The sequence below is a fragment of the Bufo bufo genome, chromosome 2 (assembly GCF_905171765.1).
Source record: "Bufo bufo chromosome 2, aBufBuf1.1, whole genome shotgun sequence".
In the NCBI taxonomy this organism is placed as follows: Eukaryota; Metazoa; Chordata; class Amphibia; order Anura; family Bufonidae; genus Bufo; species Bufo bufo.
This window is the reverse complement of record NC_053390.1, coordinates 60,413,974-60,486,062: the sequence shown is the minus strand read 5'-3', so window position 1 is coordinate 60,486,062 and position 72,089 is coordinate 60,413,974.

The window sequence follows — 72,089 nt, the reverse complement described above, 5'->3', positions numbered from 1 at the left end:
TGGATCCATCGCTTTATTTCTAGATGATGCATCCACAGTGGAAATTTACAATGCATGTAGCAGTGCTGGAGTACTGGAGTTAGATAACAGATTTTAGAGAACTGGATTAGTGTTATTGAACTGATGTTGCGGAGTTGGGCATAGCAGTGTTGGAGAAAGTAGAGCTGATGTGATATAACAAAGTTTGACATAGCAGTGTTGGATGCAGCAGAGCTGAGCTGGTGTAGCAGAGTTCAATGTAGCAGGGTTGAATGTAGAAGATTGTATTATAAAAAATAGTGTACATGGATAGACTGTGCTAGTAAAAAACAACAAGGATTCTGTGTGCTGGATTACCACAGCAATCTGCCGCATAGGAGAAGAAGCTAATCTGAGATGAGAAGGATAGCAGGGCAGCGCTCAGTGCTGGAACCAGGACAGGAGAGTAATCTGCGTATTACATAAACAACCTATTGATTTTAAAAGGAACTATGCAATTCCTCTTTTCCCCTATGGTGGCACTGCAGGAAAACTGAATACCCGTTCTTTCAAGAATTATAGCTGATCACTGGGAGTCTTAGAAGGACCTTGCTTGTAGTCATGGATAGTTTTATATAAAAAAAAGGGGGGTATGCAAAAAGGGTTATTTTTTTAAGTAGATCTGTTGAAGTATTGTAAAGATTGTATTAACGTATTTGACATTTTTGTTATTTTGTAAGAAAGAAAACACACACAAGCTTCTGCCATAATCGCTTCATTGATGTTTTCAAAATGTTTTTTTTAAGTCCCCCAAAAATTTCCTAGGTACATTATATCAAGAAATTGGAATGTGTATCTTAAACCAGCTGACTTTCTTAAAGAGACTGTTTGTTCTAGACAACCAGTTCTTCTTCTCTCCGTTAGTTAAATAATGGAAAAGAGGGGCAATCTGGACCTTTTCCTACTTGCCAAATGCTTAAAAGGTTTGTCTAGCAAGAAAAACATTTTGTAAAATGGTTGAGAGTGGGTTCCAAATAAAAGAAGCAATAGTCACTTCTCTTGTACCCCGCCATTCCTGGTCCTAGTCTCCACTGGTCTCCATTTCCTGTTCCTGTCTTGATGCACAAGATTGCTGCTAAATGTTCACTCAGCCTATCACTCACTGCAGCAGTGACCCACCGTATTTGTTTACTCGCATCTCACATATAAATACAATTAGAGTGATGGCTTTGAACAAATCTCAATCACAAGGGTGCACACAGTTTTAAAGTCTCATGGCAAAACTTAGTATACCACCCAGTGATATTTCTGCCAAATTTACGTACTGTTATTTTATGCTTTTTAACTGGAGGAAGTTTGAAAAAAAATTACGCTGCATCTTACCCACTTTACCTGACATCTGTGTCAGAAAAAGTGGAACAGGTGCTTCATGAATATGTTGCTCATTCTGAACACCATATTTCTCAATGTATTTAAACCAGGCAACTGGCATGAATACATTGATAAATCCCCATACAGCTCTAAAGCCTCCACTTACCATCACATGTTTTATATATATATATATATATATATATATATATATAAAATAAAATAAAAGTATGCCTGTAGCCACCACTAGTTGGAGCTCAGTACACAATAATTTATACAGTTACCACTGCACTCAGTGGAGGCTGTAAAATATCTATGCACTGAGCTCCCCCTCTGGCATCTGCAGAAAAATGCATGAATTTATGCCAGAAACAGGAGAACCAATCCTTCATGGATGCCATTCTATTAATGTTTTCCAACCCTAGACAGACACTCCTTCAGGCCATGCAAGAAATACACAATTTTTGTGTTGTCTTGGGTTATAAACACAATTTGGACAAATATGAGCCACTTCTACTTAAAGGGGTTGGCCAGTTTCAGGAGGAAACTGAACAACACAGAGTATCTGCCTGAAAAAAGAATATTACTTACCTGGCAGATCACACCTCTTTCATTCTCCTGGCTGGGATCTGTTTACATGGCTTTAGTGGTGATGTATAGAGATGGCCTTGCGGTTCGCCCGGTGGAAGTTTAACGGCGAACTTTGTGCAATAGCAATTCGCCAAACATGTGAACATATGGCAATGTCTGCCAGCGCCATATTCTTCTGCATTTCGCCGAACTTTGACCCATGACTAGAGTGGAGCGGACACCTGGATGTTCGGGTTCGACGAGTTCGGCCGAACTTGAAAAAAAAGTTCGGGTTCGGGACCCGAACTTGACCCGAACTTGACTCCCGAACCCGAGCCCCATTAAAGTCAATGAAGACCCGAACTTTTGGGCACTAAAATGGCTCTAAAATAGTCCTGGAAAGGGCTAGAGGGCTGCAAAAGGCATCAAAATGTGCTTAAGAGCATGGCAACTGTTCTGCAAACAAATGTGGATAGGGAAATGACTTAAAATAACATAAAATACAGAAAAATTAAAAATAATCTGGATCTAGGAGTAGGAGGTTGAGGAGGCAGTGGATGGGTGTATGTGGCGGTGTAGGTTGACGTGGCTGTGTAGGTGGAAGCGGCTGTGAAGGAGGAATAGGTAGCCAACACTGATTTGTGTTATTTTTTATTTTTAAATTGGGGTATCCCCCAAAATATTGGGACATATAACAAAATAAAACAAAGAATAAGTGCACTTGAGTACAAGAATGGATGGTATAAATGTCTATTCTGCACAAGGTACGGACAAGTCCTGTGGGATCCATGCCTGGTTCATTTTAATAAACGTAAGCTTGTCCACATTGGATGCGGCCTGTGATAATGCTCTCTGCCATATTAAACACACGTCCACACTATACACTGGCTGCAGGGCAGGTCAGCACCTCCAAGGCTGACAAAGCTTTTCCACATTTTGGCCATGCTAACCCTGCCTTCTCAGGTGCTGGCAGTGCCCCAGCTGCGTTGGCGACCTCTTCCTCCTCTGCCTTCGCCTTGTGCTTCCACTGTGCCCCCGCTGTCAGGTGGGAATGCTATCATATAGCGTGCGCTTGAAGTCGCGCATCTTCCGATCAGTAACAGATGTTTTTAACTAAATTTAGTTCCCTGTCAGCAATGCAGAGCAGGGGTTCATTCACGGCAAAAGGGGGTTCATGTCACCCAGCAATAGAACAGAGGATTTTGAGAGATTTAGGCCCCTGTCACCCAGGCACAGCAGGGGTTCATTCACAGCAAAAGGGGGTTCATGTCACCCAGCAATAGAACAGAGGATTTTGAGAGATTTAAGCCCCTCTAACCCAGGCACAGCAGGGGTTCATTCATGGCAAAAGGGGGATCATGTCACCCAGCAATAGAACAGAGGATTTTGAGAGATTTAGGCCTATGTCACCAAGGCTCAGCAGGGATTCATTCACAGCAAAAGGGGGTTCATGTTACCCAGCAATAGAACAGAGGATTTTTAGAGATTTAGGCCCATGTCACCCAGGCACAGAAGGGGTTCATTCACGGCAAAAGGGGGTTCTTGTCACTTAGCAATAGAACAGAGGATTTTAAGAGATTTAGTTCCCTGTCACCCAGGCACAGCAGGGGTTTATTCACGGCAAAAGGGGGTTCATGTTACCCACAAATGGAAGAGAGGATTTTGAGAGAATAAGGCCCCTGTCACCCAGGCTCAGCAGGGGTTTGTATACGCCAAAAATGGTAAAATGTCACCCGACAATTGAAAATAATAATTTTCTCAATTTAGGGCACTAAAATTGGCACTTTTTTGCATTAAAATGGCTATAAAATAGTCCTTGAAAAGGCTAGAGGGATGTAAAAATGTGCTTAAGAGCATGGCAACTGCTCTGCAAACAAATGTGGATAGGGAAATAACTTAAAAAAATAAATAAATAAATAAAAATTACAAATTATTAACCTGCAACTCAGAGAAGGAGGTAGATATGGAGTCGGAGGTTGAGGAGGCGGTGAATGTGGTGTTGTAGGTGGAGGCAGCAATGGAGGAGGAGGAGGTAGCCAACAATGTTTTTTTTTATTATTATTTATTGGGGTAGGTAGCCCCCAAAATATTGTGACAAATAAAAATAAATAAAACAAAGAATCATTGCACTTGACTTGAGTACAAGAATGTATGTTTGATGGTGGTATAAATGTCTATTCTGCACAAGGTACAGACAAGTCTTGTGGGATCCAAGCCTGGTTCATTTTAATGAACATGAGCTTGTCCTCGTTGGCTGTGGACAGGCGGCTGCGCTTGTCTGTGATGATGCCCCTGCCGTGCTAAACACACGTTCAGATAATACACTGGCTGCAGGGCAGGCCAGCACCTCCAAGGCGTAAAGGGCAAGCTCAGGCCTTGTGCCCAATTTGGAGACCCAGAAGTTGAAGGGGGAAAACCCATCATTCAGTACGTGTAGGCGTGTGCACACATACTGCTCCACCATGTTGGTGAAATGCTGCCTCCTGCTAAGACGTTCCATATCAGCTGGTGGTGCTGGTTGTTGTGTTAGTGCTGACAAAGCTTTTCCACATGTCGGCCATGCTAACCCTGCCTTCTGAGGTGCTGCCGGTGCCCCAGCTGCGTTGGCGACCTCTTCCTCTGCCTTCGCCTTGTGCTTCCACTGTGCCCCCGCTGTCAGGTGGGAATGCCACCAGCAGCGCGTCTACCAGCGTGCGCTTGTACTCGCGCATCTTACGATCACGCTCCAGTGACGGAATTAAAGACGGTACTTTGTCCTTGTAACGGGGATCCAGCAGCGTGGCTACCCAGTAATCAGCACAAGTTAGAATGTGGGCAACTCTGCGGTCGTTGCGGTCTGGGTGCCACCCTGCTGTGAACATGGTTCCTCCTCCTCCATCTCCTCATCCTCCACCTCCTCATCCTCCAGAACTGTGCCCTGGCTGGACAATTGTGTACCTTGGGTTTGTGGATGCAGGAACCCACCCTCGGAGCCACTTGGGAATGACTGGCCGGAAACCCTACGAAATGATCCCTCTTCCTCCTCCTCCTCCTCCTCCTGTGCCACATCCTTTTCCATCATCGCCAGGAGCGTTTTTTCAAGGAGGCATAGAAGTGGGATAGTAACGCTGAGAAAGGCGTTATCGGCACTGGCCATAGTGGTGGAGTACTCGAAACAGCGCAGCAAGGAACTTAGGTCTCGCATGGAGGCCCAGTCATTGGTGGTGAAGTGGTGCTGTTCCGCCGAGCGACTCACCCGTGCCTGCTGCAGCTGAAACTCCACTATCGCCTGCTGCTGCTCGCACAGTCTGGCCAGCATGTGCAAGGTGGAGCACCACCTTGTGGGCACGTCGCATATGAGGCGGTGAGCGGGAAGGCCGAAGTTACGCAGCAGCGCTGACAGGCGAGCAGCAGCAGGGTGAGAACGCCGAAAGCGCGCACAGACGGCACTTTATGCAGCAGCTCTGACATATTTGGGTAAGTTTTAAGGAATCTCTGCACCACCAATTTCAGCACATGCGCCAGGCAAGGGATGTGCGTCAAACCGGCTAGTCCCAGAGCTGCTACGAGATTTCGCTCATTATCGCACACCACCAGGCCGGGCTTGAGGCTGACTGGCACAAACCACTCATCGGTCTGTTGTTCAAGGCCCGTCCACAGCTCCTGCGCGGTGTGTGGTTTGTCCCCCAAACAGATAAGTTTTAAAACTGCCTGCTGTCGTTTACCCCTGGCTGTGCTGAAGTTGGTGGTGAAGGTGTTTCGCTGACCGGATGAGGAGCTGGTAGAGGATGAGGAAGTGGAGTAGGAGTAGGAAGCAACAGTAGGCAAACTGAAGCGCCCTGCAATCCTCGGTGGTGGAAGGACATGCGCCAAACTGCTATCCGCCTCAGGCCCAGCCGCCAGTGCTTTTACCCAGTGTGCTGTTATGGAGATATAACGGCTCTGACCGTGCTTACTGGTCCACGTATCCGTAGTCAGGTGCACCTTGCCACAGATGGCGTTGCGCAGTGCACACCTGATTTTGTCCCCTACTTGGTTGTGCAGGGAAGGGATGGCTCGCCTTGAAAAGTAGTGGCGGCTGGGCACGATGTACTGTGGGACAGCCACCGCCATAAGGCCTTTAAAACTATCTGTCTCCACCAGACGGAATGACAGCATTTCAAAGGCAAGTAATTTAGAAATGCTGGCATTCAGGGCTAGAGATCGCGGGTGGGTAGGGGGGTACTTCCTCTTCCTCTCCAGCGTTTGGAATATGGAGAGCTGAACGCTTCCGTGTGACATTGTGGAGATGCTTGGTGACCCAGGTGTTGCTGGCAGATCCTTTGTTTGTGGGGTGCCAGAGGATCTGGATGAAGAGGCCGCGACTGCAGCAGAAAAGGAAGCAGGAGGAGCCAGAGACCTTTTTTGGTTTTTGAGGTGTCTACTCCACTGCAGCTCGTGCTTTGCACTTAAATCCCTGGTTATGCAGGTTGTGCTCAGGCTGAGAACGTTTATGCCTTGCATAACGCTCTGATTGTGCAGTACGCAGCCCTGCAGGGTATTGCGATTGTGAAGTCACGGTTACTTAGGCAAACGAGGGTTGCTCTGGGTTACTCACAGTTTGTAGGGGGACCCTGGGCAGGCGTATAGCAGTGATGGAGAGGCTGGCACGGGGGTCCTCTGGGGCACTCTCTGTATATAGTGACCAGGTCTGATGGTGGATGAGGTGCCCTGGGTGTTGCAGATGTTTAATGTGCCGGGGGCAAGGTCCCTTTAAGGTTTGTGATGCCAGTGCCTGTAACGGTGGCACACCGGTTGATGATAGTAGTAATAAGTGAGGAACACGTTGTTGTGGTGAACCAAAACTTCCTTTACTGGAAACAGTTAACTTTATAAAGTCTTTGTAAAGTTCCATAGATCAGTAGCAGGTATAAGCAGGCATTCACATAAATGGCAGGTACAATATTCTTTGCAAGATACTCAGAGGGTAAAAACACACTTACAGTTCAGGCTGCACTCTTTTCCTCAGAGATCCTGTGCACTATTCCTCAGAACTCCTGGCTGCCTTTATCCCAAGGCCCATATGCCCTAATGCTGGCTTTATCCTTGGTAGAAAACTTCCTCAGGTGTATATCCTTGCTTTAGGTATAAATCATTCTGCCTTCAGCTCTCTTGTCTAGCTGGAATATTGGCTCTGCTCTGCTTGTGGGAACTTGGTTTCTCAGGAGGCAACTCTTCCCCTGGTGACAATCTTCTGAGCTAACTCTGGCTCAATATCCTCAGGCAGGCTGATCCACACTTACTAGCCTCCTGGTGTCAACCAAAAACCTGGGCTGTCTAGTTGCATGTCAGAAGCTCCCTTTAGCTGTTGCCTAGCTAAGGTCTTCACTACTTCTGACTCTACACACCTTTCCCTTAACAGGACCTGACTATTTATATTAGGGGTTCCCTAGCTTCCCTCTACTGTCTTGGAGGTAGAACTACACCCTAATAGGCCTGATACACATATCACAGGAAAAATACACATAAATACATATTAAAATGCATTAAAATGTACTGTGAAATACTCCGCCACTGCCCCACAGGAGGTGGAGAACAACGTGGCCCAATTGACCCTTGTGTAGTGCCCACATTTACCTAGTGGGACACTACAATTGCACAGCGTGCAAACCACTCGTGTCTTGTCGTCAGCACATTGTCTGAAGAACTGCCACGCCAGGGGACTCCTTGGAGCTGGCTTTGGTGTGCTCGGTCCCTTGCTACAGTGGGCAGTAGGAGGCGTACTGTCTAGAGGATGGCCGCTGCGCTATTACACCCTCCTCCCTCTTCTGCTGTGCTGGTGGCTCTGTGCGACCACCGCCTCTTCCTCCGAACTACATCGGTCACTCGCATGACCTTGATTCCATGTGGGGTCGAGGACCTCATCGTCCTCCACATCACCTTCCACCCAGTCTTCACCCCTGACTTCCTGGTATGCACGCTTTCGAAAGCCCCAGCAGTTGGCACCTGTGTTTCGTCATCATCCGAGATGTGCTGCGATGGTCCTCCCATGTACTCATCTTGAAAAATAAGTGGTTGGGCATCAGTGCACTCAATCTCTTCCACTTCTGGGGCAGGGCTAGGTGCATGGCCCTGGGAAACCCTGCTAACAGAGTCATCAAAAAGCAGAAGAGACTGCTACATGACTTGGGGCTCAGACTGCTTGGCTGATTTGCAAGGGGATGAGGTGAAAGACTGATGGACATCGGCTGCAGGTGCCAACTGTGGTCTTTCAGCAGAAGACTGGGTGGGAGACAATGTGAAGGAACTGGATCCACTGTCAGCAACCGAATCTACTATTGCCTATAATTGTTCAGCCCTCACCATTCGTAGAGAAGCATTAGGCCCGACCAAATACCACTGCAGGTTTTGTCGCCTACTCGCACAAGAGGAAAGGGTTTTACTTTTGCTTGTAGCTGGCACAGATCGACCACGTCCTCTCCCTGCAACAGGAGCTCCACCAGCAGCACCACAACCTGGACCACGTCCCTTATTTGACGCTCTCCTCATATTTTTTGAATTTACGATCTTGCCCTAAATGGGTGTTTAATTAATAGTAAAAAAGAACGACAGTATGTAAAGGGTGTATCTCACACGGCCTGAACCAGACTAGGACTTAATTAAAGATTTCTTTGCACAAAAAGTCTGTATTTCAAATCGCTGTATTTCAAATGCCTAATTCAAACCCCTGTATGTAGGGGGGTATCTCACATGGTCTGAACCTGTGTAGGCCTCAAGTAAATATATCTTTGCACAAAAAGGCTGTATTTCAAATGGCTGTATTTTAAATGTCTAATGCAAACCCCTGTATGTAGAGGGGTATCTCACACGGTCTGAACCTGTGTAGGCCTGAAGTAAATATATCTTTGCACAAAAAGGCTGTATTTCAAATGGCTGTATTTCAAATGCCTGATTCAAACCCCTGTATGTAGGGGGGTATCTCACACGGTCTAAACCTGTGTAGGCCTGAAGTAAATATATATTTTCACAAAAAGGCTGTATTTCAAATGGCTGTATTTCAAATGCCTAATTCAAACCCCTGTCTTTGCACAAAAAGGCTGTATTTCAAATCGCTGTATTTCAAATATACAGCCATTTGAAATACAGTTTTTTTGTGCAAATATATATTTACTTCAGGCCCACACAGGTTGAGACCGTGTGAGATACCCCCCTATGTACAGGGGTTTGAATTAGGCATTTGAAAAACAGCCATTCGAAATACAGCCTTTTTGCACAAAGATAAATTTACTTCAGGCCTACACAGGTTCAGACCGTGTGTGATACCCCCCTACATACAGGGGTTTGAATTAGGCATTTGAAATACAGCCATTTGAAATTCAGCCTTTTTGTGCAAAGATATATATTTATTTCAGGCCTACACAGGTTCAGGCTGTGTGAGATACCCCCCTACATATAGGGGTTTGAATCAGGCATTTAAAATACAGCCATTTGAAATAGAGCCTTTTTGTAAAAAGATATATTTACTTCAGGCCTACACAGGTTCAGACCGTGTGAGATACCCCCCTACATAGAGGGGTTTGAATTAGGCATTTTAAATACAGCCATTTGAAATACAGCCTTTTTGTGCAAAGATATATTTACTTCAGGCCTACACTGGTTTAGACCGTGTAAAATACCACCCTACATACAGGGGTTTGAATTAGGCATTTGAAATACAGCCATTTGAAATACAGCCTTTTGTGCGCAAAAATATTTTTAGTTCAGGCCTACACAGGTTCAGACCGTGTGAGATACCCCCCTACTAGAGTTGAGCGAACACCTGGATGTTCGGGTTCGAGAAGTTCGGCCAAACTTGCCGGAAATGTTCGGGTTCGGGATCCGAACCCGAACCGAATATCGTCCCGAATCCGAACCCCATTGAAGTCAATGGGGACCCGAACTTTTGGGCACTAAAAAGGCTGTAAAACAGCCCAGGAAAGAGCTAGAGGGCTGCAAAAGGCAGCAACATGTAGGTAAATCCCCTGCAAACAAATGTGGATAGGGAAATGAATTAAAAAAAAAATAAAAAAAAATGACCCAATATAAATTGGACAGAGGTCCCATAGCAGAGAATCTGGCTTCACTTCAGCAGAGAATCAGTCTCTTCATGCCATAGCAAAGAATTTGGCTTCATGTCAGCACAGAATCAGTCTCTTCATGCCATAGCAGAGAATCTGGCTTCATGTCAGCACAGAATCAGTCTTCATGTCATAGCAGAGAATCAGGCTTCACGTCACCCACCACTGGAACAGGCCACTGTCACACATTTAGGCCCCGGCACCCAGACAGAGGAGAGCGGTCCCGTAACAGAGAATCTGGCCTTATGTCAGCACAGAATCTGTCTTTATGTCATAGCAGAGAATCAGGCTTTACGTCACCCACCACTGGAACAGGCCACTGTCACACATTTAGGCCGCGGCACCCAGACAGAGGAGAGAGGTCCTGTAACAGAGAATCTGGCCTTATGTCAGCACAGAATCTGTCTTCATGTCATAGCAGAGAATCAGGCATCACGTCAACCACCACTGGAACAGGCCACTGTCACACATTTAGGCCCAGGCACCCAGACAGAGGAGAGAGGTCCTGTAACAGAGAATCTGGCCTTATGTCAGCACAGAATCTGTCTTCATGTCATAGCATAGAATCAGGCATCACGTCACCCACCACTGGAACAGGCCACTGTCACACATTTAGGCCCAGGCACCCAGGCAGAGGAGAGAGGTCCCGTAACAGAGAATCTGGCCTTATGTCAGCGCAGAATCAGTCTTCATGTCATAGCAGAGAATCAGGCTTCACGTCACCCACCACTGGAACAGGCCACTGTCACACATTTAGGCCCAGGCACCCAGGCAGAGGAGAGAGGTCCCGTAACAGAGAATCTGGCCTTATGTCAGCGCAGAATCAGTCTTCATGTCATAGCAGAGAATCAGGCTTCACGTCACCCACCACTGGAACAGGCCACTGTCACACATTTAGGCCCAGGCACCCAGGCAGAGGAGAGAGGTCCCGTAACAGAGAATCTGGCCTTATGTCAGCGCAGAATCAGTCTTCATGTCATAGCAGAGAATCAGGCTTCACGTCACCCACCACTGGAACAGGCCACTGTCACACATTTAGGCCCCGGCACCCAGACAGAGGAGAGAGGTCCTGTAACAGAGAATCTGGCCTTATGTCAGCGCAGAATCTGTCTTCATGTCATAGCAGAGAATCAGGCTTCACGTCACCCACCGCTGGAACAGGCCACTGTCACACATTTAGGCCCCGGCACCCAGACAGAGGAGAGAGGTCCTGTAACAGAGAATCTGGCCTTATGTCAGCACAGAATCTGTCTTCATGTCATAGCAGAGAATCAGGCATCACGTCACCCACCACTGGAACCGGCCACTGTCACACATTTAGGCCCAGGCACCCAGGCAGAGGAGAGAGGTCCCGTAACAGAGAATCTGGCCTTATGTCAGCGCAGAATCAGTCTTCATGTCATAGCAGAGAATCAGGCTTCACGTCACCCACCACTGGAACAGGCCACTGTCAAACATTTAGGCCCCGGCACCCAGACAGAGGAGAACGGTCCCGTAACAGAGAATCTGGCCTTATGTCAGCGCAGAATCTGACTTCATGTCATAGCAGAGAATCAGGCTTCACGTCACCCACCACTGGAACAGGCCACTGTCACACATTTAGGCCCCGGCACCCAGACAGAGGAGAGAGGTCCTGTAACAGAGAATCTGGCCCTATGTCAGCGCAGAATCAGTCTTCATGTCATAGCAGAGAATCAGGCTTCACGTCACCCACCACTGGAACAGGCCACTGTCACACATTTAGGCCCCGGCACCCAGACAGAGGAGAGAGGTCCTGTAACAGAGAATCTGGCCCTATGTCAGCACAGAATCTGTCTTCATGTCATAGCAGAGAATCAGGCATCACGTCACCCACCACTGGAACAGGCCACTGTCACACATTTAGGCCCTGGCACCCAGGCAGAGGAGAGAGGTCCCGTAACAGAGAATCTGGCCTTATGTCAGCACAGAATCAGTCTTCATGTCATAGCAGAGAATCAGGCTTCACGTCACCCACCACTGGAACAGGCCACTGTCACACATTTAGGCCCAGGCACCCAGGGAGAGGAGAGAGGTCCCGTAACAGAGAATCTGGCCTTATGTCAGCGCAGAATCAGTCTTCATGTCATAGCAGAGAATCAGGCTTCACGTCACCCACCACTGGAACAGGCCACTGTCACACATTTAGGCCCAAGCACCCAGGCAGAGGAGAGAGGTCCCGTAACAGAGAATCTGGCCTTATGTCAGCACAGAATCTTTCTTCATGTCATAGCAGAGAATCAGGCATCACGTCACCCACCACTGGAACAGGCCACTGTCACACATTTAGGCCCCGGCACCCAGACAGAGGAGAGAGGTCCTGTAACAGAGAATCTGGCCTTATGTCAGCGCAGAATCAGTCTTCTTGTCATAGCAGAGAATCAGGCTTCACGTCACCCACCACTGGAACAGGCCACTGTCACATATTTAGGCCCAGGCACCCAGGCAGAGGAGAGAGGTCGCGTAACAGAGAATCTGGCTTCATATCAGCACAGAATAAGTCTTCATGTCATAGCAGAGAATCAGGCTTCACGTCACCCACCACTGGAACAGGCCACTGTCACATATTTAGGCCCAGGCACCCAGGCAGAGGAGAGAGGTCGCGTAACAGAGAATCTGGCTTTATGTCAGCACAGAATAAGTCTTCATGTCATAGCAGAGAATCAGGCTTCACGTCACCCACCACTGGAACAGGCCACTGTCACACATTTAGGCCCCGGCACCCAGACAGAGGAGAGAGGTCCTGTAACAGAGAATCTGGCCTTATGTCAGCGCAGAATCTGTCTTCATGTCATAGCAGAGAATCAGGCTTCACGTCACCCACCACTGGAACAGGCCACTGTCACACATTTAGGCCCCGGCACCCAGACAGAGGAGAGAGGTCCTGTAACAGAGAATCTGGCCTTATGTCAGCGCAGAATCAGTCTTCATGTCATAGCAGAGAATCAGGCTTCACGTCACCCACCACTGGAACAGGCCACTGTCACACATTTAGGTCCCGGCACCCAGACAGAGGAGAGAGGTCCTGTAACAGAGAATCTGGCCTTATGTCAGCACAGAATCTGTCTTCATGTCATAGCAGAGAATCAGGCATCACGTCACCCACCACTGGAACCGGCCACTGTCACACATTTAGGCCTAGGCACCCAGGCAGAGGAGAGAGGTCCCGTAACAGAGAATCTGGACTTATGTCAGCGCAGAATCAGTCTTCATGTCATAGCAGAGAATCAGGCTTCACGTCACCCACCACTGGAACAGGCCACTGTCACACATTTAGGCCCCGGCACCCAGACAGAGGAGAGCGGTCCCGTAACAGAGAATCTGGCCTTATGTCAGCGCAGAATCTGTCTTCATGTCATAGCAGAGAATCAGGCTTCACGTCACCCACCACTGGAACAGGCCACTGTCACATATTTAGGCCCAGGCACCCAGGCAGAGGAGAGAGGTCGCGTAACAGAGAAACTGGCCTTATGTCAGCGCAGAATCAGTCTTCATGTCATAGCAGAGAATCAGGCTTCACGTCACCCACCACTGGAACAGGCCACTGTCACACATTTAGGCCCAGGCACCCAGGCAGAGGAGAGAGGTCGCGTAACAGAGAATCTGGCTTCATGTCAGCACAGAATAAGTCTTCATGTCATAGCAGAGAATCAGGCTTCACGTCACCCACCACTGGAACAGGCCACTGTCACACATTTAGGCCCCGGCACCCAGACAGAGGAGAGAGGTCCTGTAACAGAGAATCTGGCCTTATCTCAGCACTGAATCTGTTTTCATGTCATAGCAGAGAAACAGGCATCACGTCACCCACCACTGGAACAGGCCACTGTCACATATTTAGGCCCAGGCACCCAGGCAGAGGAGAGAGGTCCCGTAACAGAGAATCTGGCCTTATGTCAGCGCAGAATCAGTCTTCATGTCATAGCAGAGAATCAGGCTTCACGTCACCCACCACTGGAACAGGCCACTGTCACACATTTAGGCCCCGGCACCCAGACAGAGGAGAACGGTCCCGTAACAGAGAATCTGGCCTTATGTCAGTGCAGAATCTGTCTTCATGTCATAGCAGAGAATCAGACTTCACGTCACCCACCACTGGAACAGGCAACTGTCACACATTTAGGCCCCGGCACCCAGACAGAGGAGAGCGGTCCCGTAACAGAGAATCTGGCCTTATGTCAGTGCAGAATCTGTCTTCATGTCATAGCAGAGAATCAGGCATCACGTCACCCACCACTGGAACAGGCCACTGTCACACATTTAGGCCCCGGCACCCAGACAGAGGAGAGAGGTCCTGTAACAGAGAATCTGGCCTTATGTCAGCGCAGAATCAGTCTTCATGTCATAGCAGAGAATCAGGCTTCACGTCACCCACCACTGGAACAGGCCACTGTCACACATTTAGGCCCCGGCACCCAGACAGAGGAGAGAGGTCCTGTAACAGAGAATCTGGCCTTATGTCAGCACAGAATCTGTCTTCATGTCATAACAGAGAATCAGGCATCACGTCACCCACCACTGGAACAGGCCACTGTCACACATTTAGGCCCAGGCACCCAGGCAGAGGAGAGAGGTCCCGTAACAGAGAATCTGGCCTTATGTCAGCGCAGAATCAGTCTTCATGTCATAGCAGAGAATCAGGCTTCTCGTCACCCACCACTGGAACAGGGCACTGTCACACATTTAGGCCCAGGCACCCAGGCAGAGGAGAGAGGTCCTGTAACAGAGAATCTGGCCTTATGTCAGCGCAGAATCAGTCTTCTTGTCATAGCAGAGAATCAGGCTTCACGTCACCCACCACTGGAACAGGCAACTGTCACATATTTAGGCCCAGGCACCCAGGCAGAGGAGAGAGGTCGCGTAACAGAGAATCTAGCTTCATGTCAGCACAGAATAAGTCTTCATGTCATAGCAGAGAATCAGGCTTCACGTCACCCACCACTGGAACAGGCCACTGTCACATAATTAGGCCCAGGCACCCAGGCAGAGGAGAGAGGTCGCGTAACAGAGAATCTAGCTTCATGTCAGCACAGAATAAGTCTTCATGTCATAGCAGAGAATCAGGCTTCACGTCACCCACCACTGGAACAGGCCACTGTCACATAATTAGGCCCAGGCACCCAGGCAGAGGAGAGAGGTCGCGTAACAGAGTATCTGGCTTCATGTCAGCACAGAATAAGTCTTCATGTCATAGCAGAGAATCAGGCTTCACGTCACCCACCACTGGAACAGGCCACTGTCACACATTTAGGCCACGGAACCCAGACAGAGGAGAGAGGTCCTGTAACAGAGAATCTGGCCTTATGTCAGCACTGAATCTGTTTTCATGTCATAGCAGAGAATCAGGCATCACGTCACCCACCACTGGAACAGGCCACTGTCACATATTTAGGCCCAGGCACCCAGGCAGAGGAGAGAGGTCCCGTAACAGAGAATCTGGCCTTATGTCAGCGCAGAATCTGTCTTCATGTCATAGCAGAGAATCAGGCTTCACGTCACCCACCACAGGAACAGGCCACTGTCACACATTTAGGCCCCGGCACCCAGACAGAGGAGAGCGGTCCCGTAACAGAGAATCTGGCCTTATGTCAGCGCAGAATCAGTCTTCATGTCATAGCAGAGAATCAGGCTTCACGTCACCCACTGTCATGGTCTTACCTTCTTGCTGTTCTCCTTCGTTTGACATGTGCTGGCGGCCATCTTGGTTTCTGGGTTTCTTGTAGCCTTCCACCCTGCGGCTCCTCCTTCCCACTGGGAGGAGCTGGATGCCTAGCTCATATATATAGGAGGTCTGTGGCTTCAGTTCCTTGCTTGGTCCTCTTGTGTTCACATGCTTCTAAGACTGCTGCTGCTTCTGGTTCCTGATCCTGGCTTCGTCTGACTACCCTGCTGGTTCCTGATCCTGGCTTCGTCTGACTACCCCTCTGGTTCCTGACCTCTGGCTTCGCAAAGACTCTGCTCGGTTTCACCATCCGTTTGGACTTTTGCTTTACAGCTTTATTTTCAATAAAGCCTTCTTATTTTCTCTTATCTCTTGTGGTACGTCTGGTTCATGGTTCCGTGACATTAGGACCAAGCCATGACTTCTGACGGTACAGGGCCATCCTCGCTACCCACGCTGGTTGCCAGACTTGATCAGCAGGATCACCTGTTGGGTCGGTTCGCTGTGGCGTTGCAAACCCTGCTTGAACGCACGGCTCATTTCGCTCCCGTTGCCGATGGGTCGGTTGTCGCTCCTGGGCTCGCTCCTACTGCCGCTCCGGTTGTTGCGCCAGAGTCTACCCCGACACCTGTTGTTGCGCCTGCGGTGTTTCGGGGTATGACCGGTTCTGCCCCTCTTCCACGGCGCTTTGGGGGAGAGCCAACTCAGTGCCGAGGTTTCCTTAACCAGGTGGGCATTTATTTCGAGTTGCTGCCACATGACTTTCCTACTGAGAGATCAAAGGTGGGCTTCTTGATCTCGCTGCTCTCGGACAAGGCCTTGGCCTGGGCCAGCCCTTTATGGGAGAACAACAATCCGGTGGTTGCCGAGTTTTCCGGTTTTGTTGCTTCTCTTCGGAAGGTATTCGATGTGCCGGCTCGTGCTGCCTCTGCTGCGAAGCTCCTTATGTCCATCAGACAGGGTTCACGATCCGTAGCTGAATACGCCATTGAGTTTCGTACCCTGGCAGCAGAGGTGGGCTGGAATAATGAGGCTCTGGTCGCTGCTTTCTCTCATGGTCTCTCGGATGCCTTGAAGGATGAGGTTGCAGCTAAGGACCTACCAGTTGAGCTCGAGTCTCTTATTTCTTTCCTGATTTTGATTGACACCAGACTCAGGGAGAGACCTTCCTTTAAGGAGAACCTGCGGAGGTCTTCTAACAGATTGGTGCCTACGTTTGCTGTCCCACCCGTGCCTCCCTCTCCTCCCACGCCTCCTGGGGATGACTTGTCTGGGGGTGAACCCATGCAGCTGGGGTTTGCTCGCCTGTCCGAGGGGGAGAGGGCACTCCGGAGACGCGAGGGCCGATGCATGTACTGTGGTCTCGGTGGGCATTTTCAGTTGGCATGTCCGAACCGTCCGGGAAAACGTTCGTACCTGAGATCCTGTCGGGGGCAGATCTTGGGTGGAGTCTCCTCGTCCCCGGTTTCCCGTGTTGACAAACCACTGATCACTGTTGTCCTCTCCTGGGTCGGGGGCTCGGTGACGACCCAGGCGTTGGTGGACTCTGGTGCTGGTGGTTTGTTCATTGATAGTGTGTTCGCTGCCGCCAATTCCATTCCTCTGCAGGCTCGAGGTTCCCCACTGGCTCTTGAGGCGATAGACGGCAGACCCCTTCTGCCGCCACACGTGACTCATGAGACCCTTCCAGTGGGGATAGCCATTGGTGCCGTTCACAGAGAGTCGGTCTGCCTCCAGGTTATTTCGTCTCCACACTACTCGGTGGTCTTGGGGTACCCCTGGCTCCAGAAGCATAATCCGACTTTCGATTGGAGATCGGTCGAGATCCTCTCGTGGTCACCGCAGTGTGGGGCTAGTTGCATCCATGGGTCTGTCAAGTTGCTGTGTACTTCCTCGGACTCTCTGTTGCCTCCTGAATACGAGGAGTACCGGGATGTATTCGATAAGGTGCGCGCGGTTGCCCTACCTCCGCACCGCCCATACGATTGTGCCATAGAGTTACAATCTGGTGCCGTTCCTCCTCGTGGCAAAGTCTATCCACTGTCGGTAGCGGAGAATGAGGCCATGGAGGAGTACGTGAGGGAGGCGCTTTCACGCGGACACATTCGCAAATCTTCGTCCCCGGCAGGGGCTGGATTTTTCTTTGTGAAAAAGAAGGGCGGTGAGTTGAGGCCTTGCATCGATTACAGGGGTCTCAATCGCATCACGATCAAGAACGCTTACCCGATACCCTTGATTTCCGAGCTGTTCGATCGCCTTAAAGGGACCACGGTCTTTACCAAACTCGACCTGAGGGCGGCATATAACCTGGTAAGGATCAAGGCGGGCGATGAGTGGAAGACCGCGTTTAACACCAGGACCGGTCATTATGAATCCTTGGTTATGCCCTTTGGGTTGTGCAATGCGCCCGCAGTCTTTCAGGAATTCATCAACGATGTTTTCCGTGACCTGTTGCAGCAGTGTGTGGTGGTCTATTTGGATGACATCTTGGTATATTCTGAATCCATGGAGGCCCACATTCTGGATGTCAGACGAGTGTTGCAACGGTTACGAGAGAACAAGCTGTTCGGTAAGCTTGAGAAATGCGAATTTCACCGATCCCAGGTAACCTTCTTAGGTTACATCATTTCCGCTGAGGGGTTCTCCATGGATCCTGAGAAGGTTTCGGCTGTCTTACAGTGGCCCCAGCCCAGTGGTCTTCGTTCCCTGCAGCGCTTTTTGGGCTTCGCCAATTATTATCGGAAGTTCATCAGGGACTTTTCCATGCTGGCCAAGCCTCTCACGGATCTGACCAGGAAGGGCAGTAATTCCCAGGTCTGGCCGCTCGAGGCCATCCGAGCTTTTGAGGCCCTAAAGTCTGCCTTTGTATCGGCTCCGATTCTGTCGCATCCCAACCCTGGGTTGCCCTTTGTCCTCGAGGTGGACGCGTCTGAGACGGGAGTAGGCGCCCTTCTGTCTCAGCGTAGAACACCAGAGGGTCCTCTGCTTCTTTGTGGGTTTTACTCCCGGAAACTGTCTTCCGCAGAGTGCAACTATCAGATTGGTGACAGGGAGTTATTGGCCATCGTGCGGGCCCTTAAAGAATGGAGGCACTTGCTCGAGGGTTCGGTGGTTCCGGTTCTCATCCTGACGGACCATAAGAATCTGACCTACCTTTCTGAGGCCAAGAGATTGACACCACGTCAGGCCAGATGGGCTCTGTTCTTGTCACGTTTTAATTACGTGGTCTCCTACCTACCCGGTTCCAAGAACATCAGGGCGGATGCCTTATCACGGCAGTACTCCGAGCTGTCCAGGGAGGAGTCGATTCCGACTTCGGTCATACCTCCGAATCAGATCCTGGCCGCCATTCGCACCAGCCTGACCTCTCCGCTGGGTGAGCAGATTTTGGCGGCTCAATCTGGTGCTCCCTCTGGGAGACCCAACGGCAGATGTTTTGTGCCTGAGGAGTTGCGCACTCGGTTGTTGCGAACCTACCATAACTCCAAGACCGCGGGGCATCCTGGAAAGAATCAGCTGTCCTGGGCTGTTTCACGTCTGTTCTGGTGGCCTTCCCTACGTTCCGACATCGCCGCATATGTAGCGGCATGCTCCGTTTGTGCCCAGAGTAAGTCCCCTCGGCACCTTCCGTTGGGCCTTCTGCAACCCATAGCCACCGGGGAGCGCCCATGGTCACACCTGGGGATGGATTTCATTGTGGACCTCCCTGCATCCCGAGGCCATACGGTCATTCTCATGATTGTGGATCGGTTTTCCAAAATGTGCCACTGTGTTCCTCTCAAGAAGTTACCCTCTGCACAAGAGTTGGCCACGATTTTTGCCAGGGAGGTCTTCCGGTTGCACGGTTTGCCCAAGGAGATTGTGTCGGATCGGGGGAGTCAGTTTGTGTCCAGGTTCTGGCGCGCCTTTTGCTCCCAGTTGGGGATTCATCTCTCCTTCTCCTCGGCCTACCACCCTCAGTCCAATGAGGCCGCAGAACGATCCAATCAGGCCTTGGAGCAATTCCTTCGTTGCTATGTCTCCGATCACCAAGACAATTGGGTTGACCTCCTGCCTTGGGCTGAGTTTGCCAGGAACACGGTGGTGAACTCTTCCTCTGGGACGTCTCCCTTCATGGCCAATTATGGGTTCCAACCTGCCGTGTTACCGGAAGTATTCTCTCCCCAGGATATTCCGGCTGTGGAGGATCACCTTTCCGTCCTACGTGCTTCTTGGGTACAGATCCAGAAGTCCCTTGAGGTCTCTGCGCAGCGCCAGAGACTCCAGGCTGATCGCAGACGAGCGCCTGCTCCTTCCTACCAGGTCGGAGACCGTGTATGGTTGTCCACCCGCAACCTCAACCTTCGAGTGCCCACTCCCAAGCTGGCGCCTCGCTTTGTTGGTCCCTTCCGAGTGCTTCGCAGGGTAAACCCGGTAGCCTATGCCCTTGCGCTTCCTCCTGGCATGCGGATCTCCAACGTGTTTCATGTCTCCCTGTTGAAGCCACTGGTGTGTAATCGTTTCACTTCCTCGGTTCCTCGGCCTCGTCCGGTCCAAGTGGGCAATCGTGAGGAATATGAGGTGAGCAATATCCTGGACTCACGCCTGGTCCGCGGTCGGTTGCAGTTTTTGGTCCATTGGCGTGGTTATGGTCCAGAGGAGCGTTCCTGGGTTCCCTCCGCAGATGTCCATGCTCCTGCCTTGCTCCGAGCCTTCCACGCACGCTTCCCTCAGAAACCGTTTTGTGCTCCGCGGAGGAGGGGCCCTTGAGGGGGAGGTACTGTCATGGTCTTACCTTCTTGCTGTTCTCCTTCGTTTGACATGTGCTGGCGGCCATCTTGGTTTCTGGGTTTCTTGTAGCCTTCCACCCTGCGGCTCCTCCTTCCCACTGGGAGGAGCTGGATGCCTAGCTCATATATATAGGAGGTCTGTGGCTTCAGTTCCTTGCTTGGTCCTCTTGTGTTCACATGCTTCTAAGACTGCTGCTGCTTCTGGTTCCTGATCCTGGCTTCGTCTGACTACCCTTCTGGTTCCTGATCCTGGCTTCGTCTGACTACCCTGCTGGTTCCTGATCCTGGCTTCGTCTGACTACCCTGCTGGTTCCTGATCCTGGCTTCGTCTGACTACCCCTCTGGTTCCTGACCTCTGGCTTCGCAAAGACTCTGCTCGGTTTCACCATCCGTTTGGACTTTTGCTTTACAGCTTTATTTTCAATAAAGCCTTCTTATTTTCTCTTATCTCTTGTGGTACGTCTGGTTCATGGTTCCGTGACACCCACCACTGGAACAGGCCACTGTCACACATTTAGGCCCAGGCACCCAGGCAGAGGAGAGAGGTCCCGTAACAGAGAATCTGGCCTTATGTCAGCACAGAATCAGTCTTCATGTCATAGCAGAGAATCAGGCTTCACGTCACCCACCACTGGAACAGGCCACTGTTACACATTTAGGCCCAGGCACCCAGGGAGAGGAGAGAGGTCCCGTAACAGAGAATCTGGCCTTATGTCAGCGCAGAATCAGTCTTCATGTCATAGCAGAGAATCAGGCTTCACGTCACCCACCACTGGAACAGGCCACTGTCACACATTTAGGCCCCGGCACCCAGGCAGAGGAGAGAGGTCCCGTAACAGAGAATCTGGCCTTATGTCAGCACAGAATCTGTCTTCATGTCATAGCAGAGAATCAGGCATCACGTCACCCACCACTGGAACAGGCCACTGTCACACATTTAGGCCCCGGCACCCAGACAGAGGAGAGAGGTCCTGTAACAGAGAATCTGGCCTTATGTCAGCGCAGAATCAGTCTTCTTGTCATAGCAGACAATCAGGCTTCACGTCACCCACCACTGGAACAGGCCACTGTCACACATTTAGGCCCCGGCACCCAGGGAGAGGAGAGAGGTCCCGTAACAGAGAATCTGGCCTTATGTCAGCACAGAATCTGTCTTCATGTCATAGCAGAGAATCATATTAGTATAGGAGGTAATGAGATCCGCACTCCCTATTAAGTGAAGGGTGCCCACGGAGGACGAGGGGTCGTCACGTAGTAAGTGAAGAAATTCGTGGCACACCAAAGTAGATTCAATGCAATTTAATAATTAGTTGATGTTTTACATCATTTCATATTCCATATGTTCACATATATAATCAATACATCCGGGTAGGAGCAGTGTACAGTTGTATAGTGTGTCCCAACGTTTCGGCCATATGTCTGGCCTTTGTCAAGGGATCTGTAGTTATTCACTGTGGAGACATTGACCGGATGTAGGCATCACGTCACCCACCACTGGAACCGGCCACTGTCACACATTTGGGCCTAGGCACCCAGGCAGAGGAGAGAGGTCCCGTAACAGAGAATCTGGCCTTATGTCAGCGCAGAATCTGTCTTCATGTCATAGCAGAGAATCAGGCTTCACGTCACCCACCACTGGAACAGGCCACTGTCACACATTTAGGCCCCGGCACCCAGACAGAGGAGAGAGGTCCTGTAACAGAGAATCTGGCCTTATGTCAGCGCAGAATCAGTCTTCATGTCATAGCAGAGAATCAGGCTTCACGTCACCCACCACTGGAACAGGCCACTGTCACACATTTAGGCCCCGGCACCCAGACAGAGGAGAGAGGTCCTGTAACAGAGAATCTGGCCTTATGTCAGCGCAGAATCAGTCTTCATGTCATAGCAGAGAATCAGGCTTCACGTCACCCACCACTAGAACAGGCCACTGTCACACATTTAGGCCCAGGCACCCAGGCAGAGGAGAGAGGTCCTGTAACAGAGAATCTGGCCTTATGTCAGCGCAGAATCAGTCTTCTTGTCATAGCAGAGAATCAGGCTTCACGTCACCCACCACTGGAACAGGCCACTGTCACATATTTAGGCCCAGGCACCCAGGCAGAGGAGAGAGGTCGTGTAACAGAGAATCTGGCTTCATGTCAGCACAGAATAAGTCTTCATGTCATAGCAGAGAATCAGGCTTCACGTCACCCACCACTGGAACAGGCCACTGTCACATATTTAGGCCCAGGCACCCAGGCAGAGGAGAGAGGTCGCGTAACAGAGAATCTGGCTTCATGTCAGCACAGAATAAGTCTTCATATCATAGCAGAGAATCAGGCTTCACGTCACCCACCACTGAAACAGGCCACTGTCACACATTTAGGCCCCGGCACCCAGACAGAGGTCCTGTAACAGAGAAAATGGCCTTATGTCAGCACTGAATCTTTTTCATGTCATAGCAGAGAATCAGGCATCACGTCACCCACCACTGGAACAGGCCACTGTCACATATTTAGGCCCAGGCACCCAGGCAGAGGAGAGAGGTCCCGTAACAGAGAATCTGGCCTTATGTCAGCGCAGAATCAGTCTTCATGTCATAGCAGAGAATCAGGCTTCACGTCACCCACCACTGGAACAGGCCACTGTCACACATTTAGGCCCAGGCACCCAGACAGAGGAGAGCGGTCCCGTAACAGAGAATCTGGCCTTATGTCAGCGCAGAATCTGTCTTCATGTCATAGCAGAGAATCAGGCTTCACGTCACCCACCACTGGAACAGGCCACTGTCACACATTTAGGCCCCGGCACCCAGACAGAGGAGAGAGGTCCTGTAACAGAGAATCTGGCCTTATGTCAGCGCAGAATCAGTCTTCATGTCATAGCAGAGAATCAGGCTTCACGTCACCCACCACTGGAACAGGCCACTGTCACATATTTAGGCCCAGGCACCCAGGCAGAGGAGAGAGGTCGCGTAACAGAGAATCTGGCTTCATGTCAGCACAGAATAAGTCTTCATGTCATAGCAGAGAATCAGGTTTCACGTCACCCACCACTGGAACAGGCCACTGTCACATATTTAGGCCCAGGCACCCAGGCAGAGGAGAGAGGTCGCGTAACAGAGAATCTGGCTTCATGTCAGCACAGAATAAGTCTTCATGTCATAGCAGAGAATCAGGCTTCACGTCACCCACCACTGGAACAGGCCACTGTCACACATTTAGGCCCCGGCACCCAGACAGAGGAGAGGTTCATTCAACTTTGGGTTGCCCAGCAATATAATGGTAAAATGAAATTAAAAATAGTATTGAATGAGGAAGTGCCCTGGAATAGAATAATATATTGTTAAAGGGAGGTAGTTAATATCTAATCTGCACAAGGGATGGACAGGTCCTGTGGGATCCATGCCTGGTTCATTTTTATGAACGTCAGCTTGTCCACATTGGCTGTAGACAGGCGGCTGCGTTTGTCTGTAATGACGCCCCCTGCCGTGCTGAATACACGTTCAGACAAAACGCTGTCCGCCGGGCAGGCCAGCACCTCCAAGGCATAAAAGGCTAGCTCTGGCCACGTGGACAATTTGGAGACCCAGAAGTTGAATGGGGCCGAACCATCAGTCAGTACGTGGAGGGGTGTGCACAGGTACTGTTCCACCATGTTAGTGAAATGTTGCCTCCTGCTAACACGTTCTGTATCAGGTGGTGGTACACTTAGCTGTGGCGTGTTGACAAAACTTTTCCACATCTCTGCCATGCTAACCCTGCCCTCAGAGGAGCTGGGCGTGACACAGCTGCGTTGGCGACCTCTTGCTCCTCCTCTGCCTTTGCCTTGGGCTTCCACTGGTTCCCCTGTGACATTTGGGAATGCTCTCAGTAGCGCGTCTACCAACGTGCGCTTGTACTCGCGCATCTTCCTATCACGCTCCAGTGTAGGAAGTAAGGTGGGCACATTGTCTTTGTACCGGGGATCCAGCAGGGTGGCAACCCAGTAGTCCGCACACGTTAAAATGTGGGCAACTCTGCTGTCGTTGCGCAGGCACTGCAGCATGTAGTCGCTCATGTGTGCCAGGCTGCCCAGAGGTAAGGACAAGCTGTCCTCTGTGGGAGGCGTATCGTCATCGTCCTGTGTTTCCCCCCAGCCACGCACCAGTGATGGGCCCGAGCTGCTTTGGGTGCCACCCCGCTGTGAACATGCTTCATCCTCATCCTCCTCCACCTCCTCCTCATCCTCGCCCTTTCTCGTCCTCCAGTAGTGGGCCCTGTCTGGCCACATTTGTACCTGGCCTCTGGTGTTGCAAAAAACCTCCCTCTGAGTCACTTCGAAGAGACTGGCCTGAAAGTGCTAAAAATGACCCCTCTTCCTCCTCTTCCTCCTGGGCCACCTCCTCTTCCATCATCGCATTAAGTGTTTTCTCAAGGAGACATAGAAGTGGTATTGTAACGCTGATAACGGCGTCATCGCCACTGGCCATGTTGGTGGAGTACTCGAAACAGCGCAACAGGGCACACAGGTCTCGCATGGAGGCCCAGTCATTGGTGGTGAAGTGTGTCTGATCCACAGTGCGACTGACCCGTGCGTGCTGCAGCTGAAACTCCACTATGGCCTGCTGCTGCTCGCACAGTCTGTCCAGCATATGCAAGGTGGAGTTCCACCTGGTGGGTACGTCGCATATGAGGCGGTGAGCGGGAAGGCCGAAGTTACGCTGTAGCGCAGACAGGGTGAGCAGCGGCAGGGTGTGAACGCCGTAAGCGCGAACAGACGGCCCGCACTTTATGCAGCAGCTCTGACATGTCGGGGTAGTTGCGAATGAACTTCTGCACCACCAAATTCAGCACATGCGCCAGGCAAGGGATGTGCGTCAAACCGGCTAGTCCCAGAGCTGCAACGAGATTTCGCCCATTATCGCACACCACCAGGCCGGGCTTGAGGCTCACCGGCAGCAACCACTCGTCGGTCTGTTGTTCTATACCCCGCCACAACTCCTGTGCGGTGTGGGGCCTGTCCCCCAAACATATGAGTTTCAGAATGGCCTGCTGACGTTTACCCCGTGCTGTGCTGAAGTTGGTGGTGAAGGTGTGTGGCTGACTGGATGAGCAGGTGGAAGAAGAGGAGGAGGAAGCTGAGTAGGAGGAGGAGGAGACAGGAGGCAAAGAATGTTGCCCTGCGATCCTTGGCGGCGGAAGGACGTGCGCCAAACAGCTCTCCGCCTGGGGCCCAGCCGCCACTACATTTACCCAGTGTGCAGTTAGGGAGATATAGCGTCCCTGGCCGTGCTTACTGGTCCATGTATCTGTGGTCAGGTGGACCTTGCCACAGATGGCGTTGCGCAGTGCACACTTGATTTTATCGGACACTTGTTTGTGCAGGGAAGGCACGGCTCTCTTGGAGAAGTAGTGGCGGCTGGGAACAACATACTGTGGGACAGCAAGTGACATGAGCTGTTTGAAGCTGTGTGTGTCCACCAGCCTAAATGACAGCATTTCATAGGCCAGTAGTTTAGAAATGCTGGCATTCTGGGCCAGGGATCGAGGGTGGCTAGGTGGGAATTTACGCTTTCTCTCAAATGTTTGTGAGATGGAGAGCTGAACGCTGCCGTGTGACATGGTTGAGATGCTTGGTGACGCAGGTGGTGGTGTTGGTGGTACATCCCATGTTTGCTGGGCGGCAGGTGCCAACGTTCCTCCAGAGGCAGAGGAAGAGGCCGAGGCGGCGGCAGCAGCAGGAGAAGAGGCCGAGGCGGCGGCAGCAGCAGCAGAAGAGGCCGAGGCGGCGGCGGCAGCAGAAGAGGCCGAGGCGGCAGCAGCAGAAGAGGCAGCAGGGGGAGCCTGAGTGACTTCCTTGTTTTTAAGGTGTTTACTCCACTGCAGTTCATGCTTTGCATGCAGGTGCCTGGTCATGCAGGTTGTGCTAAGGTTCAGAACATTAATGCCTCGGTTCAGGCTCTGATGGCACAGCGTGCAAACCACTCGGGTCTTGTCATCAGCACATTGTTTGAAGAAGTGCCATGCCAGGGAACTCCTTGAAGCTGCCTTTGGGGTGCTCGGTCCCAGATAGCGGCGGTCAGTAGCAGGCTGAGTCACTTGGCGGCGGCGGGTGTTCTGATTTTGCCCACTGCTCCCTCTTTTGCTACGCTGTTGGCTCGGTCTCACCACTGCCTCTTCCTCCGAACTCTGAAAGTCAGTGGCACGACCTTCATTCCATGTGGGGTATAGGACCTCATCGTCCCCTGCATCGTCTTCCACCCAGTCTTGACCCCTGACCTCCTGTTCAGTCTGCACACTGCAGAAAGACGCAGCAGTTGGCACCTGTGTTTCGTCATCATCAGAGACGTGCTGAGGTGGTATTCCCATGTCCTCATCATCAGGAAACATAAGTGGTTGTGCGTTAGTGCATTCTATCTCTTCCACCCCTGGTGAAGGGCTAGGTGGATGCCCTTGGGAAACCCTGGCAGCAGAGTCTTCAAACAGCATAAGAGACTGCTGCATAACTTGAGGCTCAGACAGTTTCCCTGATATGCATGGGGGTGATGTGACAGACTGATGGGCTTGGTTTTCATGCGCCATCTGTGCGCTTTCTGCAGAAGACTGGGTGGGAGATAATGTGAACGTGCTGGATGCACTGTCGGCCACCCAATTGACTAATGCCTGTACCTGCTCAGGCCTTACCATCCTTAGAAAGGCATTGGGCCCCACCAAATATCCCTGTAAATTCTGGCGGCTACTGGGACCTGAGGTAGTTGGTACACTAGGACGTGTGGCTGTGGCAGAACGGCCACGTCCTCTCCCAGCACCAGAGGGTCCACTAACACCACCACGACCATGTCCACGTCCACGTCCCTTATTAGATGTTTTCCTCATTGTTCCCGTTCACCACAATTTTGAGAATGGCAAATTTGGGAATAGTTTTTCAACCCAGAACAAAAAGTGTGCTTTTACGGTCACTACAAATAACTTGACCAGCTAAAACAGTACAGATTTGGTTGAATAGAGATGTGAGGCCTGTTTTTTTTTGCGCTGTGTGACAGGTATAGGTTTAATCACAGAATCAGACTTCTATCTGCACGCTAGCGTGTGTCTTAGGGTTTTCTGAATGACACTATCAGTACCTTCAATGTAAGATATCCTTTTTGGGATAGATTTCAAGTAGGCCTCAAATACCAGAAACTAGTTATTTTGAGAATGGCAAATTTGGGAATAGTTTTTCAATCCAGAAAATAAAAAGTGCTTTTACGGTCACTACAAATAACTTGACCAGCTAAAACAGTACAGATTTGGTTGAATAGAGATGTGAGGCCTGTTTTTTTTTGCGCTGTGTGACAGGTATAGGTTTAATCACAGAATCAGACTTCTATCTGCACGCTAGCGTGTGTCTTAGGTTTTTCTGAATGACACTATCAGTACCTTCAATGTAAGATATCCTTTTTGGGATAGATTTCAAGTAGGCCTCAAATACCAGAAACTAGTTATTTTGAGAATGGCAAATTTGGGAATAGTTTTTCAACCCAGAACAAAAAGTGTGCTTTTACGGTCACTACAAATAACTTGACCAGCTAAAACAGTACAGATTTGGTTGAATAGAGATGTGAGGCCTGTTTTTTTTTGCGCTGTGTGACAGGCTCAACTTGCCCCTGATGTAGTATATGGCCAAAAAATAACCATACTGTTGATGGTTAAATGCACTTGGGTGACACAGGCTCAGCCTGCACCAGATGTAGTATATGGCCAAAAAATAATCAGACTGTTGATGGTTAAATGCACTTCGGTGACACAGGCTCAGCCTGCAGCTGATGTAGTATATGGCCAAAAAATAACCAGACTGTTGATGGTTAAATGCACTTCGGTGACACAGGCTCAGCCTGCAGCTGATGTAGGATATAGCACAAAATAACCACACTATTGATGGTTAAATACACTTTGTGATAGCTTGTGCTGGCGCACCACAAGTCACAAAATGGCCGCCGATCCCCTTAGAAAAAAAGTGATCTAAAAACGCTCTGGGCAGCCTCAAAAAAGTGAGCAAGTCAATATTAGCACTTCAATGATCCACAGCTGCAGATCGATCACAGAATGAAGTCTTTTGGAGGAGTTAATCTGCCTAATCTCGCCCTAACGTCGCAGCTGCAACCTCTCCCTATGCTTGAATCAGCAGAGTGACGTGCAGCGCTACGTGACCCAAGCTTATATAGAGGCTGGGTCACATGCTGCACTGGCCAATCACAGCCATGCCAATAGTAGGCAAGGCTGTGATGGCCTCTTGGGGCAAGTAGTATGACGCTTGTTGATTGGCTGCTTTGCAGCCTTTCAAAAAGCGCAAGAAAGGCCGAACACCGAACCCGAACACGGACTTTTACGAAAATGTTCGGGTTCGGGTCCGTGTCACGGACACCCCAAAATTCGGTACGAACCCGAACTATACAGTTCGGGTTCGCTCATCCCTACCCCCTACATACAGGGGTTTGAATTAGGCATTTGAAATACAGCCATTTGAAATACAGCCTTTTTGTGCAAAGATATATTTACTTCAGGCCTACACAGGTTCAGACCGTGTGAGATACCCCCCCTACATACAGGGGTTTGAATCACGCATTTGAAATACAGCCATTTGAAATACAGCCTTTTTGTGGAAAAATATATTTACTTCAGGCCTACACAGGTTTAGACCGTGTGAGATACCCCCCTACATACAGGGGTTTGAATTAGGCATTTGAAATTCAGCCATTTGAAATACAGCCTTTTTGTTCAAAGATATATTTACTTCAGGCCTAAACAGGTTCAGAGCGTGTGAGATACCCCCCCTACATACAGGGGTTTGAATTAGGCATTTGAAATACAGCCATTTAAAATACTGCCTTTATGTGCAAAGATATATTTACTTCAGGCCTACACAGGTTCAGAGCGTGTGAGATACCCCCCTACATACAGGGTTTTGAATTAGGCATTTGAAATTCAGCCATTCGAAATACAGCCTTTTTGTGCAAAAATATATTTGCTTCAGGCCTACACAGGTTCAGACCGTGTGAGATACCCCCCTATGCCTGATTCAAACCCCTGTATGTAGGGGGGGGGGGGGTATCTCACACGGTCTGAACCTGTGTAGGCCTGAAGTAAATATATCTTTGCACAAAAAGGCTGAATTTCAAATGGCTGTATTTCAAATGCCTAATTCAAACCTCTGTATGTAGGGGGGTATCTCACTCGGTCTGAACCTGTGTAGGCCTGAAGTAAATATATCTTTGCACAAAAAGGCTGTATTTCAAAAGGCTGTATTTCAAATGCCTGATTCAAACCCCTGTATGTAGGGGGGGGTATCTCACACGGTCTGAACCTGTGTAGGCCTGAAGTAAATATATTTTTGCACAAAAAGGCTGTATTTCAAATGCCTAATTCAAACCCCTGTATGTAGGGGGGTATCTCACACGGTCTGAACCTGTGTAGGCCTGAAGTAAATATATCTTTGCACAAAAAGCCTATATTTCAAATGGCTGTATTTTAAATGCCTAATTCAAACCCCTGTATGTAGGGGGGTATCTCACTGGGTCTGTACCTGTGTAGGCCTTTAGTAAATATATCTTTGCACAAAAAGGCTGTATTTCAAAAGGCTGTATTTTAAAATGCCTGATTCAAACCCCTGTATGTAGGGGGGTATCTCACACGGTCTGAACCTGTGTAGGCCTGAAGTAAATATATCTTTCCACAAAAAGGCTGTATTTCAAATGGCTGAATTTCAAATGCCTAATTCAAACCCCTGTATGTAGGGGGGGGGGGGGGTATCTCACACGGTCTAAACCTGTGTAGGCCTGAAGTAAATATATCTTTGCACAAAAAGGCTGTATTTCAAAAGGCTGTATTTCAAATGCCTGATTCAAACCCCTGTATGTAGGGGGGGGTATCTCACACGGTCTGAACCTGTGTAGGCCTGAAGTAAATATATTTTTGCACAAAAAGGCTGTATTTCAAATGCCTAATTCAAACCCCTGTATGTAGGGGGGTATCTCACACGGTCTGAACCTGTGTAGGCCTGAAGTAAATATATCTTTGCACAAAAAGCCTATATTTCAAATGGCTGTATTTTAAATGCCTAATTCAAACCCCTGTATGTAGGGGGGTATCTCACTGGGTCTGTACCTGTGTAGGCCTTTAGTAAATATATCTTTGCACAAAAAGGCTGTATTTCAAAAGGCTGTATTTTAAAATGCCTGATTCAAACCCCTGTATGTAGGGGGGTATCTCACACGGTCTGAACCTGTGTAGGCCTGAAGTAAATATATCTTTCCACAAAAAGGCTGTATTTCAAATGGCTGAATTTCAAATGCCTAATTCAAACCCCTGTATGTAGGGGGGGGGGGGGGGGTATCTCACACGGTCTAAACCTGTGTAGGCCTGAAGTAAATATATCTTTGCACAAAAAGGCTGTATTTCAAATGGCTGTATTTCAAATGCCTAATTCAAACCCCTGTATGTAGGGGGGGGTATCTCACACAGTCTGAACCTGTGTAGGCCTGAAGTAAATATATATTTGCACAAAAAGGCAGTATTTCAAATGGCTGTATTTCAAATGCCTAATTCAAACCCCTGTATGTAGGGGGGTATCTCACTCGGTCTGTACCTGTTTAGGCCTGAAGTAGATATATGTTTGCACAAAAAGGCTGCATTTCAAATGGCTGTATTTCAAATGCCTAATTCAAACCCCTGTATGTAGGGGGGTATCTCACACGGTCTGAACCTGTGTAGGCCTGAAGTAAATATATGTTTGAGCAAAAAGGCTGTATTTCAAATGGCTGTATTTCAAATGCCCAATTTAAACCCCTGTATGTAGGGGGGTATCTCACACGGTCTGAACCTGTGTAGGCCTGAAGTAAATATATCTTTGCACAAAAAGGCTGTATTTCAAAAGGCTGTATTTCAAATGCCTGATTCAAACCCCTGTATGTAGGGGGGGGGGTATCTCACACGGTCTGAACCTGCGTAGGCCTGAAGTAAATATATTTTTGCACAAAAAGGCTGTATTTCAAATGCCTAATTCAAACCCCTGTATGTAGGGGGGTATCTCACACGGTCTGAACCTGTGTAGGCCTGAAGTAAATATATCTTTGCACAAAAAGCCTATATTTCAAATGGCTGTATTTTAAATGCCTAATTCAAACCCCTGTATGTAGGGGGGTATCTCACTCGGTCTGTACCTGTGTAGGCCTGAAGTAAATATATCTTTGCACAAAAAGGCTGTATTTCAAAAGGCTGTATTTTAAAATGCCTGATTCAAACCCCTGTATGTAGGGGGGTATCTCACACGGTCTGAACCTGTGTAGGCCTGAAGTAAATATATCTTTCCACAAAAAGGCTGTATTTCAAATGGCTGTATTTCAAATGCCTAATTCAAACCCCTGTATGTAGGGGGGGTATCTCACACAGTCTGAACCTGTGTAGGCCTGAAGTAAATATATATTTGCACAAAAAGGCAGTATTTCAAATGGCTGTATTTTAAATGCCTAATTCAAACCCCTGTATGTAAGGGGGTATCTCACTCGGTCTGTACCTGTTTAGGCCTGAAGTAAATATATGTTTGCACAAAAAGGCTGCATTTCAAATGGCTGCATTTCAAATGCCTAATTCAAACCCCTGTATGTAGGGGGGTATCTCACACGGTCTGAACCTGTGTAGGCCTGAAGTAAATATATGTTTGAGCAAAAAGGCTGTATTTCAAATGGCTGTATTTCAAATGCCCAATTTAAACCTCTGTATGTAGGGGGGTATCTCACACGGTCTGAACCTGTGTAGGCCTGAAGTAAATATATATTTGCACAAAAAGGCAGTATTTCAAATGGCTGTATTTCAAATGCCTAATTCAAACCCCTGTATGTAGGGGGGTATCTCACTCGGTCTGTACCTGTTTAGGCCTGAAGTAAATATATGTTTGCACAAAAAAGCTGCATTTCAAATGGCTGTATTTCAAATGCCTAATTCAAACCCCTGTATGTAGGGGGGTATCTCACACGGTCTGAACCTGTGTAGGCCTGAAGTAAATATATCTTTGCACAAAAAGCCTATATTTCAAATGGCTGTATTTTAAATGCCTAATTCAAACCCCTGTATGTAGGGGGGTATCTCACTCGGTCTGTACCTGTGTAGGCCTGAAGTAAATATATCTTTGCACAAAAAGGCTGTATTTCAAAAGGCTGTATTTTAAAATGCCTGATTCAAACCCCTGTATGTAGGGGGGTATCTCACACGGTCTGAACCTGTGTAGGCCTGAAGTAAATATATCTTTCCACAAAAAGGCTGTATTTCAAATGGCTGTATTTCAAATGCCTAATTCAAACCCCTGTATGTAGGGGGGGTATCTCACACAGTCTGAACCTGTGTAGGCCTGAAGTAAATATATATTTGCACAAAAAGGCAGTATTTCAAATGGCTGTATTTTAAATGCCTAATTCAAACCCCTGTATGTAAGGGGGTATCTCACTCGGTCTGTACCTGTTTAGGCCTGAAGTAAATATATGTTTGCACAAAAAGGCTGCATTTCAAATGGCTGCATTTCAAATGCCTAATTCAAACCCCTGTATGTAGGGGGGTATCTCACACGGTCTGAACCTGTGTAGGCCTGAAGTAAATATATGTTTGAGCAAAAAGGCTGTATTTCAAATGGCTGTATTTCAAATGCCCAATTTAAACCCCTGTATGTAGGGGGGTATCTCACACGGTCTGAACCTGTGTAGGCCTGAAGTAAATATATCTTTGCACAAAAAGGCTGTATTTCAAATGGCTGTATTTCAAATGCCTAATTCAAACCCCTGTATGTAGGGGGGGTATCTCACACAGTCTGAACCTGTGTAGGCCTGAAGTAAATATATCTTTCCACAAAAAGGCTGTATTTCAAATGGCTGAATTTCAAATGCCTAATTCAAACCCCTGTATGTAGGGGGGGGGGGGGTATCTCACACGGTCTGAACCTGTGTAGGCCTGAAGTAAATATATATTTGCACAAAAAGGCAGTATTTCAAATGGCTGTATTTCAAATGCCTAATTCAAACCCCTGTATGTAGGGGGGTATCTCACTCGGTCTGTACCTGTTTAGGCCTGAAGTAAATATATGTTTGCACAAAAAGGCTGCATTTCAAATGGCTGTATTTCAAATGCCTAATTCAAACCCCTGTATGTAGGGGGGTATCTCACACGGTCTGAACCTGTGTAGGCCTGAAGTAAATATATGTTTGAGCAAAAAGGCTGTATTTCAAATGGCTGTATTTCAAATGGCTGTATTTCAAATGCCTATTTCAAACCCCTGTATGTAGAGGTGGTATCTTACAGGGCCTGAACCTCTGTAGGCCCGAATTCAATATTGGTGCACCAAATGGCGGTATTTAAAATCTCTAAATGTAACCCAAATGTATTAAAGGTGTATCTCACAATGACATTTGCATCAAAGGCTGCCAACTAAATTTTTGGAGCCCAAACGACTGTTTCTTTAACAATTGAATTTGACAGCAGTAAATAAGACTGTAATTTCACACGTGCTGATGCTGCAAGGCCTGAAAATAGTGTTTTTTGTCAAATAAGTGTGTTTTTCAAACCCCAGAAAATTATGGGTGTATTTCTAGCTTAAATTGCATACTGTGTAACGGTCACGTACACACACACACAGGGGGGAGGATAGTGACCACTGCGCTCCACCCTCACCCCTGGCCTTGCCTACTTGCCTCATGAGTCCTGATGACAGGGGACAACTGGACGGCAGTCCCTAACTTAGGATACGTGTGGGAAGGACAGACAAGACAAATAACGGATAGTGAACGGACCGGGTCAAAACCAAGAGGACTACGCAGTACAGAGGGACAAGCAAAGAAAGGTCAGGAGAAGCCGGGGTCATAAATACCAGGAGAGTCGAGAAGTACCAAAGGAGTCCGCAAAGAATAGTCAGGTGGAAGCCGAGGTCAATATACCAGGAAGGATGCGCAGTACAGGAGGAGCAGGCAAAGGATCGTCAGGGAACAGGATCAGGTAAGTACACAGGTATCCAACAACTGCCAGGTACCTAAATTAACAGGCAACCTGTGGCCAGCAGGCTGCCTGTATTTATAGTGGGGAATGAGGGTCATGTGACGTGGCCAGCGTCACATGACCGACAGACCAACCAGTCGAGCACCGAGTGATCAGCTCGGCGCTCAAGGCAGACCTAGGAGCAGGGAGCCTCCCAGCTAGCAAAGCTGCCCTGGGAACGAGGTCAAACACAGATATCCTCGCTCCCGAAGCTAAGCAGCAGGTCTGCAGCTGATCGGAGTCCGAGTGCGCCTTCGGCACCCCGTTACACACTGACTAATACAGATGTTGTAGATTGCCCAAAAAGTCTTTTTTTGCTAACAGAAAATTAATGCTGTATATATTAAACTTGAATTTAACACCTGCAGATCTGGCAAATACAGTTAGTTTTTTTTAAAAAGTGTGTTTTTCAAACCCCAGAAAATGATGGGTGTATTTCTAGCTTAAATTGCACACTGGCTAAATACAGATGTTGTAGATTGCCCAAAAAGTATTTTGTTGCTAACAGAATATGAATGCTGTATATATTAAACTTGAATTTAACACTTGCAGACCTGGAAAATACTGTTTTTGGAAAAAAAATGTGTGTTTTTCAAACCCCAGAAAATGATGGGTGTATTTCTAGCTTAAATTGCACACTGACTAATACAGATGTTGTAGATTGCCCCCAAAAAATGGTGATTTGCAATGTCCCAAAAGCTCAGATGCAGTGCTGGTGCACTGAGCATGCATAAAATGGCCGCCGCCACCCACCTAACTAACAGAATTCTAAAAGTTAGTATTTTTGGTCAATGAGCTCAGGGCAGAGTATAACGATAGTGCCCTGCACCCACACAACTATTTGTCTGTAGATCGCTGAGTTAGATTCTCTCATATGCTCTCCCTGAAATCACAAGTCCAGCAGCATCCTCTCCCTACACTTGTAACAGCTTCTATAGAGCCTGGCTCACATGCTGCTCTGGACAATCACAGCCAGGAAAATTAGTGGGCATGGCTGTGATGGCCTCTTGGGGCAAGTAGTATGACGCTTGCTGATTGGCTGCTGTGCAGCCTTTCAAAAAGCGCCAAGAAAGCGCCGAACACCGAACCCGAACTTTTACAAAAATGTTTGGGTTCGGGTCCGGGGTCCAAAAATCCTATTTTTACAGTTTGGGTTCGCTCAACCCTACCCATGACACATTCATTAGGTGGGACAGGACAGCCAATTGAGACGTTTCAGCACAAGGACACACCCCCACACTTTAACAGAACCAGATCTTGCAGCCATTTTACATTCTGTGTTTTGCCAGTGTAGGGAGAGGTTGCTTTGTGGAGCAGGGACAGGCTGTTGGGTACACCAAACGCTAGCTAATGGGGCCACAAAGGTCCTTTTAAAGACTGGTACAGGTGTGCTATCGATAGGTGTGATATACTGAGGGGTGTGATATACTTATAATATACTTTCTAACATATAAAGTATATTATAGTGCATTTGTATTGTGCAGCAGTTGTGTGCGGTTCTGCTGCGATTCCGCAGCTATATAGAGGGACAAGCGTTATTGGAACAACTATTTGCAACGGGTGTGATATACCTGTTGCCCCAAAAAAAACTGATTGAGGGGTGTGATATAACTGCTTCCACAAAATACTGATTAAGGGGATTGATATACCTGCTTTCACAAAATACTGATTGAGGCCTGCGATATACCTGCTTCCTTAAAATACTTATTAAGGGATTTGATATACCTGCTTCCACAAAATACTGATTAAGGGGTTTGATATACCTATTTCCAACAAATATTGATTGGGGGCTGCGATATACCTGCTTCCACAAAATACTGATTAAGGGGATTAATATACAGTCCTGATCAAAAGTTTAAGACCACTTGAAAAATGGCAAAAAAATCATATTTTACATTGTTGGATCTTAACAAGGTTAAAAGTAGAGCTTCAACATGCAACAAGAAGAAATGAGAGTGAGACAAAACATTTTTTGAGCATTCAATTAATTGAAAATAATAATTAAACTGAAACAGGCTGTTTTTCAGCTGATCCAAATTTTAGGACCTCATGCCTTTAACCACTTAAGGACCACAGGTTTATACCCCCCTAGTGACCAGGCCCTTTTTTACAAAATCGGCACTTCACAACTTTAGCGGTTTATTGCTCGGTCATGCAACTTACCACCCAAATGAATTTTACCTCCTTTTCTTCTCACTAATAGAGCTTTCATTTGGTGGTATTTTATTGCTGCTGACATTTTTACTTTTTTTGTTATTAATCGAAATTTAACGATTTCTTTGCAAAAAAATGACATTTTTCACTTTCAGTTGTAAAATTTTGCAAAAAAAAACGACATCCATATATAAATTTTGCTCTAAATTTATTGTTCTACATGTCTTTGATAAAAAAAAAATGTTTGGGTAAAAAAAAAAAATGGTTTGGGTAAAAGTTATAGTGTTTACAAACTATGGTACAACAATGTGAATTTCCGCTTTTTGAAGCAGCTCTGACTTTCTGAGCACCTGTCATGTTTCCTGAGGTTCTACAATGGCCAGACAGTACAAAAACCCCACAAGTTGGGCAATGTGTTTTGGGGTGTCATTTTACATATACCCATGCTGGGTGAGATAAATATCTTGGTCAAATGCCAACTTTGTATAAAAAAAATGGCAAAAGTTGTCTTTTGCCAAGATATTTCTCTCACCCAGCATGGGTATATGTAAAATGACACCCCAAAACACATTGCCCAACTTCTCCTGAGTACAGCGATACCACATGTGTGACACTTTTTTGCAGCCTAGGTGGGCAAAGGGGCCCACATTCCAAAGAGCACCTTTCGGATTTCACCGGCCATTTTTTACAGATTTTGATTTCAAACCACTTCTCACGCATTCGGCCCCTAAAATGCCAGGGCAGTATAACTAGCCCACAAGTGACCCCATTTTGGAAAGAAGACACCCCAAGGTATTTCGTGATAGGCATAGTGAGTTCATGGAAGTTTTTATTTTTTGTCACAAGTTAGTGGAATATGAGACTTTGTAAGGGAAAAAAAATAAATAAAAAATCATCATTTTCCGCTAACTTGTGACAAAAAATATAAAATTCTAGGAACTCGCCATGCCCCTCACGGAATACCTTGGGGTGTCTTCTTTCCAAAATGGGGTCACTTGTGGGGTAGTTATACTGCCCTGGCATTTTCCAGGGGCCCTAATGTGTGGTAAGTAGGTAAATGACCTGTGAAATCATAAAGGTGCTCTTTTGAATGTGGGCCCCTTTGCCCACCTAGGCTGCAAAAAAGTGTCACACATGTGGTATCTCCGTACTTAGGAGAAGTTGGGCAATGTGTTTTGGGGTGTCATTTTACATATACCCATGCTGGGTGAGATAAATATCTTGGTCAAATGCCAACTTTGTATAAAAAAATGGGAAAAGTTGTCTTTTGCCAAGATATTTCTCTCACCCAGCATGGGTATATGTAAAATGACACCCCAAAACATATTGCCCAACTTCTCCTGAGTACGGCAATACCACATGTGTGACACTTTTTTGCAGCCTAGGTGGGCAAAGGGGCCCACATTCCAAAGAGCACCTTTCGGATTTCACCGGCCATTTTTTACAGATTTTGATTTCAAACCACTTCTCACGCATTCGGCCCCTAAAATGCTTAGGAGAAGTTGGGCAATGTGTTTTGGGGTGTCTTTTTACATATACTCATGCTGGGTGAGAGAAATATCTCGGCAAAAGACAACTTTTCCCATTTTTTATACAAAGTTGGCATTTGACCAAGATATTTAATCTCACCCAGCATGGGTATATGTAAAATGACACCCCAAAACACATTGCCCAACTTCTCCTGAGTACGGTGATACCACATGTGTGACACCTTTTTGCAGCCTAGATGCGCAAAGGGGCCCACATTCATTTTATGAGGGCATTTTTAGACATTTGGATCCCAGACTTCTTCTCACGCTTTAGGGCCCCTAGAATGCCAGGGCAGTATAAATACCCCACATGTGACCCCATTTTGGAAAGAAGACACCCCAAGGTATTCAAAGTCTCCCTTTCCGCTAACTTGGGACAAAAATTTCAATCTTTCATGGACTCAATATGCCCCTCACGGAATACCTTGGGGTGTCTTCTTTCCGAAATGGGGTCACATGTGGGGTATTTATACTGCCCTGGTTTTCTAGGGGCCCTAAAGCGTGAGAAGAAGTCTGGAATATAAATGTCTAAAAATTTTTACGCATTTGGATTCCGTGAGGGGTATGGTGAGTTCATGTGAGATTTTATTTTCTGACACAAGTTAGTGGAATATGAGACTTTGTAAGAAAAAAAAAAATAAATTCCGCTAACTTGGGCCAAAAAAAATGTCTGAATGGAGTCTTACAGGGGGGGTGATCAATGACAGGGGGGTGATCAATGACAGGGGGGTGATCAATGACAGGGGGGTGATCAGGGAGTCTATATGGGGTGATCACCCCCCTGTAAGGCTCCATTCAGATGTCGGTATGTGTTTTGCGGATCCGATCCATGTATCAGTGGATCCGTAAAAATCATACGGACATCTGAATGCAGCCTTACAGGGGGGTGATCAATGACAGGAAGGTGATCAATGACAGGGGGGTGATCAATGACAGGGGTATGATCAGGGAGTCTATATGGGGTGATCACCCCCCTGTAAGGCTCCATTCAGATGTCCGTATGTGTTTTGCGGATCCGATCCATGTATCAGTGGATCAGTAAAAATCATACGGACATCTGAATACAGCCTTACAGGGGGGTGATGAATGACAGGGGAGTGATCAATGACAGGGGGATGATCAGGGAGTCTATATGTGGTGATCACCCCCCTGTAAGGCTCCATTCAGATGTCCGTATGTGTTTTGCGGATCCGATCCATGTATCAGTGGATCCGTAAAAATCATACGGACATCTGAATGCAGCCTTACAGGGGGGGTGATCAATGACAGGGGGGTGATCAGGGAGTCTATAGATCACCCCCCTGTCATTGATCACCCCCCTATAAGGCTCCATTCAGATGTCCGTATGTGTTTTGCGGATCCGATCCATGTATCTGTGGATCCGTAAAAAACATACGGACATCTGAATGCAGCCTTACAGGGGGGTGATCAATGACAGGGGGGTGATCAATGACAGGGGGGTGATCAATCTATATGGGGTGATCACCCCCCTGTCATTGATCACCCCCCTATAAGGCTCCATTCAGATGTCCGTATGTGTTTTGCGGATCCAATCCATGTATCCGTGGATCCATAAAAAATGCAGCCTTACAGGGGGGTGATCAATGACAGGGGGGTGATCAATGACAGGGGGGTGATCAGGGAGTCTATATGGGGTGATCACCCCCCTGTAAGGCTCCATTCAGATGTCCGTATGTGTTTTGCGGATCCGATCCATGTATCAGTGGATCCGTAAAAATCATACGGACATCTGAATGCAGCCTTACAGGGGGGTGATCAATGACAGGGGGGTGAACAATGACAGGGGGGTGAACAGGGATTCTATATGGGGTGATCACCCCCGTCATTGATCACCCACCTGTAAGGCTCCATTCAGACGTCCGTATGCGTTTTGCGGATCCGATCCATCTATCAGTGGATCCGTAAAAATCATATGGACATCTGAATAGAGCCTTACAGGGGGGTGATCAATGACAGGGGGGTGATCAATGACAGGGGGGTGATCAATGACAGGGGGGTGATCAGGGAGTCTATATGGGGTGATCAGGGGTTTATAAGGGGTTAATAAGTGACAGGGGGGGTGTAGTGTAGTGTAGTGTAGTGGTGTTTGGTGCTACTTTACAGAGCTACCTGTGTCCTCTGGTGGTCGATCCAAACAAAGGGGACCACCAGAGGACCAGGTAGCAGGTATATTAGACGCTGTTATCAAAACAGCGTCTAATATACCTGTTAGGGGTTAAAAAAATTGCATCTCCAGCCTGCCAGCGAACGATCGCCGCTGGCAGGCTGGAGATCCACTCGCTTACCTTCCGATCCTGTGAGCGCGCGCGCCTGTGTGCGCGCGTTCACAGGAAATCTCGGCTCACGCGAGATGACGCCAATCGGCGTTAGCGTAGCCTGGGGGAGCCGCCGCAATGACGCCTTTTGGCGTTACAGTTGCGGGAAGTGGTTAAAAGATGTGGATTCATTGTCATTTTCTGTCAGATAGTCACACGTTATGATGGCAAAGGCAAAATAACACTCCCTTTTTTTAACGTGATCGGGTTGTTGAACTGCATAAGCAGGGTCTTTCACAGCGCGCCATCGCTGCTGAGGTGGGACGCAGTAAGACAGTGATTTGGAATTTCTTAAATGATCCTGAGGGTTATGGAACAAAAAGTCAAGTGGAAGACCCAAAAAAAATTAATCAGCACTGAGCTGGAGGATCCAATTGGCTGTCCGTCAAGACACTGGACGATCCTCGACCCAAATTAAGGCCCTTACTGGTGCTGACTGCAACCCCATAACCATCAGACGGCATCTGAGACTGAATGGCTTCAAAAACAAAAAACGTCTTTAGCTGAAAGTACTAGCTTCAAGTACTACATTAAGTACTAGTAAAGAGATATTGCAGAAGACTGAAGAGATTCAAGAGATACTGCAAGAGATTGGCTTAGAGTCTCCAACTGGCTCATCTGTGTTGTTTTTGCTGATCATTGCTTGAGAAGAGGTAAGGAATTCGGTCAGCTGTTTGCTATTGTGCGTTTGCTAATGAGCCTAGCTCACTAAGGTGTTACATTTGTTGCTGGGGGAGGAGTTTGGGAAGGAGTGTGTGTATATATAGAGACAGACTCATTAGCTGGCCTAATTCATTAGCTGAAAGTACTAGCTTCAAGTACTACATTAAGTACTAGTAAAGAGATATTGCAGGAGATAGTCAGGAGGTAGGCTGGAAGGTGGAAACAATACAAAAAAAAAAAAAAAAGGTAAGATTTGTTTGATTTAAAGTTACAAATTTATTTTTTTATTTTTTTCTCCTCTTTAAAATGGCAGACTTGGTTCAGTGCAGGAATTGTTGTGCATTTATTTCATGTTCCACTCTTTGGAGATTCGGATGCTGTCAGATCTGTAGACAGTTCTCCTTACTGCAGCAGGAAATTGCATTTTTGAAAGCTGAAATATTTAAATTATCTGTTAAACAAACTCCAGCTAGGACTGCTGCAATGCCACTGCCACAGAGGACCCCCAGAAATGGCAGATGGGTTAATGTAGGTTCTGGAAGTCTTAGAGTGGTGGATAGAAGACATGTCCCACAGTCGGTGGTTCTCCATAATTCATTTGCAGCACTCTCAGAATGTAAGGACAACATGGATATGGACTCAAGCACAGAGGGTGAGAAACCATCGACTCCTATGTCTAATGTATGCAACAAAAAAGATAAAGTGAAGTCTCAAAGGATGCAGCTGTTGCTGGGTGATTCAATCATAAGAAGTGTGGAGCTTGAAGAAAATGGTTTTGTGAGATGTCTCCCTGGGGCTACTGCTAGAAGAGATAGAAGACGTATTATTAATATTGTTAAGCAAGCAAAGCAGGAAGGGGACGTGGATGTTCTTGTCCATCTAGGGACAAATGACCTGGCTTGCAATGAAGTGTCAGAGGTGAAAAAATCTTTTATCACACTTGGTAATGACGTACAGGATTTTGCATCCACCATTTCATTTTCTGAAGTTCTGCCTGTGCATAATGTTCAGAATGATAGGCAGAGGCGCATAAAGGAGTTCAACATATGGCTTGGTAAATGGTGTCAAGAGCAAGGATTTGGCTTTGTTTCTCATGATAGCTCTACTTGGAATAGAAAGGAACTGTACAAAAAAGATGGTTTGCATCTTTCTCTCAAAGGAACAAATGTACTTAGTGAACAGCTCCAAGAATTTGCGAAAGAGTATTTAAACTAGGAAGGGGGGGGCAAAAGAGTGAAAATAAAAGAGTCCAATTGCCCCCCGAAACAATGCCAGAACAGGTCAGAAGCACAGAGGTTAAGAAATGATAAGCTCAGAGTCCTGTCTACAAATGCTCGCAGTTTAGGTAAAAAAATCAATGAACTTGGGTCAATAATGGCATCTGAGAATGTAGATTTAGTGGCTGTTACGGAGACATGGTTTAATGAAAGAAATGACTGGGACATAACCATACCAGGGTACTCTTTATACAGAAGAGACAGAGAAGGCAAGAAAGGAGGAGGAGTGGCCCTGTATGTGAAAGATAGCATTAAATCTAACCTAATACAAGTTGGTGAGGCCAACATAGAGTCAGTTTGGGTTACGTTGCAGTTTACTAACCATGCAGTAACTCGTGTAGGTGTGATATATAGACCACCTGGTCAAGTTAAAGAACTAGATGATCTACTAGTTGAAGAAATAGCTAAAATGACAATGAAAGGAGAAGTTATCATTATGGGAGATTTCAATCTTCCAGATATAAACTGGAAAACCAAAATAGCAAGTTCTACCAGGAGTACAGATATTCTAAATTCCCTACTGGGGTTATCTCTAGAACAAGTGGTTGAGGAGCCAACCCGGAGGGAGGCCATTTTGGATTTGGTATTCACAAACGGGAATTCGGTATATGATGTCATTGTAGGCGAAACCTTGGGATCTAGTGATCACCAGTCAGTGTGGTTTAATATAAGAACTGTGAAAGAGTCCCACCACACAAAAACAAAAGTTTTAGATTTTAGAAAAACAGACTTTTCAAAAATGAAATTAGTCATAAATGAGTCCATATCAGACTGGAACGGATTACATGGAGTCCAGGAGAAATGGGACTACTTAAAAGGTGCATTATTGAAGGCAACAGAAAATTGCATTAGACTCGTCAGTAAAAGCAAAAAAAGGAGGAGACCAATGTGGTACTCAGCAGAAGTGGCCCAAATCATTAAAAATAAAAAGCTAGCATTTTGTAATTATAAAAAAAACCAGAGCAATGAAGATAAGGAAATCTACAAGATTAGGCAGAGAGAGGCCAAGCAAGTTATAAGAACTTCTAAAGCGCAGGCAGAAGAAAAACTAGCTCAGTCTATGAAAAAAGGGGATAAGACATTCTTCAGATATATAAATGAAAAAAGGAAATTAAAACAAGGAATAACTAAATTAAAAACAAAGGACGGAAGGTATGTAGAAGAGAATAAAGGGCTAGCCGACTGCCTTAATGAATACTTCTGTTCAGTTTTTACAAAAGAAAAAGGAGAAGGACCTCCACTAGAAAGAATGACTATTAAATCGTTTGATGCATGTATCTTTACAGAGGAAGATGTTCTAAGTTTGCTGTCTAAGGTGAAGACAGATAAGTCACAGGGGCCTGATGAGATACACCCAAAATTATTAAAAGAGCTTAGTGGTGAGCTGGCAAAACCGTTAACAGATTTATTTAACCAATCATTAGTAACAGGAGTCGTTCCGGAAGATTGGAAATTGGCAAATGTCGTGCCCATTCACAAGAAAGGTAGTAGGGAGGAATCGAGCAACTATAGACCAGTGAGTCTGACATCAATAGTAGGCAAATTAATGGAAACCCTATTAAAGGATAGGATTGTGGAACATCTAAAATACCATGGATTGCAAGATGAAAAACAACATGGGTTTACTTCAGGGAGATCATGTCAAACAAATCTTATAGATTTTTTTGACTGGGTGAATAAAATAATAGACAGTGGAGGTGCAGTAGACATCGCATATCTAGATTTTAGTAAGGCTTTTGACACTGTCCCACATATAAGACTTATCAATAAACTGCAGTCATTGAGCATGGACTCCCATATTGTTGAGTGGATTAGGCAGTGGCTGAGTGACAGACAACAGAGGGTTGTAGTCAATGGAGAACATTCAAAACAAGGTAATGTTACCAGTGGGGTTCCACAGGGATCTGTACTGGGACCGATTTTGTTTAATATCTTCATAAGTGATATTGCAAAAGGCCTCGCTGGTAAGGTTTGTCTTTTTGCTGATGACACAAAGATAGGTAACAGGGTTGATGTTCCTGGAGGGAAACGCCAAATGGAAAAGGATTTAGGAAAACTAGAAGAATGGTCAGAACTCTGGAAACTGAAATTTAATGTGGATAAGTGCAAGATAATGCACCTGGGGCGTAAAAACCCAAGGGCAGAATATAGAATATTTGACACAGTCCTGACCTCAGTATCTGAGGAAAGGGATTTAGGAGTAATTATTTCAGAAGACTTAAAGGTGGGAAGACAATGTAATAGAGCAGCACGAAATGCCAGCAGAATGCTTGGATGTATAGGGAGAGGTATAAGCAGTAGAAAGAGTGAAGTGCTTATGCCGCTGTACAGAACACTGGTGAGACCTCACTTGGAGTATTGTGCGCAGTACTGGAGGCCATATCTCCAGAAGAATATAGATACTCTAGAGAGAGTTCAGAGAAGAGCTACTAAACTAGTACATGGATTGCAGGATAAAACTTACCAGGAAAGGTTAAAGGACCTTAATATGTATAGCTTGGAAGAAAGAAGAGACAGAGGGGATATGATAGAAACTTTTAAATACATAAAGGGAATCAACTCGGTAAAGGAAGAGAGCATATTTAAAAGAAGAAAAACTACCACAAGAGGACACAGTTTTAAATTAGAGGGGCAAAGGTTTAAAAGTAATATAAGGAAGTATTACTTTACTGATAGAGTAGTGGATGCATGGAATAGCCTTCCTGCAGAAGTGGTAGCTGCAAATACAGTGAAGGGGTTTAAGCATGCATGGGATAGGCATAAGGCCATCCTTCTAATAAGATAGGGCCAGGGGCTATCCATAGTATTCAGTATATTGGGCAGACTAGATGGGCCAAATGGTTCTTATCTGCCGACACATTCTATGTTTCTATGTTTCTATGTTTCTATGTCTTCTAAGACCTCATCTCCTTGAACTCCACAGAACTGCTCGTTTGGACTTTGCAAGAGAGCACCAAACATGGGACATTCAAAGGTGGAAGAAAGTTTTTTTCTCTGAAGAGAATTTTTTTTACCTTGATGGTCCTGATGGTTTCCAACGTTACTGGCATGACAAGCAGTTCCCACCTGAGATGTTTTCTACGCGCCACAGTGGAGGGGGCGCCATAATGGTCTGGGGTGCTTTTTCCTTCAGTGGAACAATGGAGCTTCAGGAAGTGCAGGGGCGTCAAACGGCCGCTGGCTATGTCCAGATGTTGCAGAGAGCATTCCTCATGACTGAGGGCCCTCGTCTGTGTGGTAACGACTGGGTTTTTCAACAGGACAACGCTACAGTACACAATGCCCGCAGGACAAGGGACTTCTTCTAGGAGAATAACATCACTCTTTTGGCCCATCCTGCATGTTCCCCTGATCCAAATCCAATTGAGAACCTTTAGGGATGGATGGCAAGGTGTAACGGGGTGCCGAAGGCGTACTCGGTCTCCCATCAGCCGCAGACCTGCTGCTTAGCTTCGGGAGCGAGGAACTGTGTTTGACATCGTTCCCAGGGCGGCTTTGCTAGCTGGGAGGCTCCCTGCTCCTAGGTCTGCCTTGAGCGCCGAGCTGATCACTCGGTGCTTGACTGGTTGGTGTCACGGCTGAGGATGGGGAAAACCCTCAGCCGTGCGATGCCACGAGATGTTAATGGCTGCTCGGCCAGGACCACAGAATTAAGGAGCAGGTCACCTCCTAATGCATCCCTAATCTGACCCTGACTCCTAGCTGCATGAGCCGACCTTGAAGGTAGGAGGGCTCATGCTCAGGAAACCTCGGATCCCTACTCACCCTCCGCCGATCCCTGTACTAGGAGCTGGGTAGACCACCTGTTCCTCCTGGATATGGAGAAACAGGAGTCTAAACTGGCCGGGCTGCAAGGGGAACAGAAACAGACATATGGCAATTGCAGGTAAGTGCAACTAGTACCACACCTACCTGCCACAGACACAGAGCCTGGAACCCAAGTATAAGTGCTGCTGTCCACAACAACACAAGAGACAGAGCACACACCACACAGGAACCCAGGAAACCATACGCTGCAATAAATAAGCATAACACAAACACATCTTCATAACATCAAACAAGATTTATGACCACAAGGGTGGCCCTCACTGGCAGATGGAATAAGGGACCAGGAGGGTACCTCCAGCTAACAAACAAGGCTGGAGTACCCCTCAGACATCAGGTCTCAACTGAGGATTTATAGCCCATGTAGCCACACCCACACAGACACACCCAGTGTTCACACACACAGAAGGGAATTAACCCTTCTCACACCAGGGAAAGGAAGACAGCCACTAAAAGGAGAAAGTGCACATATAACTAAAACCCTGTGCACACCAGACAAACACAAGGCACACCTAATAGACAGGTTGCCAGGTGCAACCGCATGCACATTGCAGCAAGCTGCCCAGCACCAGCTCAGGCTGCTAAACTGCCACATACATTATGTTGCCAGCGGCAACCACAGGTGAGGCAACATACTACAGCCCTCAACCTGTGATTGACAACAAGACAAGACCGCAGGCAACTGCCTGCGGTTCCAGAAGTCACGGCCATGAACATGGTCGTGACAGTTGGTCTGTCGGTCATGTGACGCTTGCCTCGTCACGTGACCCTCACTGTTAATTTAGGTTCCTGGCAGTTGTTGGATACCTGTGTACTTACCTGATCCTGTTCCCTGACGATCCTTTTCCTGCTCCTCCTGTACTGCGCATCCTTCCTGGTATATTGACCTCGGCTTCCTTCTGACTATTCTTTGCGGACTCCTTTGGTACTTCTCGACTCTCCTGGTAATTATGACCCCGGCTTCTCCTGACATTTCTTTGCTTATCCCTCTGTACTGCGTTGTCCTCTTGGTTTTGACCCGGTCCGTTCACTATCCGTTATTTGTCTTGTCTGTCCTTCCCGCACGTATCCTAAGTTAGGGACTGCCGTCCAGTTGTCCCCTGTCATCAGGACTCGTGAGGCAAGTAGGCAGAGCCAGGGGTGAGGGTGGAGCGCAGTGGTCACTATCCTCCCTCCTGTGTGTGTATGTGACCGTTACACAAGGGAAGTTTACAAAAATGGACAACAGTTCCAGACAGTAGATGGCCTTCGTGTGGCCGTCTTCACCACTTGGAGAAATGTTCTCACTCACCTCATGGAAACGCTTCCATCAAGCATGCCGAAATGAATTTTGGAAGTGATAAACAATAACGGCGGAGCTACTCATTACTGAGTTCATGTTTGAAAGTTGGATTTCTGTTTTGGGGGGGTTTAGTTTTTTTTTGGAGGTGTGGTCCTAAACTTTTGATCAGCTGAAAAACAGCCTGTTTCAGTTTATTCGTTGTTTTCATTAAATTGCATGCTCAAAAAATGTTTTGTTTCACTCCCATTTCTTCTTGTTGCATGTTGAAGCTCTACTTGGAAGCTTGTTAAGATCCAGCCATGCTAAATATGATTTTTTGCCATTTTCAAGTGGTCTTAAACTTTTGATCAGGACTGTACCTGCTTCCACCAAATAAAGATTGAGGCCTACCATATACCTGCTTCCACAAAATACTGATTAAGTGGTTTGATATACCTGTTTCCACCAAATATTGATTGAGGCCTGCGATATACCTGCTTCCACAAAATACTGATTAAGGGGATTGATATACCTGCTTCCACAAAATATTAATTGAGGCCTGCAATATACCTGCTTCCATAAAATACTGATTAAAGGGTTTGATATACCTCCTTCCACAAAATACTGATTAAGGGGTTCGATATACCTGTTTCCACCAAATATTGATTGAGGCCTGCGATATACCTGCTTCCACAAAATATCGATTAGGGGTTTGATATACCTGTTTTTACCAAATATTGATTGAGGTCTGTGATATACCTGCTTCTGCAAATACTGCTCTTCTCTAGGTACCGTTCCGCAGGGGTGGTAGGGGTCGGGCAGGTGTACCAGGCCGGAGCCTAAGTGGGAAGTTGGAGAAGGCGCGTGCGATTACTTTAAAGGACGAACCAGAGTTGGTTGAGTGGCTCATACAGCCTTCCGCTTCTGCACCCTCCTCATCCTCTGTATCTGCACCCTCCCCACTCTCTGCTTTGTGCACCCCCGAAGACACCGCCACCACCATAGCCCCTCCACCCGAGTCAGAGGAATTTTTTTCCCATCCATTCCTAGACCTTGCCGATGCTCAGCCACCGTTTCCAATTTAGTGCAAATAGGGGCCTTCATGCTCCAGTGTTTGAAGAGGGACCCTCGTATAAAAAAGGCATAAAGGGCAAGGACCAGTACTGGGTGGCAATGTACTTAGACTCCCGGTACAAAAACAAAATGGCGTACATATTACCAGCATCACAGAGGGCTGGCAGAATGCAGAATTTCTAGGATTTACTGCAAGATATGCTGTATTCTGCTGTTGTGGGCACTGGCAGAAGAATTTACACCCCCAGTGAAACAGGTGTGGGTACCAATCCTACCGTGCCTGCAAGAAGAGGGCAGTTTGAAGATGTGTTGGTCACTTCGGATATGAGATCAATCTTGCAGCCAACCCATCGACAGCCGCCCTTCGGATCCAGCCTCAGGGAATGCCTAGACTGACAGGTGTCCGACTACATCGGGTTAACGGCCGATGTGGATGCTCTGAGAAGCTAGGAACCCCTGGACTACTGGGTGTGCAGGCTTGACCTGTGGCCAGCGCTGGCACAATTTGCCATGGAACTCTTGGCTTGCCCCTCGTTGAGTGTCCTGTTGGAAAGGACATTCAGCTTAGCTCACGACAGTTTGGACTACCTTACATTTCCAAAAATGAACGAGTCATGAATCTCTGAGGAATTCAACACCTGTGATGACCACGTGTAATTGAATTTACTCATGTCAGCCCACATATATCCGCCACAACCCAGAACAAAGAATAGTCCTTGTCTTATGTATATGCAGCGGAATAAAAGGCCTTTTCTGTCAGGTGAATGCCTAATTTTTGGGGCCTCTACTCCAGTGGCCTACAGTAAAAATGTTATCCAGTGACCGCCTAATGTACCTGGAGCCACATCATCACAAGTTCTTTTCTGTCATATTTTTGTGGAAATTTTTGCCAATGATCCCCCTCTGGTTTGTCACTGTCCATGTTGTGGGACTATTTGTGCACTTCTAGTAAGTATTTGGTGGCTGCAAATATGACCTGAAGGTTTTTCAGGTTTGCCTGAAATTAAAGTCAATGGGGCCCACCGCGAGCACGAGGTTCGCAAACTGTCCCGGCCGATGTTCGTCCATCACTAGTGATGTCACATCGACAACACATGATCGCTGCAACCAATCCTCTTTAGTGCACAACTGAGACCAGTGTGTGGCTGCAGTGGTGTTGTTGACATTAGATTATAGTTGAAACCAGGTAAGTAGATTCCAGCTGGGAGAACCTGAGCAGTGGGTCTTCTTGTTGTCCCAGGAAGCATTGCCAGTTAATTGCAAGATCTCAGTGGCCAGATACAAGCACAGACTGTAGAGGTAGACCGCATCCCCGGCACCCACCTTCTCGGCATAACTGACCTGAAATTGGACCAGTGCACAGGAAAAGCGGGTCTTGACTTTAGTACAGACTTTGCCTACTTGTTTGCTGTGTACTTATGTGTCTTTGACCTAATTCTACAAGCACAGCACAGAAAAATCTTAGTAGCGAGGGATCCTCTTGAAACAGGACAACCCCTTTAAAGGATCCAGACAGCCTCTCTAGTCATCTTCCCTCCTTATATCTAGAAACAATTCACGTATCAATTATTTGAGCATGGAGATCATCAGATTGCCTGCCAAGTTTTACTAATAAATTATATTGGAAAACTGGAGACCTTATTGTCCTGGCATTGTTTTTCTCTGACTTTTATGGAGCGAACTAGGCTTCTTAAGACGATAGAGGTTATTATACTTATTACACTCTTTCGATATGCTTAAGATGAAAAGATGAAAAGGAAATGAACTACATGTATAGATCATGTATTGGGGCTGACAAAATATCTAAGATCTCTTTCAGAGTCCTCTAAGAAACCAAGCTCCATGGTAGGTTGAATTCTTGAGTCATCCGCTCACTAATTTAAGAACACAACTATGTATTATTAAAGATTGTACTCAAGTCTCAAAACTTTCACATTGAGTTATCGAGATCAATGTATGTCACCTAACCTCTCAAAGTTTTACATGCTCCTTACAACAGACTTCCATCTGACCTAAAAGGGAAACCAATCTTAATGTAAACATCAAAAGTCTAGTATAGAATAATAGCAACCAAAGGTCTAGATCTGGTTCATTTTCTCTAAGTGATGTTTATAGACTTTCCTGACTTTCGACAAGGATGACCACATTAGATTTAAAAAAATTGGTTCCAAGGTATTCTTTGAACTTTATCCCATCTAACTAACATTTTGATTAAGACATAATACATATTACAGCAACTTCAGGACAAATAACTCTCACCTTCTCTGTTTGCTTATAATAATCATCTTTATTTATACAGCGCCAACATTTTCCGCAGTTCTTTACAATTCATGGATTCATGTACAAACAGTCATAAATAACATAGCAATAGATGAGTCCATAATTAGAACAAGAGGAATGAGGACCATGCTTGCAAGAGCTTACAATCTATAAGGGGAAAGGGGTCACACAAAAGGTAAAAGTGCTACACAAAAGGTAAAGAAGTGAGAAGTTATCTAAAAAGTGGGAAGTTATCTAAAAATATACCTAAAAATGCCTCAGAATGGGATGACACATTTTGTAGGGCTCTTGAACTGCCTACCTGTTCCAGGGGTCAAATTTTCACCTCTGTACCATTATTTCTATCACTCTATAGACTTAAAAACAACCGTGTCAGGTCTTTCAGGGTTACAATGTGCAGTGGCTGGGTTTGGGGTGGCCCCAATGCTACGCTGGGTCCTCCAGACACCGTAGAGGTGTCACCACGTGTTGCTGCTCTCCAGAAGGGATGATAAGGTGTGGCACACCCCAATGGGAAATAAGTCCAGAGAGTCAGAGTCTACAGTAAACCAGTGTGCTTCTTTACTGGAGGAATTCAGGTGCAAAGCAATACAAGTGAGGCATAGGGCTGGCTTCTCCTGTCTCCTTCCTGGCAGAAGAAGGGTTTGATGCTGATAAAAGGCCTGAGCTAGTTGTCCCTCTCTCTCTCATAAACCTAGTACCCTGGCCAAAGGCACAAGGCCCAAGGTCTGTGGCAAAGTATCCCCATCTCAGCGTCTTCTTCTGGTCACTTAAAAGTCTGCTCTTCTAAACACTTTTCCCTAACTGCAGAACACTAGGGGCTATGAACCAAACCCTTCTAGTGGGAGAGGTGGAGAGGAGAAACTCAGTACAAACTAATACATTATTACTAGAGGTGAATGAATTTTTCAAAAATTGATACGGCCGGTTCGCCGAATAAAAAATAAATAAATTGGTTAGATTCAAATTTATTTGCGGCAAATTTCATGAAAAAACACCTATTTCCTGGCTGCAGAGAGCCTTTAGGCCCCTTTCACACGGGCGAGTATTCTGCGCGGATGCGATGCGTGAGTTGAACGCATTGCACCCTCACTGAATCCCGACCCATTCATTTCTATGGGGCTGTTCACATGAGCGGTGATTTTCACGCATCACTTGTGCGTTGCTTGAAAATCGCAGCATGCTCTATTTTGTGCGTTTTTCACGTAACGCAGGCCCCATAGAAATGAATGGGGTTGCGTGAAAATCGCAAGCATCCGCAAGCAAGTGCGGATGCGGTGCGATTTTCACGCACAGTTGCTAGGAGACGATCGGGATGGAGACCCGATCATTATTATTTTCCCTTATAACATGGTTATAAGGGAAAATAATAGCATTCTGAATACAGAATGCATAGTAAAATAGCGCTGGAGGGGTTAAAAAAAATAAATAAAAATTTAACTCACCTTAATCCACGTGATCGCGCAGCCGGCATCGCTTCTGTCTTCTTTCTTTGCTGTGTGCAGGAAAAGGACCTGTGGTGACGTCACTCCGGTCATCACATGATCCATTACATGATCTTTCGCGCATGCTCCCGCAACGCACCCGCACATTTGACCGCAACGCCCGTGTGAAGGAGGCCTTATAGTGGTGTAGAACCCTGTGCCTTGCAGTAACACGCATAGGGAGTCTGCTGTGGTAGTGAAACAATACTGTGAGTCAGTATGACATGCAGATGACAGGCGTCGCTCTTACAACCACTGCACTCTTCACTTATTTGGGCAGTCATGGGGCCAAAGCTGACCAAATAACTCAAGTATGAGCTCAGCCTTACAGGTTGATGTTAGCGCCAAGAAGAAGCGCACTGCTTTTACACCGTCGTCAGCTGATTCCACATAGATGCATAAAGAACCTGTTCTATTAAACGCTTATACAAGTAGTGGAGTGGAGAGGGTGTCAGCAGTAAGCTTGTGTCGACATCACTGACTATTTTGCCCTTCCTCTGATCCGTCAGAACAATAACCACCAAAAAACAGATCCTGTCTGTGGAGCATCTGCCTTCACTCGGTCAACATTTGGTCAGTAATCCATCATTATTGCTAATGCCAAAAAAAAACAACTGGTGTTGATCCAAAACAGAGATGACATGTTAATGGAATATTTGCATGTCTTCTGTGTTTTGTAGCCACTCCTGCTTTTGGTTACCAAATCACAAGACAATTCTGATGGGACCTGTGACATAGCAAGGGGTTTTGTTTGGGTCTGATTTCCAGCCAGGTGAAATCAAATACCGGACTAGAGTTTAAGTGCCGGTCCGGGTTTTGGCAGCACCTGGCTGTCCTCTAAATAGGCAGCTGGGCTCAGAATCGAGGTGTCTGTTTTGGGATCTGAGGCATAATGCCATGCTAGAGGGCTAAGAGCCGTATGCGGGGAAACAGGCCCCCTAAAGCCTGTTTTGGACCGCTGAAAAAACCTGCTAACAAGGTGACTGTTTTGTTCTTTGGACTTTCCTTTGTATGAACGAACACTAAGACTGAAAAATGTTGCTTAGTTTTTTCCTCCTGTGTGAATAAACACAGAAGTTTTGTTTTACAAACTGTTTCTTTTGCTTCTGTTCTGCATCCGCTTACCCTGCCTACTAGAGCGAATGCCCACAATTGGTGGCTCGGAGCGGGCACACGCAGTGAGGCTGGCATAAACGCCAAAATATTTTTTTCAGGTACGGCTGGCTGTCCTGGATTAAACCAGCTAAATTTAAACCTGTGTTCCGTGACAAATTGAAGGCTGTAATGAAAGCTCTCGTGGAGGCTAACCAACACCAGCAAGAAACAAACCAGCTGCTGTTACAACACGTGATGGCTTTACAGACGGCAGGAGCGTCCCAGAGTGTCCGGAAAGCAGTTCGTGCGGCGATCCCCAAGATGACACCATCAGATGATGTCGAAACCTACCTGGCGAAGGTGGCCACAAGGGAGAATCTACCCTGAAATCAGTGGGCTGAGGTCATCGCTCCATTCCTGACATCCAATTCCCAGTGGGTGTATTTCGACTTGCCGGACGATCAAGCGGCCGACAACCAGAAAGTCAAGGGTGAGATTCTGGCAAGACTTGGGGATGAATGTGTTAGTCCGGCCCCAGCGGGTGTATCAGTGGGGGTTTAGGCCGGCTGAGCCTGTGAGACCCCAGTATTATAACTTACTTTACCTCTTGAAAAAGTGGCTACAGCCTGACGTGCTGAGCCCCACTGCTATGCTGGACGTCTGTTGGCTGATATGTTCTGGAGGGCTTTGCCACCCCCTCTCCAGCAATGGATCACCCAGGTGACTCCAGGTAATGATCTTGAGATGGTCGATCTGGTGGAGTGCTATGAGGCTACCCGGAATCTACAGGGGGGTTCTTTTGGGAGGGGGGTAGTCAAATCCCTTAACTCTCCACCCCAGACCCGGCGGTTTGTGCCCACCAAACACACCCGGGATGTACCACCTGTGGACCCAGCTCCAATAGTCTGTTGGTGGTGTCGGGAGCCTGGCCATGTACGAGCTGACTGTCCACATCAGGTGGAACCTATGGACACAAACTATGTCTTCCATCAGTCGTTATATGCGGAGGCTCTGTTGGGTTCATAGAGTCTGGTGACCCTAGTAAGGATTCCCCTGGTACAGTCCACTGAGTATACTGGCCGGAAAGTAAGGGTCATGCGTATTGATGGAGACTTAAAAGACTACCCCACTCCTATGGTGTCTCTATCCACGGTTGCCGGCAGGTGGACCCACGAGCTGGCTGTCGCCACCAATCTACTCTACAAACTTATAATAGGGAGAGACTTCCCAGACTTCCCGGCACTGTGGCCTTCTACGAGAGTGACTGATACCCATGAGACAGGGGTAACCCTAGAAGAGTGGCCCAGATCAGGGGGGAGACCAGAACCTTGGGAACCTGAGTCCAAAGGGCCAACGTAGGGGTACTGGTGTATCTACACTGCGTGCAGAATTATTAGGCAAATGAGTTTTTTGACCACATCATCCTCTTTATGCATGTTGTCTTACTCCAAGCTGTATAGGCTCGAAAGCCTACTACCAATTAAGCATATTAGGTGATGTGCATCTCTGTAATGAGAAGGGGTGTGGTCTAATGACATTAACACCCTATATCAGGTGTGCATAATTATTAGGCAACTTCCTTTTCTTTGGCAAAATGGGTCAAAAGAAGGACTTGACAGGCTCAGAAAAGTCAAAAATAGTGAGATATCTTGCAGAGGGATGCAGCACTCTTAAAATTGCAAAGCTTCTGAAGCGTGATCATCGAACAATCAAGCGTTTCATTCAAAATAGTCAACAGGGTCGCAAGAAGCGTGTGGAAAAACCAAGGCGCAAAATAACTGCCCATGAACTGAGAAAAGTCAAGCGTGCAGCTGCCAAGATGCCACTTGCCACCAGTTTGGCCATATTTCAGAGCTGCAACATCACTGGAGTGCCCAAAAGCACAAGGTGTGCAATACTCAGAGACATGGCCAAGGTAAGAAAGGCTGAAAGACGACCACCACTGAACAAGACACACAAGCTGAAACGTCAAGACTGGGCCAAGAAATATCTCAAGACTGATTTTTCTAAGGTTTTATGGACTGATGAAATGAGAGTGAGTCTTGATGGGCCAGATGGATGGGCCCGTGGCTGGATTGGTAAAGGGCAGAGAGCTCCAGTCCGACTCAGACGCCAGCAAGGTGGAGGTGGAGTACTGGTTTGGGCTGGTATCATCAAAGATGAGCTTGTGGGGCCTTTTCGGGATGAGGATGGAGTCAAGCTCAACTCCCAAACCTACTGCCAGTTTCTGGAAGACACCTTCTTCAAGCAGTGGTACAGGAAGAAGTCTGCATCCTTCAAGAAAAACATGATTTTCATGCAGGACAATGCTCCATCACACGCGTCCAAGTACTCCACAGCGTGGCTGGCAAGAAAGGGTATAAAAGAAGAAAATCTAATGACATGGCCTCCTTGTTCACCTGATCTGAACCCCATTGAGAACCTGTGGTCCATCATCAAATGTGAGATTTACAAGGAGGGAAAACAGTACACCTCTCTGAACAGTATCTGGGAGGCTGTGGTTGCTGCTGCACGCAATGTTGATGGTGAACAGATCAAAACACTGACAGAATCCATGGATGGCAGGCTTTTGAGTGTCCTTGCAAAGAAAGGTGGCTATATTGGTCACTGATTTGTTTTAGTTTTGTTTTTGAATGTCAGAAATGTATATTTGTGAATGTTGAGATGTTATATTGGTTTCACTGGTAAAAATAAATAATTGAAATGGGTATATATTTGTTTTTTGTTAAGTTGCCTAATAATTATGCACAGTAATAGTCACCTGCACACACAGATATCCCCCTAAAATAGCTAAAACTAAAAACAAACTAAAAACTACTTCCAAAAATATTCAGCTTTGATATTAATGAGTTTTTTGGGTTCATTGAGAACATGGTTGTTGTTCAATAATAAAATTAATCCTCAAAAATACAACTTGCCTAATAATTCTGCACTCCCTGTAGAGGACTTTTTGATTTTTTCTCCTGATTTCAAGAGTCATCGGGACCACCTATGTCAGGTCTTGCTGATTCTGCGGGAGAATAAATTATACGCTAAACTGGAAAAATGTGTGTTTGCGGTTCCGGAGATTCAATTTCTTGGTTTTCTTCTCTCCGCTTCTGGTTTTCGGATGGACCCTGAGAAGGTCCACGCTGTGCTTGATTGGGAGCTTCCTGAGAATCACCACTTCGGTGGAAGAGGGGGAGACAACCACGCTAAGTGTGATGGTGGGAGACATGGAGGACTTGCCGCTGGGTCCTAAGCTGGCAGACCTCAATGTCTCCGAGGATAATTTTGGTACCGCCCAACACCGGGACCCAACCCTATCCCGAGCTTGGGAAAATGTATTAATAGTAGATGGTAAACCTCTCACAGATGAAATTAGCAGATAACTGGAACATATAAATAAACAAGCGACTGGCTTGATCCCAAACTAAGGAGCTATAAAACCCTAAGAGCTCTCCCTGACTGTTATGCACATGCAAGGGTCTGTATGGTAGACGATTGCATGCCCGCGTACCTAATACTGTGTGACACCTGAAAACCCTATAATAGTGAGGGGACATGACCACCGGCTCCCTGCATTTAATACGGACGGAGTCAGGGTCACCTAGAATCAAGCCAGCAAGAAAACACATTAAAGTAAAAGACTTATCTGTACAAACAGCAGAAGCAGCCTCCAGCAGTGAACACCTCATCCAGGAAGTAGTATAAACCACAAAGTGAGGCAGTATGGGAGGGATTATAAAGGAAGATGATTAGTCAAAATAAGTGCACCTGGCAGAAGGAAAGGAGATGAGAAAGTGAAACCAAAACAAAGAACATCATACAAGAGGTAAAGAAAAACGGAGGAGGCGGCAAAGAGGAGGGTACAGTGGGTTGGACATAAGGTTTTAATAGGGACTTGTGAAAAACACTATGGATCTTCCAAGTCATAGGAAGATCAAGACGGAAGGCAACGGGATTGATGAGAGACAAGATCTTGTAAGGCCCAATAAACTTAGGACCCAACTTCCAGGAGGGAACCTTCAGTTTGATATTCTTTGTAGACAACCACACCAGATGACCAACATTCAGGTCCGGACCAGGCACACGTCTCTTATCCGCAACACGCTTATATCTCTCACTCATCCTCTTCAGATTACCCTGAATCTTTTGCCAAATAAATGACAAAGACGAGGAAAATCTCTCCTCATCAGGTAAACCAGAAGACCCCTCTCCAGAGAATGTCCCAAACTGCGGATGAAACCCATATGCACCAAAAAATGGTGACTTATCAGAGGACTCCTGGCGACTGTTATTTAAAGCAAACTCTGCAAGGGACAAAAAAAGAATACCAATCCTCCTGATTCTCCGCCACAAAACAGTGCAGATATGTCTCCAGATTCTGAATGACGCGTTTGGTCTGATCATTCGACTGCGGGTGAAAAGCAGAAGAGAACGACAACCGAACCCCCAAGCGAGAACAGAAGGCCTTCCAGAATCTGGAAACAAATTGCGTGCCCCTATCAGAAACGATGTCTGAAGGAATGCCATGCAATTTAACAATATGATCAACAAACGCTTGCGCCAACGTCTTAGCATTGGGTAACCCAGGAAAGAGAATGAAATGTGCCATTTTGCTAAAACGGTCCACTACCACCAGAATCACAGTCTTCCCCAAGGAACGAGGCAGGTCCGTAGTGAAGTCCATGGACAGATGCGTCCAAGGACGGGAAGGAATTGGTAACGGGAGGAGAGAACCCGATGGCCGTGAATGAGGGACCTTGGCATGAGCGCAGGTCTCGCAGGCTGCCACAAAACCCTCAACCGTCTTACGAAGTGCCGGCCACCAGAATCTCAGAGCAATGAGATCCACTGTGGCTCTACTCCCGGGGTGCCCAGCAAGGACAGTATCGTGGTGCTCCTTAAAAACCTTGTGTCGTAAAGCGAGAGGCACAAACAACCTCCCAGGAGGACAAAGATCAGGAGCCTCTGCCTGGGCTGCCTGAACCTCTGCCTCCAAATCAGGATAAAGAGCAGAGATGACCACCCTTTCAGCCAAAATGGGACCCATGTCTTCAAAGTTCCCCCCTCCCGGAAAACAACGTGACAGGGCATCCGCCTTCACATTTTTAACCCCAGGGCGGAACGTAACAAAAAAATTGAACCTAGAACAAAACAAAGACCATCTGGCCTGTCTCGGGTTCAGACGCTTGGCCGATTCCAAGTAGGCCAGATTCTTATGGTTGGTAAACATGGTAATAGGGTGTCTGGCTCCCTCTAACCAATGGCGTCATTCCTCAAAAGCTAATTTGATGGCCAACAACTCCCTATCTCCCACATCGTAATTTCTCTCTGCAGAGGATAGTTTCCTTGAGAAAAAGGGACACGGTCGCCATTTGGCAGGAGAGGGACCCTGAGATAAGACCGCACCCACACCCACCTCAGAAGCATCCAACTCAACAATAAAAGGTAGAGAGACATCAGGTTGTACCAAAATGGGAGCGAAAGCAAAACTCTCTTTAATACTAGAAAAGGCTTTAAGCGCATCTACCGACCACGAGGAAAAATCCACCCCCTTTTTAGTCATATCAGTAAATGGCTTAACAACAGAGGAATAATTCAAAATGAACTTTCTGTAATAATTGGCAAAACCCAAAAACTGCATCAGCACCTTCTGATTCTCAGGAAGCTCCCAATCAAGCACAGCGTGGACCTTCTCAGGGTCCATCCGAAAACCAGAAGCGGAGAGAAGAAAACCAAGAAATTTAATCTCCGGAACCGCAAACACACATTTTTCCAGTTTAGCGTATAATTTATTCTCCCGCAGAATCAGCAAGACCTGACATAGGTGGTCCCGGTGAGTCTTGAAATCAGGAGAAAAAAATCAAAATGTCATCTAGATACACCAGTACAAAGTTCCCCATTAAATGATAAAAAATGCTTTCACAAAATGTTGGAAGACGGCCGGAGCATTTATCAAACCAAAGGGCATAACCAAATTCTCGAAATGACCCTCAGGGGTATTGAAGCCGTCTTCCATTCGTCCCCTTCCCTGACCCTGACTAGGTTGTATGCCCCTCTTAAATACAACTTAGAAAAAACTTTAGCCCCAACAATCTGGTTAAACAGGTCAGGGATCAGAGGAAGCGGATATGGGTCTCGAATCGTGATACGGTTTAGCTCCCTGAAATCCAGACAAGGTCTTAAAGAAGCATCTTTTTTCTTGACAAAAAAAACAGCGGCAACAGGTGACTTCGAGGGTCGGATGTGTCCCTTTCTCAGGCTCTCAGAGATATAAGTACGCATAGCGACTCTTTCAGGTTGGGAGAGATTGTATAGTCGTGATTTTGGCAGCTTGGCCCCTGGGATGAGATTAATAGGGCAGTCGTACTCCGGTGAGGGGCAACTCCTGGACACCACTATCGGAAAACACATCCAAAAATTCAGAGAGAAAAGATGGCACAGTTTTGGTAGAAACCTCTGAAAGAGACGCCGTGAGGCAATTCTCTCTGCAAAATTCACTCCAACCATTTATTTGCCTTGCTTGCCAATCAATGGTGGGGTTATGTTTAGTGAGCCAGGGTAGCCCCAACACTAGAGGAGTAGGTAATCCGCTTTAGACGAACTATGACATATCCTCAACATGAGCGTCACCCACAGTCAAACGGATATTGTGAACTATGCCCTTTAACGATCTTTGAGAAAGTGGAGCGGAATCAATGGCAAAAACAGGTATATCCTTTTCCAAAGTGCATACCTGGAAACCATGCGTTGTTGCAAATTGATTATCAATGAGATTGACAGCTGCTCCACTATCTACAAAAATCTCACAAACAATGTTCTTGCTGTCTAGCGCCACCCTGACAGGTAGGATAAAAGGGGAACTACAAGCAAACGGCAAACCTTCAATTTCCACATCAACCTTGCCAATAGTAGCAAATGGAAAGTTTTGTTTTGTTTTTATTACCCTCAGAAAACACCATAAATCTCCTAGAGAGGCAAACCTTAGCCAAATGATTTATACCCCAACAAACCCTCCTCTAAGAGCTGAATCCTCTACTATCAGAGGCAAGCAAACCCAGCTGCATGGCCTCCTCCTCAGAGGGGATTGAGACAGACTGAGACCCCTGCACACTGAATGAGACAGCCCCACTGTCCTTGGGCTGAATATGACAGGAAAGAGTAGTCTCCTCTCTCTCTCTAAGACGCCTGTCAAAACTAAAGACATGGCTGACTCTAACGACGCTGGCCTCTCATGAAAAGCGAATGCATCTTTCAATCTTTCCGAAAGACCATGGCAAAATTTACTTCGGAGTGCAGCACCATTCCAACCAGTATCAGCTGCCCATCTCCGAAATTCTGAACAATATACAGTGGGGGGAAATAATTATTTGACCCCTCACTGATTTTGTAAGTTTGTCCAATGACAAAGAAATGAAAAGTCTCAGAACAGTATCATTTCAATGGTAGGTTTATTGTAACAGTGGCAGATAGCACATCAAAAGGAAAATCGAAAAATAACTTTAAATAAAAGATAGCAACTGATTTGCATTTCATTGAGTGAAATAAGTATTTGAACCCTCTAACAAAAAAAGACTTAATTCTTGGTGGAAAAACCCTTGTTTGCAAGCACAGAGGTCAAACGTTTCTTGTAATTGATGACCAAGTTTGCGTACATTTTAGGAGGAATGTTGGTCCACTCCTCTTTGCAGATCATCTCTAAATCCCTAAGGTTTCGAGGCTGTCTCTGTGCAACTCTGAGCTTGAGCTCCCTCCATAGGTTTTCGATTGGATTAAGGTCCGGAGACTGACTAGGCCACTCCATGACCTTAATGTGCTTCTTCTTGAGCCACTCCTTTGTTGCCTTTGCTGTATGTTTTGGGTCATTGTCGTGCTGGAACACCCATCCACGACCCATTTTCAGTTTCCTGGCAGAGGGAAGGAGGTTGTCGCTCAGGATTTCACGATACATGGCTCCGTCCATTTTTCCCGTTTTATGCGAATAAGTTGTCCTGTGCCTTAGCAGAAAAACACCCCCAAAGCAAAATGTTTCCACCCCCATGCTTGACGATGGGGACGGTGTTTTGGGGGTCATAGGCAGCATTTTTCTTCCTCCAAACACAGCGAGTTGAGTTAATGCCAAAGAGCTCTATTTTGGTCTCATCAGACCACAGCACCTTCTCCCAGTCACTCTCTGAATCATTCAGGTGTTCATTGGCAAACTTCAGACGGGCCTGCACATGTGCCTTCCTGAGCAGGGGGACCTTGCGAGCCCTGCAGGATTTTAATCCATTGCGGTGTAATGTGTTTCCAATGGTTTTCTTGGTGACTGTGGTCCCTGCTAATTTGAGGTCATTACTAACTCCTCCCGTGTAGTTCTAGGATGCTTTTTCACCTTTCTCAGAACCATTGACACCCCACGAGGTGAGATCTTGCGTGGAGCCCCAGAGCGAGGTCGATTGATGGTCATTTTGTGCTCCTTCCATTTCGAACAATCGCACCAACAGTTGTCACCTTCTCTCCCAGCTTCTTGCTAATGGTTTTGTAGCCCATTCCAGCCTTGTGCAGGTCTACAATTTTGTCTCTGACATCCTTGGACAGCTCTTTGGTCTTTCCATGTTGGAGAGTTTGGAGTCTGCTTGATTGATTGATTCTGTGGACAGGTGTCTTTTATACAGGTGACTAGTTAAGACAGGTGTCCTTAATGAGGGTGACTAATTGAGTAGAAGTGTCTAACCACTCTGTGGGAGCCAGAACTCTTAATGGTTGGTAGGGGTTCAAATACTTATTTCACTCAATGAAATGCAAATCAGTTGCTATCTTTTATTTAAAGTTATTTTTTCGATTTTCCTTTTGATGTGCTATCTGCCACTGTTACAATAAACCTACATTGAAATGATACTGTTCTGAGACTTTTCATTTCTTTGTCATTGGACAAACTTACAAAATCAGTGAGGGGTCAAATAATTATTTCCCCCACTGTATCTCTGCGGACTGTTTACCCTGGCATAAAAGACGCAGTTTAGATAAAGCCAGAGCAATACGATCCGGGTCATCATATATCTGCCCCAGGGCTACAAAAAATTAATCCACCGATTGGAGGGGCCGTGCCCCCACCGGCAGCGAAAAGGCCCAAGACTAAGCGTTATCCCTGAGCAGCGAGATGATGATCCCCACCCTCTGCTCCTCATCACTAGAGGAATGGGGAAGTAGGCAAAAATGGAGTTTACAAGCCTCTCTAAAGCGAACAAAATTCTCACTACCCCGGAGAACGTATCCTGGAGCGAGATCTTAGACTCGGAACAAACTTTATGAACGCCAGCAGAACCAGTTACCTGAAACTGAGACACCGTTTTACGGAGATCTGCTACCTCCAGCGAAAGACCTTGCATGTGGTCAATCAAGGCTGAAACCGGATCCATGCTTAAGACGGTTATGGCGGTTTATAATGTCACGGATGAAGTTAGCAGATAACTGGAACATATAAATAAACGAGCGACTGGCTTGATCCCAAACTAAGGATCTTATTGGAGAGCCCTATAAAACCCTAAGAGCTCTCCCTGACTGCTATGCACATGCAAGGGTCTGTATGGTAGACGATTGCATGCCCGCGTACCTAATACTGTGTGACACTTGAAAACCCTATAATAGTGAGGGGACACGACCACCGGATCCCTGTATTTAATACGGATGGAGTCATGGTCACCTAGAATCAAGCCAGCAAGAAAACACAATAAAGTAAAAGACTTATCTGTACAAAAAGCAGAAGCAGCCTCCAGCAGTGAACACCTCATCCAGGAAGTAGTATAAACCGCAAAGTGAGGCAGTATGGGAGGGATTATAAAGGAAGACGATTAGTCGAAATAAGTGCACCGAAATAAGTGCACCTGGCAGAAGGAAAGGAGATGAGAAAGTGAACCCAAAACAAAAAACATCATACAAGAGGTAGAGAAAAACGTCTGCCAGATCTTCTCATAGAACTGGCGGTGAAAGAACCACAATAACCAGGGGCAGAGTCAGTATTCCCCCGTTTTATGGTTTATCAGGAGATGTTGTACCGGCTAAACCAGCTGCAAGGTGAATCCATTGAACAGTTGGTGGGTGACCCAGGCTTATCGCAAACTTGTGTTAGAGTTAGCCCACCAACATGTTCTCGGGGGTCATCTGGGAATGCAGAAGACACAGGACCGGATACTACAACGGTTTTACTGGCCCAGTGTGTTTAGGGAGGTGGAGGAAATCTGTAAGTCTTGCCCGACCTGCCAGGCAACTAGCCCCCAGCACCTTTTTCACAGTCCCTTGGTACCTCTCCCGATCATCGAGGTGCCGTTTGAGCGAATCGCTATGGATCTCGTAGGCCCAGTACCGAAGTCCGCTAGAGAACACCAACACATCTTCATCATTCTGGACTACACCACTCGGTACCTGATGCCACTGCGACATACATCGGCAAAGCTTATAGCTAAGGAGCTAATTGAGATGTTCTCCCGAGTGGGGCTACCTAAAGAGGTTCTGGCTGACCAGGGGACCACTTTTATGTCCAAGGTCCTGAGGGAACTCTGTAAGTTGCTGCATACCAGACAGTTACGGACGTCCGTGTACCATCCGCAAACGGACGGTCTGGTTAAAAACTCTAAAAACTATGTTAAAAAGGTGGTGTCTAAACATGGGAAGGATTGGGACCTTCTTCTGCCCTATCTCATGTTCGCTGTGCGAGAGGTACCCCAGGCTTCTACTGGGTTCTCTCCCTTCGAATTGGTTTATGGGCAGACAACCTCGTGGTCTGTTGGACGTGGCCAAAGAGACATGGGAACAGCAACCCACTCTGCATAAAAGTGTCCTGGAGTATATTATCAAGATGCAACAGCAGATAGAGAACGTTTTGGCCTTTTGTCAAGGAGCATTTGGAGGCCGCTCAGCGAGCCCAGAGTCGGATCTATAATCGGCAGGCTCGGGTCCGGATCTTTAACCCTGGTGATTGGGTTTTGGTTCTGGTACCAACTGTGGACAGTAAGTTCCTGGCTAGATGGCAGGGGCCGTACGAGGTAATCGAGAAAGTTGGAGAGGTAAATTACAAGGTACACCAGCCAGGGCGGCGGAAGTCGGAGCAGGTTTACCAGGTTAATTTACTTAAACCTTGGAAAGATAGGGAGACCTGTACTGAAGATGTGGCCGGGTTTTCTAGGGGAAGAGGTTCCGGCTCCTATGTCTGATGCAAGGGAAGCGGTTGCCATAGTAAAAATTGCTGACAGCCTCTCCTCTAAACAGGCTCAGGAGACCAGGGAGTTCATTAGTCAGTAACACGGATGTGTTCTCGGACCTCCCTGGACGGACTTCCGCAATCCAGCATGACATTGTAACTGAGCCTCAGGCAAAAGTCCAGTTAAAGCCATACCGGGTACCCGAGGCTCGGCGACAAGCCATCTCGGATGAAGTGCCAGTCCTATAAAATTAATACCCAAGTCGGATGGGACGTTACGGTTTTGTAACGATTTTCGTAAGCTGAGCGAAATATCTAAATTCGATGCATATCCCATGCCTCGGGTGGATAAGCTTATTGAAAGATTAGGCCAAGCCCGGTATTTTTCTGTTTTGGACCTCACCAACGGGTACTGGCAGGTACCCTTGACAGAGGCTGCCAAAAAGAAGACTGCCTTCATTACACCAGAGGGGCTGTACCAATATAAGGTGTTACTCTTCGGTCTGCATGGCTCCCCTGCCAGTTTTCAATGTCTAATGGACATTGTGCTTCGTCCACATCGGCGGTACACCTCGGCTTACCTGGATAATATTGTCATTCACAGTATTGACTGGGAAAGTCACCTGCCCAAAGTAGAGACCGTAGTGGACTCCCTTCGAAAGGCTGGTCTAACAGCTAACCCAAAAAAAGTGCGATAGGGTTAGAAGAGACCAAATACCTAGGGTATGTCATTGGGCGCGGAGTCATCAAACCCCAAGTAAACAAAATAGAGGCGATAAGGAATTTGCCCCGACCTGTCACCTCTATGCAAGTAAAGTAATTCCTGGGAATGGTAGGCTATTATATGAGTTTCGTTTTGCCACTTTAGCAGCTCCATTGACAGGGCTCTTGAAGGGACAGAAGTCTGTGATTGTCCGCTGGAATGACCAGGCGGAAGGGGCTTTCTCCGCTTTGAAGTCGGCCCTGTGTGTGTCCCCGATTTTGGTGACGCCCGACTTCAAAAGGGAGTTTATAGTACAGACCGATGCCTCCGAAGTTGGCCTTGGTGCTGTACTGTCTCAGGAAGTCAACGGGGAGGAGCATCCCGTTGTCTTCCTCAGCCGTAAGCTCACTCCAGCTGAGACCCGATACAGTATAGTGGAGAAAGAGTCATGGCCATCAAGTGGGCACTCGAGTCTCTCCGCTATTATCTGTTGGGGAGAAAGTTCCATCTGGTGACCAACCACGCCCCTCTCAAGTGGATGAGCCAGGTCAAAGAGAGGAATACTCGGGTCACCAGATGGTTCTTGTCCTTGCAAAACTTTATGTTTACAGTAGAACACAGGGCAGGCCGGTTACAGGGAAACGCGGATGCCCTGTCCCGGATACACTGTTTGGCATGTGTTCACCCCCTCAGGGTTGAACAAAGGGGGGGGTATTTGACATAGCAAGGGGTTTTGTTTGGGAAGGCAGGTATTTTCCTCCCGACATGGGCGGCTGAGCTAATTTAGCACAAGTGTGCGAAACTACAGTCGCTGCCGCACACCGCCAAGGCGGTTTCTGTTTCAGGTAAAAGGCTTGTTCGCCCCAGCCCTGTATAAGCACGTACCTGCTATTGCAATAAAGTGATGATACGTTGATACTCTGCGATTGGTGAGTGCCGCTGTTTTTCTTACTTTCTTGATGATATACCGATTATTGCTACTCTACGAAGCAGGCACCACCGGTTTATTCGCATGCACCCGATGTACACAGAGGACGAGAGTTCTATATTGTGTGAGTCAGCGATATATGGGAGAGTGGTGCCATCTGAATTCTCCACAATCTTGCAAAACTTTATGTTTACAGTAGAACACAGGGCAGGCCGGTTACAGGGAAACGCAGATGCCCTGTCCCAGGTACACTGTTTTGCATGTGTTTACCCCCTCAGGGTTGAACAAAGGGGGGGTATGTGACATAGCAAGGGGTTTTGTTTGGGAAGGCAGGTATTTATCTCCCGACATGGGCGGCTGAGCTGATTTCCAGCCAGGTGAGATCAAATACCGGACCAAAGTTTAAGTGCCGGTCCGGGTTTTGGCAGCACCTGGCTGTCCTTTAAATAGGCAGCTGGTCTCAGAATCGAGGTCTCTGTTTTGGGATCTGAGGCATGGTGCCGTGCTAGAGGGCTAAGAGCCGTATGCGGGGAAACAGGCCCCCTAAAGCCTGTTTTGGACCTCTGAGAAAACCTGCTAACAAGGTGACTGTTTTGTTCTTTGGATTTATCTTTGTGTGAACGAACACTAAGACTGAAAAATGCTGCTTTTTTTTTCCTCCTGTGTGAATAAACACTGAAGTTTTGTTTTACAAACTGTTTATTTTGCCTCTGTTGTGTGTCCGCTTACCCTGCCTACCAGAGCAAATCCCCACAGACCATACAGCCCTTACAGCTGCTAAACAGACAGGATCCGTTGTGCGTCTCATTTTTCCTTCCTTCTGACAGATAAGAGGAAGGGTCAAATAAATGATGATGTCAACCAGGCTGAAAGGCAAAATAGTGGCCCAGTCATGAAGTGGGGAGGGTGGGAACAGCATTAGAAGTCCAAATAGTGGCCCAATGACATAGTGGTGAGGTGGAAGCAGCATGAGGAGGCCACAGAATGGCACAATGACAGGGTGTGGAGGTGGTGGCAGCAGCAGCATCAGGAGGAGACCACCGAGTGGCACAATGACAGTGTGGAGGTGGCAGCAGCATCAGGAGGCCACAGAGTGGCAAAGTGACATAGTGTGGAGGTGGCAGCAGCATCAGGAGGCCACAGAGTGGCAAGGTGACATAGTGTGGAGATGGCAGCAGCATCAGGAGACCACAGAGTGGCAAGGTGACATAGTGTGGAGGTGGCAGCAGCATCAGGAGACCACAGAGTGGGGAGGTGGGTGGCAATACCAGTACTAGCTGAAGATGGTGGGTGAAAGAAGGAGCACTTAGCATAAAAAATGTGGTATCAGGTGGGTGGCAGCATCAGAATAGTAGCTGAGGCAGGTAGCCAGAAGAAACCGGTCTCTTTTGTCAAAGTTTTGGTGTGGCACCATGGATGATCTAGTCTGATGCATCAGGCATTGGTGGGTGGAAATGCTGGCTGATCCATGCCTGATTCATCTTGACAAAGGTCAGTCTCTCCACATTTTGGGTGGACAAGCGAGTTCTTTTTTGGGTAACTATGGCCCCCGCCGCACTAAATACCCGCTCTATCGCCACACTACTGGCCGGGCAGGACAGCTATTCCAGGGAAAGCTCTGCTAGTTGGGGCCACAAATGCAGATTGGCTGCCCAGTAGTCCAGCTCAAGGACGGAGTGCTTTTTGGTGTACGAGTGGCTGAAGTGCATGCAAAGTTTCCTTGCCATATGTGTCTTGCAGATGGGTGGAAGACTTCAGGAACCGCTTGACAACCAGATTGAACACGTGTGCCATGCAGGGCGCATGGCTCAGCCCTCATTGATGCAGCACTGACACCATGTTTTTTCCGTTGTCGGTCACCATGGTTCCGATTTTGAGTTGTCGCGGAGAAAGACAGAATTCGATTTCTTGATGAATTACACGGGCGCTGTTTCTCCTCCCTGTGTGACTCCATTCACCCAGGCAAACAAGGTGTAGAACAGCGTGGCACTGCCGTGCCCTGCACATGTGCTATGCTGGAGGAGCCCTGTGGTATGCTGGTGGAGCTGAGGACGCAGTGGAGGATGAGGATTTAGAGGCGAACATTGTCGCAGGACCAACTGCGTGAGAACGTGGAGGCGGAAGCGGCATCACCTGGCCAAGTTGCTGATGTGGCTGGGCAGGAACCACATTTACCCAGTGGGCCGTAAAGGACATATATTGTCATTGACCATAGTTACAGCTACTGACTAATTTTCCCAAAAAAGGCTGCATCACAAACAAAATTTCAAACAATGAATAGCTAATCAACGTAATTCAGTTCATACAGAGAATGTCTACAATCACCATCAATTTTTCCCATTAAGGCTGTTTCACAAACTATTTCTCCAATGAATGGCTAATCTACGTAATTTGGTCCATACAGCTAAAGGAAGGTCTACAATCACCCATCATTTTCCCCCTATTCTTTTTCCTATTACCCACAAAAAATTAAATACAGCAATCACAATTCACCACAGAACAGCTAATAGGACATACGTATCTATCCTATTAATACACCCTGTAAATGGCTGTAGTATAATGGAACTTCACCGCTCAATGGCAAATATATTTGTTTTTTGCCACTAATACACACCCACATAAAGCTTATAGAAATATAAACTGCACTGCTGAAAGGCAAATATATTTTTCTTTTGACACTAATACACGCCAAAAAAGGCTCTAGAACATATAACTACACCGCTGGAACGTCAAATAGGACCTTATTTTTTTTTTTCACCTATACACGCCTCAAAAGGCTCTAGAACATATAACTGCAAACTCACCGCTGAATGGCATATAGCCCTTATTGTTTCCCACTCATACACGCCACAGAAGGCTTTAGAACATAAAACTGCACTGCTGAAGGCAAATATAACTTTATTTTTCCACTTATACACTCCACTAAAGGCTTCAGAACATATAACTGCACCGCTGAACGACAAATATATTTTTCTTTTGCCACTAATACACACCACAAAAGGCTTTAGAACATATAACTGCACCGCTGAACTGGAAATATATTTATCTTTTGCCACTAAAACACAACAAAAAGGGCTTTAGAACATGTAACTGCACTGCTGAATGGCAAATATATGTTTTATTTTGCCACTAATACACGCCACAAAAGCTTTAGAACATAAACTTGTACTGCTGAACGGCAAAAAAGGACCTTATTTTTTTCCACTTATTGCACGCCATAAAAGGCTTTAAAACATATAACTGCACGGCTGAACGCATATATATTTTTCTGTTGCACTATTACACAACAAAAATGGCTTTAGAACATGTAATGCACCGCTGAACGTCAAATATTTTTTTTTTTCTACCTCTAATACACGCCACAAAAGGCTTTAGAACATATAACTGCACCGCTGAACAGCAAATATATATTTTCTTTTGCCACTAATACATGCCACAAAAGGCTTTAGAACATATAATCTGCACCGCTGAACGGGCAAATATATCTGTCTTTTGCACTAATACATAAAATAAAGGGCTGTAATTTTAGCACTTCACCACACAACGGCTAATAAGCCCTTTTTCTTCCCACCACTAATACTTTAGGGCAAATAAGAGACAAGAACATTTTCTTGCAATAAACCTGATAATGCCTGTATCAAAAAGCACTTGCACCCTAATAACAATGGTTTGCTGGAATTTCCTGAGGCTGTATATGGCAATTTGGGTGCCCAGTCAGTGCAGCAAGTGTAATCGGATTGTTCCTATACCCAGCCTGTAACCTCCCCTACTGAACCCTGTTCAACATAAATGCTGCGGAATGATTCCTCCCTATAATTTCCCTACACCTTGAATAATCTTTCCTGCACTTGTAAATCGTTTTTTTTAAGCACAATTAAGTTTTTTCTAGGACTGTCCGTAGCGCCTGCTGACATCTCCTCCCTGCACTAAGTACACTGAGAAAGGCATATCCAAGATGGCTGAGGCTATTTATAGGGCTGTGACATCACAGGACTGGCTGCTGATTGGCTGCATGCATGGCATTATGGGTGGTCCTGCTTTCCCAGAGGTTCCATGCCTCACTCGTGCAGAAGCCATTTGAGGAAAAAAATGGGATTCGTTACCACGAAGCCTGAGGAAATTCGGCTTCGGTGTAAATCAAATTTTTCCTGAAATTCGGATCAAATTCCATTTTGTCAGCTTCGATTCGCTCATCTCTAATTATTACACCTTTCATCTTTCATAGACTTACATTAGAGCTTCAATGATACTCAACAGCACGACATAGCAGTTTTTCCAGACAAAAACATTTTTTTCCGACATAAAAACAAAGCTAAATCAGACATCGAAAAGGTCAGTCTGTCTGATTTTGGTGGTAAACAAGTCTGGCTTTTTCCCTCCAAAACATGCTCTTCTTTAAACCTTATGATAAGCTGTGGAAAATGACCAGCTTCTCATTCAATGTCCCAAAAGTATTTCAGTATTCATTGTTAACCCTTTCCACAGAGCCTTGCAAACACAGTGAAAATGAACAGGATATATATGACAACATACTGTACATATAAAATGCAGGTACGCAGTTAAACAGTGCAAATTAACCCTTTCAAGTGAAATAAAGTAATATGTTTATAACTTTGCATAGGGGAAAATGGCAAATGTCCACAAATGTCCAAACTTCAAAGTACCCCTGCTCTAGGGCACTACACATGTTTATCCCAACACTAGATGTTGGAGTTTTTCTGAAAATACTTAAATACTTGTTACAAACTTTACCCTTCGCTGTAGATACAGTGCATTTGCAAAGCCTTTAAACCCTTTCACTTTTTCACATTTTGCTATGTTGCAGCGCTGTGCTAAAATAAAATAAAAAGTAGTTTTTCCCCGTCATTCTACACTCAATACCCTATAATGAGAAAGTGTAAACAGAATGTTAGAAATATTTTCTAATTTATTGAAAAGGAAAAACTAAAATCTCTCATTAACATAGATATTCAGACCCTTTACTCAGGACTTAGTTGAAGTATATTTGACAGCGATTATAACATCCAAGTTTCTTGGGTATGATGCCATAAGGTTTGTACACCTGTATTTGGTATTTTTTATCCATGTTTCTCTGCAAACCCATCCCCTCACACACACTTCTGTCAGGATCAATGTGCACAATCATAGGAAAGCCATTTTCAGCTTTCTCCACTGATGTTCAATTGGGCTCTGGCTGAAAAACATCCCCACAGCATGATGCTGCCACCACCATGCCTTCCTGTAGGGATGGTATTAGGCAGGTCAGCAGTGCCTGGTTTCCACCAGATATGATGCTTAGAATTGAAGCCAAAATGTTTAATCTCTGTTACATCAGACTAAAGAATCTTGTTTCTTACACTCTGAGAGTCTTTTTTTTTCTTGGTCACCTCTCTTACCATGGTGCTTCTTCCCCAACTACATAGAGGGTCATCCAGCTCTAGGAAAAGACCTGGTTGTTCCAAACTACTTCCATTTAAGACTTATGGAGGACACTGTGCTCTTGGGAACTTTCAGTGCAACAGAAACTTTTTGTACCCTTCTCCATATATGTGCCTCCACACAATCATGTCTTTGAGCTCTTCAGGCAGTTATTTCCTCCTTATGGCTTGTTTTTTGTTTTATTATGCATTATCAGCTGTGATACATTATATAAACAGGGTTGTGTTTTTAAAAATCATGTTCAATAAGCTGAATTTACCACAAGTGGACTCCAATAAAGGTGTAGAAATATTTCAAAGATGCTCAAGAGAAATGGGGGTCTGAAAGAGCTAAATTTCAAGTGTTGCAGCAAAGGTTCTGAATACTTATACCCATGCAAATTTTTTGTTTTTCCTCTTTATTACATTTTAATAGACCTTGAGAATCTTTCATAGGTCTTACA